Raw genomic sequence first — 72,089 nt, forward strand, 5'->3', positions numbered from 1 at the left:
CTCCTCCCCTCTCATTTTCTCAGTCTCTCTCCCCATCAACTACACACTCTCTCCCCATCTAGATCTGTCTTGCTTTCTCTCTGCACTCTTTGGCTCTATAACTTCCCCTCTCTGTCAAACTGTTTCTCTATTTTATATTCTGTATGTTCCCTTCTCACCATTTCTCTCTTTTGTCATGCTGTCATTACACCTGCCCCACCCCCCCTGCCCCACACACACACATACAAACTCTCTCTCTCTCTCACACACACACACACACATGCGCACACGCACACACACACACACACACACACACACACACACACACACACACGCACTCACACATGTACGCACAAACCTGCTTCAAGTGGAAAGAAGACCGTGGAAATTCAGCTTTCATCTTTATTCCTTTATATTCCATTCATCCCCCCCTTCTCTTTCTCCCTCTCTCCATCTCTTCTTGGCCCCACCCTCCCTCCTCCTTCCTTCCTTCCTTCCTTCCTTCCTTCCTTCCTTCTCGTTCCCCTCAGCCCCACCATCCATTTTAAATGAGTCCACACACACACACACACACACACACACACACACACACACACACACACATACATACCAATGAGAGCAAAAGTACCTAAACAACTCAACGCTTCGATGATGAATACATTATTAACATAGAAATGAATAAATAAAAGTCTATAAATCTATAATCATTCATCACTTGGAACAGGCAGATGGCAGCACCCTGTTCTGCTCCATGACAAACTGGCGTGCGTGCGTGCGTGTGTGCGTGCGTGCGTGCGTGCGTGCGTGCGTGCGTGCGTGCATGCGTAAAACAGTACTCATATAGATTTACAGCCCTCCGTCATTGTGTGTATGTATGTATGTATGACACTATACCGGTATTTCAAATCATGTCCATCTCGGTTTTGGGCACAAAGCTCTGACATTGTGTAGTATAATGGTTTAACTCCTTTTGAGCGGGAACCCCTTTTGGTGTTAGCATTATGTTGTGCTTTAGCTATTTTTGAAAATTCGAAGAACGACTGACATAGAAACATAGCTTTTTCAGAAAACTGTCAGGATGTAGAAGACATTTTTAGAATCTGATCTCAGGTCAAAATGGTTTAACATTTTCATTATTATTGAGAACCACATCAACAGTGTAAACCCAGAGGAGCTGCTGGCACTGCGGGCTGTATTTCTCACACAAGCTCAAGTTCAATCACGGGCTAGAGGCGACAATTTATTCATTCTCCGGATAAATAATTAATTTAGGTTGCGTGCAAATGAACAAGTATAAGACTCTTTCTCCCAGGACTTTTCTATCTTCAGCGCAAAAATATTTTATTCAGTAGTGGTGGCTGTCCATGCCAGTTTGTGCTATTGTGTAATTACACACACACACACACACACACACACACACACACACACACACACACACACACACACACACACACACACACACACACACACACACACACACACACACACACACACACACACACACACACACACACACACACACACAGTTGACTGTGTGTCAAAATCCACCGTGGTGCATCCTGCTCAGTGGCCTTGTGGTTAGAGTGTCCGCCCTGAAACTGGGAGGTCGGGGCTTCGATCCCCGGCCGGGTCATACCAAAGACTGTAAAAATGGGACCCAATGCCTCCCTGCTTGGCACTCAGCATTAAAGGGTTGGATTGGGGGGGTCAAATCAACTGATTCCCGAGCGCGGCACGGCTCACCGCTCCTTGGCTGTGGCTCACCGCTCCAAGAGATGGGTCAAATGCGGGGAACAAATTTCACTGCGGTAACGTGTGTGACAAATCGTACGACTTTGACTTTGACGTCTATGCGAACACAAATGGCCCGTGTGCGAGCAGGGAGGGTGTTATTTTTCACTGCATGTATTCATACGGGCTGGGACTCTACTACGTCCTCCCGGTGGGGGCTCCTCACTGGCAGGTGAGAGTCAGTAGGATATACAACACAGAAATATAATAACGACTAAATTGGGGAGAAAAGGGGGGTAAATTTTTTTATCTAATCTAAAAACAAAAGAAAAAAATAGTTCACGTTTGGGCTGGATGAAGAACGGCTGGGTAACTTCTCTGAGTTGTGACTGAGTAAGTAAATTGTAGCCTAATGCAACAAACCCTATTGTGCTAAATCACATAACTTATCACATAAAGACCAATACTCTTGATAATCTAATGAAACAGAGTCCAAAATGTATGTAGTTGATTTAGGCGACTATATTCAGGGCCAGTGCTTCCATACAGGCCCACCCAGGCAATATTGCCTATGGCGGCACCGACTATATTGACATACATGCATGCTGTGAGTGGGACACCTTTCTTCAAAGATTAAAAAGATAATACATTATATAAACAATGGTTTAAAGACCCCCAGGTTCTAGTAGATGCCCCTGCTTTTGAGGGGCCCGGTTCAGATGTGTAGGCTACGTGTAGACGTATTGTAACCGACTGACAACTCCCCAACACCCAAGTTCCAACCTAACCTATGCACCCACTAGGGCCCAGGGGTGGTAACAGGTACGGTCGCCCCTTTTCCATCTCGCCCCACTACTCTATCTCAGTGGCGTATCTACAATAAGGAGAGGACAGGCGTCCGCCTGGCCAAAATCCTTACACTGAGGACAAAAACAAGACCTGAGAACTATTAGTGGACAGCGGACTGGCCGTTGCGGTAGAGCGCGACCCTCAATCACCCATTCGAATGCAAATGCATGCCTTTCAGCCTTTGTATTCTACTGTCTGGCAGGTATATCTCTTTGAAAACCTTTAGTGCTACTGATTGTGCGCGGGGGGGCGACAATTAACACATCTTGCCTGCCCCAAAATGTAATTCTTGCCTGCCCAAAATCTAATTCCTGGAAACGCCACTGCTCTATCTAGCTGTAAATAACAAACATAAATTCATGTTGGTGATCATATAAAAAGGTATTATATTCATTTATAATTGTTAAGTTCAATCTGTATATCCATGGGCATAATAGCATCATGACGAAATTAACTGCTAGAAGGACCTAAATTAACTTAATTATAAGCACCTTAATTAAGTCACCGTCTCTGTCTCATGTTATTCTTCCTTGATTTTACAGAGTATAGAGATCGACTACTATACAATCAAATAAATCTGTATACAAGATAATTTTAGATTTCAGGGGAGGGAGGGAAATACTAAATTAACTGTTAACTACATTAACCCATTTTGGGGCGGGAACCCCTTTTGGTGTTTTAAGCATTATGTTATACTTTAGCTGTTGAAAAATAGCAGATCTACAAGCTCATAGCGCGGCACCGAGTGCCGCGCTATGAACTTGTAGGTCTGCTATTTTTGAAAAATCACCCCGCCCCCGCCAACACTTTTGGCGGGGGTGAGTTGGTAAAGGGGCGAGTCGTCTGGTATTCCAGGGGTATAGCCTACTGACCTCCTTGCATCAGATGATTTGAAGGACATCATGGCTCTAGCTCTCTTCTGCTGTCTTTTCTCCTTCTTTCGGTTTCTGTCAAATGAGGAAAAAAAAGGGGGGGGGGGGGGGGAAAGACGAGATTCCTTAAAACAGAAACCACCAGTGTTGTTTTCGTCGACAATTAGTATGACGAAAAATGTTCGTCGACTACCTTTTTTTCCACTGACAAAAACTAAATAAAAACTAAGCCATGATGACTAAAACTATGACTAAATATAGCCTACTGACAATTTCGTCAACAAATAAAAACTAGACTAAAATGTTAGGAAGGGACTAGTGGACAAGAGATCCAGTATAAGTCATTTTACAATTGGTTGCTTGCTGAAAATAGCCGATCTACAAGCTCACAACGTGTCGTGTTGTGAGCTTGTAGATCGGCTATTTTCAGCAAGTGTAAAAACAGTCATTACGACAGCACCAAGGCCCACCAAAATACATTTCAGTCGACTAAATCAACTGTAGATTTAGTCGACAAAGTAGGCTATCCGTAGCCGTCACCTCAGCTCTGACCGTGCTCTAATTAAGTGACACATTTCCTAAGACTGACCTCCACTCTAATAAGATAGATAGGCTGGCTTGGATAGATTATTATGCACAAAGCACAATATTAGTCATCTTCCCATTATCTGGATCCATTGAAAAGTTAGACTATGCTGCCATCTCGTGGCAGGTTATTTGAATACCGGTATGTTCATTTAGTTGTGTGCAGAAGGGAGAAGGCTCTGTGGTTGAGTCGATTTTACCATCAGACCAAAATGAACAAAGAACACATATGTCACTCAAATACAGATGTATTTCTTTGTCTACTCACGACTCGAATTCTTATACAAATGTTTACCACTACTAGGAGTAGGAAATTGCCATTCAAGAGTGTTTTGTGTTCATAAACAACAATATAAATGTGAGTTGCAAAGACGTATGCATTGTGCAATGAGTAGACATTGCCGCTAGAAGTCAGTATAATATTGACTAAAATACTCACAGGAAAGCTAAGGTGCGGGTCGGGAACGCGCTCAACAGGAGTACTCCAGGACCTGGCTAAGATATACTGCACTTCATTTAGCGGAGAATATCTCAACTGTTGGCTAATATGACCGCTGAGAACAACTTCTTTATCCGGGGCGAAATACCCGGAAATGACCACACCAGACAGCTACTTCAAACATGGTTCTATCTTCTAAACTGTTTGTGTGACCGATTTCCTGAGATGCTCAAAATGTTCAGAATACTCGTGTTTGAATACTCAATAGAGCATATGCACACGGCGGTCATCTTTCCACAAGTTAATGGGAGGGTGGAAACTAGCCGCAATTTGCAATTGACCGCCCATACATCTAACAGACAAAGTCCTATCTAATTGTATTCAATTATGTCAAACTCACCAACATTGCAGCTGTAGGCTACGAAAAGCTTGAATGATGCTCTTTCTATCTGCAAAGTGTTTGTTTCATAAAAATCACACCCGTGTGAACTGAGTGGTGTAAGGTTGATTCAGCTGGAGTTTTTGTCCGATGTGAGGTATTATATAAGGTAAGGTATTATATAGCCTGATCAGCTGTGATCTGACGTAATGAAATCACACCCGGATGTGATTTCACAACTGGCTTTTTTTGTGCAGAAAAAATGACCACGGTTGCTACGGTCATCCAGTTCACCCGGGTGTGATTTAATTACGTCAGAAATTATTTTGAACATAGCAACCATGCTCATTTTTTTATGCACACAAAAGCCAGTTGTAGGAGTGGTTTACACCACTCAAAAAATCCACCAGACATGTTATGAGCTACTTTATGTCAAGAAATTCCTTGCAGGTGATTTTTGAGTGGTGCAACCACTCCAAGGAACAGCAATGTCCGTCCTAACCTATGTGACTATGTTGAGAGTAGCAGTAGGGGCAAAAGTGGCACTGTTGTGCCAGAAACAAAGAGAGAGAGTGAGAGAGAGATAGTGTTGCACTGTTGCCTGCTAATTACAGAGAGAGAGAGAGAGAGAGAGAGAGAGAGAGAGAGAGAGAGAGAGAGAGAGAGAGAGAGAGAGAGAGGCAGGGGGAGAGGGGAGTTGCACCACTCAGTTCACACGGGTGTGATTTTTTTGGAGTTTGGAAGCACTCCCTTTCAGTAACACAACTTCCTGCTGCCTCCTGCATTATGTGCAAATTCAAAACAGGGCCGTTGAGTGATTATTCAATGAGCGCTTCCAAACTCCAATAATTGGTGCTAACAAACGTCCTCATGCTGCTTAACGACTAGCCTGCTACAAATACTGTCTGTGAGCATCTTTATCTTTTGCATCTGCCCGTGTGTGTGGGAAGCATAACATTGTGGAAGAGTAGAAACGTCCATATGCCCCCGCCCCCCGCCGAGGTTCGGAGGTTATTTTTAAATTTAATTAGAAACAAATGGTTCGGATGTTCGCTCAAAAATTCCTGACGAAGTTCGAGTCCTAAAAACAGCTAGGGCTATAGACCAATTATTTGTTTACAAACATTGGGACTGGGCGCACGGGTGACTGTTTCATGTAATCAATTCCCAACAGATCTCCAAACCTTTTGTTTGGGGAGCGCTGGTTTCAGTCCATTCAACCTCCTCTTGTGAGTTGGCTAGTGAGGTGCACCCTAGGAGACATTTATACTTCAAAGCCTGTATTGCGCACAGAGAACAGCTGATATACAAGCTCACATCGCATTACAGATGCGACTGTTGTGAGCGTAGGTCTGCGTGCGCGACACCATCGCGGGACGAAGCATAAATTATACTTGATGGACTGCAGGTGCGCGTGCAGCCGTGCACAAATAGGCTCTGCTGCCGTGTTCATGAGCGCACCTCCCGTTCTTATGACAGCGACTGGAGGTGTGGTTTTGAGGACAACATTGCTATTATTGTTCAAACACAACAGAAACCAAGGATTATATATATTTCAAGGGCGAGAGATCACAATCAAAATCCTAATCATTCTTCCTCCACACTGGGAGAAAAACAGCATCTGAAAGTTTGATGGGGCATTTTTTACACGTGAGTGCAGTTAGAACTTTTCCATTGCATCTTATGAGTTGTTCTTCTGCTGCCTTTATGCGCATGCTGTTTCTTATCAGTGTGACGTCGTCTGATAAGGTGTCTATAGGGTACAGCCTTAATGGGCTGTCATTGGCAAATTGTGGCTAGTTTCCACCCTGCCATTAACTTATGGAAAGATGACCGCCGTGTGCATTGCGTTGTCACGCCTCGCTACTTTGCCTTTGAATTTGAGCAGTGTCCTTAGGTCTAAACCACTGGACTAATATTTGGCTTGACCTTAACGGTAACTGGTTATGTGGTTGATTTATGTTCTGTATTTGCTTAAGTCAAGAAAGGAAGTTGTTGTTACTATTCTTGCCTTTGTACTTGTTTACTATTACTGCAGTCCTTCGGACTTATTCTGTTATTTTCTGTATGTTCAGTATTTTGCCTTGTCTTCCTGTTCGGTTTGGTTTTCTGTTACTCTGTTGGTTTTGTGTATCTTATTTTGTAGTATGGTCCCCAGTCAGGGCCTGAGCAATTTTTTTTTTGGCGCCCCCCTTCCCCATGGCGCTCGAAGCGGCCCGCTTCGTCGGCCTGTAGGAAGAACCGGGCCTGTCCCCAGTGTTTCCTGTCTGCCTAGTTACTGTTCCCTACCTTGTCTCACTAGTTAGTCTTTGTCTTTAATACCCCAGTTTGTTCAGTTCCTTGTCAGATCGTCATTTCATGTCAGCGTGTATACTGTGTCCTTATTTTGCCTGCCCCATTTTGTGGAAAGTTTAAGTTAGTTTAATAAACATCCTGAACTGTGAATCCTGCCTTTTGGTCGTACTGCTTTTGGGTCCTCTGAGCGCACCCTGACACATTATGGTCTATTAAGTATTCAAACATGAGTATTCTGAACATTTTGAGCATCTCAGAACATCTGTAGCTCCAAAGTTTTAGAAAATAGAGGCATGTAAAAAGGGCGTGGTCATGTTTGGGTATTTTGCCCCGGATAGAGAATTTTTCACAGTTCCTAAGTTGTTCGCAGCGGTCATATTAGCCAAGAACAGTTGAGATATTCTCTGCTAAATGAAGTGCATACATATCTTAGCCAAGTCCTGGAGTAGAGGGGCTTGACGTGAAAGTCCGCCTGCAATTCACAGTTGAGTTGACCAAACAAGACTATATATAAATTAAAATATGATTTTAAAAAAATGCACAAGGGGCTTGACAATAGTAAATAGTTCTAAAATAATTCACAGTTGAGTTGGCCAAGCCCAAGTTTCAAACAAGACTATATATAAATTAAAATATGATTTAAAAAAAATGCACAAGGGGCTTGAAAATAGTAAATAGTTCTAAAACAATTCTACAGTTGAGTTGGTGATAGCTCCAATCGGAACCTCTCCCTCCGCTCCTGCGTTGAGTCACTCGGGTGTGTGTAGAGTGCACTGCACACCGGCGAAAATTGGCCAATATTGGCCATATTCAAACCGCAGCCATCTTGCCAGCAAGGTGATACCTAGAATGTCTGTGATCATTCATATACTTCGTAAATTCTGTATCACAGGCATATCCTGGTTGAAATGAAATATGCGCGGCCTAAATGTGATAAATGCTTGTTTGTACTCACCCATTAAATAATTCCAAAGACGTGGAGTGAAATATGGTCCTAAAGTTCTGGCACAAAACGTGTATTTAGTCAATTATCTCCACTTTTTCACGAGATGCACACGGACGCCTCTTTCCGGGCGAGAGGCCCAGAATGATCCATGGACTGATTTTACCAATACTTCCTGTTGTTTACTGCAGACGTCATCACCAATTGACCAGGGAAACACAAAAGTTTGGGTCACACAATTGGCAGGTGGTGTGATTAATTACCCAGCACCTATCGCAAGGCACCTGCCACTTGTGTGTCCCAAACATTTGTGCTTCCCTGGTCAATTGGTTGAGGAAGTTTTGATAAATTAAGTCCAGCTGTCATTCCGGGCCCCTTTGCCCGGAGAGAAAGACGTCCGTGTGCATCTCGTGAAAAAGTGGAGATAATTGACTAAATACACGTTTTGTGCCAGAACTTTCACATGGATATGAAACTAGAGGACACATTTTCACTCCACGTCTTTGGAATTATGTAATGGGTGAGTACAAACGGAGCATTTATCACATTTAATGCCGCGCATGTTGCGCCCAACCAGAAATGAACCAGGGTGTTCTATGGCTCCTGTATGTGGAATACTGTGCTAACTGTAACACCAGGAGACATTCTAGGGCTAGATGATACCTAGGTGCTACTTCCCAAAGACAGCCCATTCATCCAAACAGAAAAGTAATCTCTAATTATATTAAACAACGTCAAAATCACCAACATTGCAGCTGTAGGGAAAGCTTGAATTATCCTCTTTCAATCTGTAAGGTTGAAAGAGGTTGTTAAATAAAAATCCACCGTAGACATTTTATGAGCTAAATTCCTTGCAGATGATTATTTTCAGAGTATCAGAGTATGGAACCTCCTGCTGCCTGCTGCACTATTTGCACATTCAAAACAGGTGGTACGCATGGGCCATTGAGTGATATTCAACGAGCGATTCCAAACTCCAACACTTAGAAAATCACACCCGCGTGAACTGAGTGGTGCAACTCCCCTCTCCCCCTGCCTCTCTCTCTCTGTCTCTCTGTAATTAGCAGGCAACAGTGCAACACTATCTCTCTCTCTGTTTCTGGCACAACAGCGCCACTTTTGACCCTACTGCCGGTACTCTAAACATAGTCACATAGGTTAGGACATAGTCACATTAGCCTGGTTAATAAACCAGACCGAATCAGCCGTTGGCAAAAGAAAAATTGCCTACCGCGACAGTGTTGTGTGATATTAGTCTGGCTTATTAGCCAGGCTATAGTCACATAGGTTAGGACATTGCTGTTCCTTAGAGTGGTTGCACCACTCAAAAAATCACATGCAAGGAATTTCTTGACAGGAAGTAGCTCATAACATGTCTACGGTGTATTTTTATGAAACAAACACTTTACAAGGGAAAAGCCTGAAGTCGCCCCCGGGCTCTCAGATGTTTTAAAATTTACCTAGGAGCTTAAACAAGTGTTTAAATCGCTTAATATTTAGTCAGCCTGTCCTGTGGCTATGCAGTCAACCAACCCCCGTTCACATGTGCTGCACTGCCGTAGCCTATGCTATGCACAGCCTGGGTGTGGGTCGGAGCAGTGTTTGTGTTTGTAGGCAGCCTACTGTCTCCTGCTGTTGTCACTGCTGTGTATGACTATGATGAGAGCTAGAACTTGTTTTGGGAAAGCAACACTGTGTATGTACTGGGCGTCTGGGAGGAGTGGGATGACTCACGGTCAATTTGGAGCAATCCCTGTCTGTCATCAGCAGCATTCAGTAGCACCAGCACGTTTGGGGGAAAACTTAAAAGGCATGACCGAAAATACCCCTCAGACAGGGGGAGGTAGGTAGATGGATAGGCTACTATAGAGGCACGAGGAGGGAGATGGTGGGGTGGGGGACGTGGGAGAGGAAGGGGGGGTGAGAGAGAAAGAGATGAGAGAAGAGAAGGAAAAATACTTCAGTTCTTACAAAGTCACTTACTCAGTGTGTTTTACTTTTACTGCAGATCATAGGTTATTGTGTGTAACCCGCCCACTCCCTCATTCTCCTTGGATAAGCCCAGTTCCCATCCCGACCTCCCATTGGATGGCTCCAACAGGGCGATGAGCTCATATTATTGGTTAAAAATAGTCGGGCTCGCGAGAGGCTAAAAATAGACCGGTATATAAAGCCGGCGCTTCGCTCCACTCCACTCCCTCTCCACCGGAGTAGTCCGCCGTCCTGCTCTCCTCCGGCGGCGCACGGTACGCGAATATATATCACAGACTCAGAGGATTGGGTAGCGTAGCGAGGCTGCGAGAGAGGCGCATATTGGAAAGGACTACCTGGGAAATAAAAACGTGTGTGTGTGTGTGTGTGTGTGTGTGTGTGTGTGTGTGTGTGTGTGTGTGTGTGTGTGTGTGTGTGTGTGTGTGTGTGTGTGTGTGTGTGTGTGTGTGTGTGTGTGTGTGTGTGTGTGTGTGTGTGTGTGTGTGTGTGTGTGTGTGTGTGTCAGTGTGTGCGCGCGCGCGATGCACATATCATGCATCCATGTCATTCTCTCTCTGCACCAGCCTGTATGGAGGGCTGCAGCAGAAATTAAAAGAGTGGCACAACTTGTCTCTGGTTGGCCTGGGTGGAGGAGGCACTGACAGGCTTCCAGTTCCTTCCTTCCTTTTCCGTTCACTTTCTCCGTTTGTTTCACATGATGGTCCTAGACAGGGCAAACCCGGTCTATTAAACTATTCGATAAAAGGGTCATGTGCCAAACTTTTCTCAGTTGATCCTTATGTATCCCCCCCCCTGTAGAATCCATTTCTGCTGATGTAGGCCTACATTTTTGTATTGTGCATAATTCATGAGATAATTGGCATATTTGACACATGGGTGGAAATAAACAGGAAAACCCTATAACCATTTGATTGGAGGCCGCTCAAACTTTTCTCAGTTGATCCTTTCTCTTGTGATGTCATGCCGTACTTCATATTTGTGTTTTTTTCTATTCATTTGGTCATTAAGGTCCACAGAATAAGAGGCCAGCTGCTCTGCCGGAAACATAACCAGACGGTTATGTGCAGTATGGGTGCATATACATAGACATTCATCATGTCCTTGGCCTTAAATGCCCTGCTGAATTACAGAGACAAAGGCTAAGTCTCACACACACACACACACACACACACACACACACACACACACACACACACACACACACACACACACACACACACACAGGTCTTTCTTACTTTCCCTCATAGTTCTCAACACTGAGAGGCAAATAAAGTGTTCTACCATAGTGATGATGTCATAGGTCATACTCCTGCCAGGCCCCTTCTCTTCTCTGATGTAATGAGGCAAAGGACAGACTACGGGTATCTGGACATGTGACTGAAGGCCCTTATTTTTGAGGGGCCAAATGTGTGTGTAAACACAGACATTGGCGTAACGCAAACATTGAAGACCACGGTGAGGACGCAAATTCTGATTGGCCCGGAATGAGATGATATATGATGATGTACGATGATCACGATCACACAGGTTTAACTGTACAAAGTATCTTCTAAGAACAAAAATGTACAACTTTGCTGGTTGATCATCAGCCACAGCAAAACCCAAACACACTATGTCATGTTTCAGACAACAATGTGAACTGCCTATGTTTCCATAACTCTGATGACTCATGCCTTTATGGATGAGCAGTGTGTCCCCTAGTAGTGACAGGCCTACAGTCTCACCCTGACATGGCCCAGACAGACATCCGCTTCTTCCTTTCCTTCCAGTTGTTCCCTTCAGGGGTCGTCACAGCGAGTCACCTGCCTCCATCTCACCCTGTCCTCTGCCTCCTCCTCCTCCTCTTCTCTCACACCAACTAACTTCATGTCCTCTTTCACTACATCCATGATAAATCTCTTTGGTCTTCCTCTACTATATACGCCTCCTGCCTGGCAGTTCCAACTTCAGCATCCTTCTACCGATATACTCGCTATCCGTACCTCCGTGCATACAGAGAACTAAAACAGCGACGCTTCACCACCAGTTCACTCTCTATTATGACACAGACAGGGTTGTTGTCAGACTCATGAAATAGATCAAGTTGTCACTTTCAATATACGGTGTACAAAACACATGCAAGTCAAGACAGTGTAATGTTTAGCTGAGTGGACTCAGCTAAACAACACACATTATCCTTGTTTGGTGACATTGTGACAAGATAGCTATACAACCCCTTTTGGTGTTCTACTTTAGCTATTGAAAAATAGCAGATCTACAAGCTCATAGCGCGGCACTCGGTGCCGCGCTACGCGCTTGTAGATTTGCTATTTTTGAAAAATCGTGAACATGTGTTGCAAATCTTTGAATATATATTCTTTCAGAGCTAACGTTTTCACCTCAAATCTTTTCTTCTGGGGGGTCCCTGGAACAACATATTTTCAGATGGGGGTCGGCGGCGAATTACATATATTTTTGGGGGGTCCTTGACATGAAAATGTTTGAGAACGACTGACATAGAAACATGGGTTTTTCAGAAAACTGTCGGGATTTAGAAGAATCTTTTCTTAAGAGAACAGAAGCAGGACATTTGGTTAGTTGGAACACCTTGCCTCAGTGGAAGTGCATGTTCAAAGTGCCAGTGAAGGCCACCTTCGGATTCGTTTCTGCTCCGCCCTGATCGTGCCTGCAGTACAGTGACCTCTTCCCTCGATGGCATTCAGATCGGGTCGAAGGAGGACAGCCTGGTGAGTTTCTTGCTCTTCAGTTTTCCCAGCTTCCTCTGAGTTACCATCAGCCCCACTCAGACTTCTGACTCACCCTATAGCCTCTTTTAATTCTGGGCGGGAACCCCTGTTGGTGTTTTAAGCATTATGTTATACTTTAGCTATTGAAAAATAGCAGATCTACAAGCTCATAGCTTGTAGATCTGCTTGTAGACCCTGGAGCGACATATATATTTAGGGGGTCCTTGAAAAAAAAGAAAAAAGGTTGAGGTTTTTTTTCTTTTTAGAAAACTGTCAGGATTTAGAAGACATTTCTAGAATCATCCTCAGGTCTAAATGGGTTAAGTGCATAACCCAGTCTTTCAGCCTGCGCCTCTATTGGTCAGATCCACCATCTGCTGTGCCACGATCACGGCCGTCAATGTCTGGATTTGATCTAAAACACCTCAACACCTCAAGAGCAGCCTGCCTGCGGACCTGGATCCACTACAGTTCGCATACAGAGCCAACCGCTCCACAGATGACGCCGTCTCAACTGCACTCCACCTCACCTTGTCCCATCTAGAGAAAGAGAACACCTACGCCAGGCTCCTGTTCATTGATTTTAGCTCAGCATTTAATACCATCATTCCACAACAGTTGGTGGAAAAGCTGCGGCTGCTGAATGTGGACCATGGCACCTGCACCTGGATCCTCAACTTCCTGTCTCAGAGGCAACAGAGAGTGAAAGTCGACGGCCAAACATCTGGGACCATCACAGTGAGCACAGGATCGCCTCAGGGCTGTGTCCTGAGCCCCCTGCTGTTCAGCCTGCTGACCCACGACTGCACTGCCAAATTTGGCAGTAATCATATTCTCAAATTTGCAGATGACACTACTGTGGTGGGGCTCATTAGTAAAAATGATGAGTCTGACTATAGGAAGGAGGTGGATCTACTCACAGCATGGTGCAGTTCACATAACCTCTTTCTGAATGTGGACAAAACAAAGGAGATGGTGGTTGATTTTAGGAGGAGAGCCAGCGGCTGCCATCATACACCACTGACCATCGGTGGTGCCCCTGTGGATAGGGTCAATAGCATCAAGTTCCTAGGGGTGCATCTGGCAGATGATCTGACCTCCACGATCAACACCACGGCCATCATCAAGAAGGCTCAGCAGAGACTTTACCCCCTCCGGAGGCTAAAGAAGGCGGGCCTTCCTACTCCCCTCCTCACCACCTTCTACAGGGGCACCATTGAGTCAATCCTGACCTACAGCTTCACATCTTGGTTCGGCAGCCTCAAGGCACAGGAACAATACCAGCTGAATCGGGTGGTGAAGACAGCTGGGAGGATCATTGGTGCCTCTGTTCCCCCCTTGTTGGTGCTCTATAAAGAGCGCTGTGCCAGAAGAGCCACCAGCATCATTGGGGACCCCCATCATCCCTCCCACGGCCTGTTTATGCTCCTACCCTCAGGGAAAAGGTACAGGAGTATTAGGGCAAGGACAACTAGGATGAAAAACAGTTTTTTCCCAAGTGCAGTGAGGCTCATAAACGAACTGCGCCCCCTCCCCCCCCTCCCCCGGCAAAACTGAATGAAGCGTTGGACTGAACTGGACAAAAAATGCACTTTTGATGCACAACAGCACTTTAAAAAACGGTGCTGGGAACGTTTTGTTTTTAAGGATAGCACCATGCCACTTTATTTATTTATAGGTTGTGCGTGGTGTTGGTAATTCTTAACTTTTCCATATGAATTGCATGTCATCATACATACTGGGGCTCTTTTTAAATGTTTTAGTTTTTAGCTTGTGTTTTTTAAATAGGCTCTATGTTTTATGTTGCACTGCCAATAACTGAGGGGAAACGGTATTTCATGTTCTTTTGTATGCAAGTACATAAGAAAATGACAAATAAAGTGATTCTGATTCTGAATGGTCTGCATTTCTATGGTGGTTTAAAGCACTTTAAAATGTGCATTGTATTCACCCATTCACACACATTCAGTACACACTGAAAAGGACACTCAAAGACAGTTCCAGGAGGAGCTGGTTTCAACCCAGGAACCTTCCAGTTCACACTAGCATCTCTCTGCTTTGCTTCTCATGCCGTGCTGGCTGCCAGCACTGCATGTACAGTAGCCTACGGTATGCAGCTCCTGTTCCTTCCCACCCACGGTATCTGCCAGCATTATACACTGTGTCTCACAGCACCTTCTGTCCATCAATGATATATTTCAGGAGCATTGAAGGGCAATTAATGACACTGCTATTTTGTTGGCTTATGACGGTGAAGGCTTTCTGAAACTCGGACCCTCCAATTATGTTATAGGGATAATTACAGCAAAGATACACTAGGACTAATGTCTCAGTCAACAGGATTTGGACAAATGTGACGATGCATTCATCTCTATACCAGGCCCCCTTCTCTTCTCTGATGTAATGAGGCAAAGGAGGTCTCTATAAAATCTGTCGACAAATCAATTCCAAAGTAGCTGTGTTGGTTTATGATTAATTGGTTTAGAACTTTAGCTCCTAAATGCATTTCTGATCTCGTGCTACATCCTGAACCATCCAGACATATCATGTCGTATGGGACAGGTCTGATTTAGCTAAGCTTTCTGTTTTTTATGCAGCAAAAACAAACTGCCAGAACACTGTTTGGTCTGCTACAACTGTTCTTTTAAATCAAAGCCAAAGAGCTTTCCGTTTGCCTCTGCCTTTAATGAGTTTAAAAATAATTGAATTTGTTTTCTTTCATTTGTTTTATTCTCGTGTGCATAGAACTCCTCACTTTACTAACTGTCCTCTTTCATAATAGGTATTTATTACCATTGTTTAAAATGTTACACAACCAGTTTAATATTGTTTTTTTTTTAAAAACTCCCTCATGTAGCAGTAGCTCAGAAAACAAAATGAACATGGAACCCAAGTATTATATATATAAAGTAATTTTATTACACAAACCAAAGCTAGTTTACAAATACAGTTTCCAGTCCTGCGTTTGTGGTGTGTGCGTCTATTATAAACAAACCCACTTCTCATATTTACAGACTTTGCATACAGCTTAGTTTCTGTTCTTTTACAAACAAATGTTTCATATGAAAAAAGAATTAAAAGAAAAGGAAAAAAAAACAAGGAAATCAGTTCCTCCATACATTTTGGCCCATTTATGTTAAAAAAATAAAACGGTAAAATACCAGCCATCTAATTTGGGTAATGGAGGGGAGATCGAAAAGAGAGGGGTGGGTCCTTGCAGAGTTCTAGACAGGCAGCCGAGAGGCCAGCCTTTCTCCTGACTGCCCAATAACAGCATTTGGCATGGATGATTGACAGGTAGCAACAACCAAATGTAAATCACCGTAATAATTCAGGTAAAGCATTAAAAAAACAAATTCAAGACACATAAGCAATCCCGAGTCTCCTACCTCTCATTTTAAATACTGATAAGACAACATATACATTACAGTTTTTAGAGAGCGGATGGAAATACATACAAACTTTAGTCTCTGGTTCCGAGTCGGTCTCCTCACTGAGAACGAGGAGGAAGATGACGAGAGTACAACAATGGTCACAAGGAGCCAGCATTTGGGACATTCAATGTAATCTCAGATTTCTTGAATAAGGTTATATAAACCTTTCAGCCAGTGGTGAATTCTCTCCATGGTTAGTATTTTTTTTTTTAAAGAAAAAAAAAAAAGCATTACAATATATTCCCCAAATATGACTGCCCCCTGTTCTGACAACTATAGGACACTGGCATGCATCTCATATACAGGTTGAGATCTTTGTCCATTAGTTTCTTTACAAGGATGAGAAAGTACCAAAATAAAATGTCATGTACAGATCTCAGTATTCCAGAAAATATTGGAATACTCCAGGGTCAAGCGATTGTATGAATTTCAACTCAACTCAAAAGCCAATTCTGTTTCATCGTGAATCGAGATGCCACCTTTAGGCATTCCATCTCACAGCTGGAATACCAACTCATCAGTGTGCATAATTATTATATAATCCTTACTGTCTTCTTGTTGTTCCGATCTGCAATTTTTGAAAAATCGAGAATGTGGCACAAATCTTTGAATATATATTCTTTCAGAGCGAATGTTTTAAACTCAAATCTTTGTTTCTGGAGGGTCCCTGGAACCATATTTTTAGATGGGGGTCTGCGCCCAATAACAGACAATTCTAGGGGGCATGAAAAAGGTTGAGCACCACTGACATAGAAACATAAGTTCTTCTGAAAACATTTGATTTAGATTGGATGAGTTTGACCAGGTTGTCTGAGCACAATAGGAAGAAGAAAACCACTTTTCCTTTTCATTACCAGCCAGTAGCCACAGTGGCTGATTCCAATATTCACTCAGCTGTATTATTTCACTGACTGTCAGTCATCTGTTCCAATCGTTTGTCGAGGGCGAGTTTAAGAGGACGGATGAAGAGGAGCTCAGCTCACCTTGTTATAAATGTTTCTTCCCTCTATTGTTTTTGACTGTACCGTCTGTACAGAACTTTTGATCCAACTCTATCCTTTAGTCATTTTCAATCATATATATATATATATATATATATATATATATATATACCCTGACACATCTTTACAGTATCATGTCCTTAGAAACCACAAAAGGTAAACTGAAACAGCTGTTCGATTGGTTATTGAAGTGACAGCGGGAGTCTGTCTGAACAGACTGGATGAGAGCTTCAGTAGTAGATCGTGTCGTTTCTCTTCCGTTGAGGCCGTTCCAACACAATTTGTTGGCAAGAAAAAACAACCACACAACACAGCAAACTGTGTGAAATGTCCAAATCAGTCCTTTTTTTTTTTTTTTGCCCTGGTCTGGAACGTATACAGTCATGGCCATTGATAGCAGCAAACAATTACTATAATCCTATCCCTCTTCATCCATCCGCCCACCCACCCCACCATATAGTGCCAGCCAGGTATGCTAACTCAAGAGTGAGGAGAACATTTGTGGTTATTAGGAGCGGTACATGTTTGTGCTAATTTCCCATCCCCAAACATTCACCCCACCCCTTCAAGGCAAGAAATCTCAACATCCAGCCACGGTGGCCAGTTACACCTTAAACATCACCGTGGCTGGTGAAGTGGCCAGTACATCCCAAACTGCACCAGCCACTTTCACTTTCACAACTATAGTTTTAGAACAATTATACAGGATTGTTAAATACTGGCTGACTACGTGCCACAATGGCCAGTAGAGCAGTCAAACGTCCCAGACACACAGCCAGAATTCACCAGATGGTAGCTTAGGGGCTTATCTCCAACCCCACTCCTCCATCCCAATATCCTTAGCTTCCCTCCCCAGCCCCATAGTCCGACCTGGACCAACTTAGGTTCAATTGAGTCCAATGAATGGCCATCTTACAACGGTAGTCATTTACTGCACTCTTTGCTAACCCTCCCTCCCCAGCATCCCTTCCCCTAGCCCCAGGCAGTAAGTAACGAGGGGTAACAGTCCAAATATATAGCGGCCATTTTACAGCAGTAGACATTTACTGCTCTTCTTGCCGCGGCGGGCCTGCAGCGCCGCCCTAGTGGCCATCTCAAACACCTCCCGCACGCCATCCTTGGTCTTGGCCGAGCACTCCATGTAGCCAAAAGCCTGAATCCGATTGGCCATGTCCCGGCCCTCTTCTGGCTTCACAGGCTCCTATTGGATGAAAAGAAGAAGTTAGGGTTGTAGGTTCTATTAGATGTTTAGCGTGTCATTAAACATTCACCGCCACCAGGGGGCGCCAAAAGTCCCAGACCGCCACCATATATATATTTTTTTTATTTTATATTTTATATTTCTTTATTTTTTTCAAAAATAAATCTAATAAAAATATATATTTTTCTCTTTTCTTTTCTTTTTACCATGTTAAAAAACACACAAAAAAAAGCATGCCACCGAGTGGCACGCTACGAGCTTGTAGGTCTGCTATTTTTGAAAAATCAAAGAACGACTGACATAGAAACAGCTTTTTCAGAAAACGGTCAGGATGTAGAAGACATTTTTAGAATCTGATCTCAGGTCAAAATGGGTTACCTGCTTCATCTTGGCCAGCTCTCGGCGCGTGTGGTCATCGTTACGCAGGTCCTTCTTGTTCCCCACCAGGATGATGGGGACGTTGGGACAGAAGTGTTTGACCTCGGGGGTCCACTTCTCAGGAATGTTTTCTGTGGGACAGACACAGCAGGGACACAGGATTAAAGATAGTACATATGGACGCACGGAAGCTCAGAATGATGGCTGATACTAGGGCTGAGCGAATAACCAAAACTATATCGAAACAAGACATTTAGAACAACCAAATTAATCTTGCTCATGTAGGTTAATGGAATAATCGTGATTCGTGAAGCACGTTTTTCCCAGCGTGTATATCAACGATTCAAGACAAAGAAATTGTAACATTTTTACTCGACTAAATCAATTACGCCGATTAACCGATTGAGTCCTGTTTTATACTTTGCTGTACAATGTTGACATGTGACAATAGCCGATCTAGAAGCTCAAAACGCGTTGCATGGTCATGCGTTTTGGTCCGTTTAAAAAAATCGTTTTTAGCTTGTAAAAATAATTTCTGGCGATTTTTTTTATCCTTCTGCCACTGTGGCTGAGAAACATTAACCCATTTTGGGCAGGAACCCCTTTTGGTGTTTTAAACATGTTATAATTTAGCTATTGAAAAATAGCAGATCTACAAGCTCATAGCGCGCCACCGAGTGGCGCCCCCTCACGTATTAGGACAATGTCAGTCAAAAGAAAAAAGGAATGGTGTTTGATGAATCTATCATGGTTTGTATAGCAAGGGGGCGGGGCAGCTAAAATGAATATCATATATCAAAATATTGAATCAAGCACCTTATAAACTGTCTGGGGTTGGGGTGTTCACATAAGCCTGAGTAGATTGTTTTTTTTTGCGGCTTTCGCCTTTATTTTATATTTTTATAGAGGGGACAGACAGTAGGCCGACAGGAAATGGGAGAGAGAGATGGGGGAGTGACATGCAGTAAAGGCCGTCGGGATCGGGAGTTGAACCCGTGGCTCGGACTACCGGCCAAGGTGCCTGGACCACTGAGTTTTTTTTAACGTGAAATATCTCTTTAAGAAAAACTTAAATTACGCATGTGAAATATGTATGATGAATAGTGTATGCACAATGCACATGCGTCCATGTGATTCATTTAGTATTTCCTCTTACCCAGGCTGTCAGGGCTGTCTATGGAGAAACACATGAGGATGACATCAGTGTCTGGATAAGACAGAGGTCTCAGCCTGTCATAGTCCTCCTGACCTGCTGTATCCCACAGAGCCAACTCCACCTACAACACAGAAAGAGGGCGTGAGAAGACGGGATGAATGAGTGGCGATATGGGCTTCACAGAGGCACGGGCGTGGAAAGACGGGGAAGAGGTTGAAACTTAGGGAGCAAGAAAGACGATGAGAGAGAGAGAGAGAGAGAGTACAAAGAGGGCTGAATCGATACTCTGATCTCAAACTCACAGGTATTATAGACATTTTTAACAATGAATCAGTCCTCTGCCTTAGCAGACTTAGCTGGACAGCCATCAAAATGGCTGGTAGCTCAGACAATTTACAGCAGATCTGTGCCAGTATTTAGCTTGTGCTCGGGTGTTCATAGTTCATCGTTGTCGGTAATTACAAAAACTAGTAAAATCTGCACACTGGTAATGCTGGAAAAAAGCTCTGCTATACTATATTTGTATTACAGTCAACGTTTCGATCAATCAATCAGATCTTCATCAGGACATACAGTTGTATTATACAGAAATTACAGTAGTTGTATTACGTCATGATAAAGATTGGGGGACAGCAATTATACTACCAACTAAAGAAGGATATTACTTATTTTTAAAAATGGATTCAGGACATCTGAATAATGGCAAGGTATCTACAAGGTGTGGCAGCGGCACACTCCGGAGTGTGTGGAGCAGCCTTGTCTGGTTTCCTCCTATATCATAATTATATGTCTGTTTAACAAACAAAACCGCTGGACCATTGGTTGAGAATTCAGTAACGGTTTGAATCAATCCAATGAACAGCAGTGGCCGATGCAGTGTCTAAGTTGATCTCTGACAACACACTTCACTATGTGAGGGGGCCGTGTTTTTTTCTTTTTCAATTATTTTTGAGCAGTGCCTTCGCTCCATTACGGAGCTGTGTGTGTCCCTACTTTATGTATGTGTGTGTGTCTCTGTCCGAGCACGGAAAGCGGAAACATGGTAACTCATTTCTCCCCCACACATAATATCAGTCACCAGAACCAAGAACCAATGAATCTAACAGAGTTTGAAGATACAATGGGTTTGTAAAGGAAGGGGGCATGTTTGAACTTGTCTGGGGTGCTCACAAATGCCCAAGTAGCTGTTAAATGACCCCAAACATGTTTGAAAGTGAAAGATCCCTTTAAGCTGCACATGCTTTCAAATTCTGTTTTAACATGTATAAATGTTTTTTTTTAAAGACAGGCTAAATAAATTATGAGAACTTACATTGCTTTGTTAACCCATTCTGGGCGGGAACCCCTTTTGGTGTTTTAACTAAGCATTATGTTATACTTTAGCTATTGAAAAATAGCAGATCTACAAGCTCATAGCGCGCCACCGAGTGGCGCGCTACGAGCTTGTAGGTCTGCTATTTTTGAAAAATCGTGAAAATGAGGCACAAATCTTTGAATATATATTCTTTCAGAAGACTCTTTTTATTTCGACGTCAGGCCTAAATGGGTTAATTACTCAATAGCTTAATAATCCTTAGTGGCAGCCTCTACCATGGTCACTGTACCTGTTTGCCATCCACCTCGATGTCGGCCACATAGTTCTCGAACACCGTGGGCACGTAGACCTCAGGGAACTGGTCTTTACTGAAGACTATCAGCAGACAGGTCTTTCCACAAGCTCCATCCCCCACGATCACCAGCTTCTTACGGATGGCTGCCATAATACCTGGGGAGGGACAAAGAGGGAAGACTGTGAACCTCGAGAGGTATTCAAAAAGAAACACACGTGTGAAGTGAGTGGTGCAACTCTGTGTGGGGGTCCCCGGAAGTTCAAGACCCACAGGATCACGGCCAGGGTGCCGGCCCGGTTCCGGCGAGCCACCCCACGTCCGAAACTGTTGAGAAATGACAGTTACCATGTGGGGGGGGTCCCTCTACTGTACTGTCACTGTACTGTACTGGCACACCCGAAATCACCATATATACAGTTAATGTGCGTGTGTGTTTGTGTGTGTGTTAGGTTGCGCACAGGTGATGAAAAACAACCATGCTGTTTTCGTGCTCAGACGCACCCAGCCAGCCAGCCAGCCACCCACACACACTTAAGGAAGTGGTTGCACCACTTAAAAAATGTGGTACTGCACCGCAGTCTAGGCTGCGTGGGACTGGGTTAGGACTTAGGAAAACACTTCCCAGAGGGTTTAACCCTAATGAAATTGTGTCCGCTTGTATAGATTGGATTTGGATAGTTATAAATATCAGCGGTTCACTTTGGTTATGGGTTCAATTCCACGTGTAGCGCAAGAATGCCTAATTTAATGGCTTGATTAATAGTACCAGCATAATAAATAAACATTCATTGATGCATGATGGTACTGTAAGATGTCCTGGATGAAAGGCCAAGCATGATCCACCCAGAATGTTGTTACATTAACCTCAAGGAAGCACAAGAATTTAAGAAAGCAAGAGATCTTTAACAGACAGTGGGCAGTGAGTGACTGGCCTTGATACTGCACTGAAGGGCTTGGCAATGGCAGTATGACAATATTCAAATCTCATTAGTGATTAAATATATATTAAATATATATAGTGACAATACCAGATCTAAAAGCTCACAACATATCGGGATGCGACGTGTTGTGAGGTATTAATAACATCGACATGCATCTTTCTTACGAAGGTTGTTGGCAACAGGAACGCAAACAAAAACAACACAACACACCCATGTTCATATGTGACACGCTCACCCCTGATCCATCCATCTAATCTTAGATATTAAAAGGCGTGGACTATCTGCACAAATCCCCACCTGAACAATTATGTCCACCAACATTAAGGGACAAAATTCAAAAGGGAAAGAGACTATAGGACCCATCTCGCGCCACCCTTATCCCGAAACTAATTTGCCCAAAACATTTTAAAATAGTTCAACTAGCCGATCTACATGTAACATCGAGACATTGTGAGCTTGTAGACCGTCTATTTGAACTATTTCAAATGGGTTTTTTTAAATAGTAAAAATGGCAAATTAGTTTAGAATTAAGGGTTAAGGGGTGGCACAAGATATAGCCCCGTGTGATTTGGGATGTTGGTGGGGGATGGAAGAGAAATAATGCAGAGGGAAAATAGGGGAAGAGACAGATTAAGTGGTGAAGAGAGACACGGGAGGGGAGGGAACAAAAAGGAGATAATAATTATTGATGGGGTGGTGGAGGAAAGGTGAAATAGTGGGGGACAGAAATTAATTTGGGGGACGGAGACAGATAGGGAGGAAAAGAGTAAAAGATGGATAGGGAGAGAGAGAGAGAGAAAAGGATGAGGGAGCAACTTTAGGCAAACAGCACAGGATGGAAATGATAGATAAGATAAACATGGGTGGGAGAGTTATTAAATGGAAGAAATGCCAGAGTGAGATGGAATGAATAGAGAACGAGATGGATAGATATGGGAATGGGAACAACTTGAACAGATATTAAACTAAACAGATAGAAATTAGAGAGAGGTGGTGCATAGTGAGGTGGGTGGCTGCAGCCTTTCCATCAATTTAGTGATTGGATCTCCACCCCTCCCAGCTGAGTCTAATTATCCACTGTCATTATAATGACAAAGTATAATTATATCACGATGGCTCCTTCAATCTCTCCTGTCACAAATTGCTTTCCCCAGTAGGGTACATGTAATTGGAGCAGTGTGTGCCGATTCACGCTCCAGAGATGCTTAAATTAAAAGATGTGCTTTTGATGGATCATATCGGTATGTTCTCTTCCAAACCTCCTCCAGCAGGATATTGTGATAATTAAAAACTATATCATTGTGATTCAATGTGCAGACTGGCAAGTATAGGCTACATCCATATGTGACCCAAAACGCCTGTTCCTGGCGGTGTTGTGCCATTAGCCATTACCAGTATGCTCCATTGCAAGTTGACATTTTGTTCCTGAAAAAAATATCTTACACCTTAACACAAAAGGTCCAGTTTTGTCATTTTTCATCTTGGCACTCATCATTTTCCATTATAGTCTACCAAAAAAAAACATTCATTCACATGACAGGCAGCTATTCACCATCCATTTGTGGTGCAACCACTCCTATAGACAGCTATGTGTGTGGCTGTGTCCCTGTGTCCGTCCCTGTGTCAGCGTTATAGCGTTTGTTCACCACCAAGTGTCACTGTTGCACAGCCTAAGGCGCGATTCATACTCCTATTTTAGAGCCGAATAAAAGTCGGTTCGGCTCTCTAGAGCCTACAATGTGACGTCATTTAAGGTTTGGGGGGGCGGGTACCGTCCTAAAGTCGGCTCTTCGATGCTACTGAAAATTTCTGACGAACAGAAATCATTTCGGCACTACAGCGGTAAAATAGGAGTATGAATCGGCCCTAACACACAGACACACACAGGCCAGGGAGGAGGGCTTGTACAGTACAGCACCACTCACTGTGATTTTTTCTGTCTGGGGTGGGTGTTTGGTTTAGTATGCCTCTTACATTCTTTTCAGCTGACCATTTATATATTGGTGATGATGGAAGAAGCTTATGCAACTGTTGCAGTCATATGCCATTCTGAATAAGAGCATAATAAGCTGCATGCCAGTTGCCTACTATGAAACAAACAAAAAATGTGTCTAGCCTGTCTAGGTTATGACACATAGGCTACACACATATGACCCATAGGGTCATAAGTTCATAACCGTGCCATACTAGGCTACAATTTAGCCTACCAATACATGAGTCACTCAGTGTTAATCACTACTTTGATACAGGTCCTCCTAGATGCAAGAATACTAAATGTTTTATTTATTAGAGAATGGTGTCTTGACTAATTTTACATTTAATTATCCTAGACCTAGTACCTTACTGAGCTCACAGTAAAGCTGACCAATAAGCATAGAAAGCCGGTCTCCTCCTTCCTTATAGCCCTTTGTGTTAAGGACCTTAAGACCATTGACCATTTATAGCAGTGAATTTGGCTAATTTAGAACAATCTAGCACAAAATATAATTTAATGAAATATGTTTCACGTTAAATACAGTACATGTATTATAATCTATCAAAGAACAAGCCCCCAATAAAACGAAGGGCTTCAGTCACAGGAGCTACTTGTTTTCCATGAGAACAGTGGTTTGAAAAGCACCTAGGCATTGGGTGGGTCACCACCACAAACATGGCGTCATCACACAGGCAACAGATGGCTAGTGTGTCCGCAGTGCAAGAATGGGGTGGGTGGCCCCCGTTCCCAAGGCAAGCAAACAGCGTATTTAATGTACACATAATACACTTATTCCTGGCATATATAGACCATAGAACGAGAGGGGGTAGGCATAAACTTATATTTTTACACCACCGGAGAAAGGGAGAAAAGGAAGAGCCAGGTTTTCTCCATTTACTTTACAAACATAACAAATAATGAGCTTTAAAATAGCACTTTTCCTGTTACAAAGAAGTCATAGACTGTAATTAAGTTATAACACAGGGCCTACAGTCAAATCCTGTGTTGGTCTACTAGCCCTCTGTGTGTTCAAATGTAACTAAACAGACGTTACATTTATAAGCGTTGTTAAAAAGATCCTTGTTTGACCGAAGCCTCGGATCGCAAAATCTAATCTTTGCGGTACAAGTTTATGAACATTGACTCAACTTTTCATAGTGCCTTCACGGTCCCTAACAGACTTTCGAGAACGTTTTCATCCATACCAACGTTACCCCGTTCAAAGAGAGAAGAACCCTAAATGTAACGAAGACAGACACGTATAGAATGCTAATGAAGTGCGGAAGAAAAGGAAGCGGCGTTGAAATGTGAGGTCGGTCGGTCGGTTGGGGGAAAATAAGCTAACTCAGTTAGCCTTTTTAGCCGCGGGTCCGCCTGGACCGACCCGCCAAGTGGCTCGTGGACAATTTAGGGCCGTTCATAATTAAAAGTACATCTGCGGATCACCAATACAACGTGTTCATAACATAATTAAATTATTAAGTGAAGTAGTTTACCTGCAGTTTATGTGTGTAGTGGTGTAGCAGCAGTTGGTGTCGTCACGTCGCGCTCCCTGTGCTCTGTGTGGCTTCCAATCCGATACAATGAATTAGTTTGACGAGAGCGCGCGGCCGGGGATTGTAGCTGGGGGGAGGGGTGGCGGGGACGAGCATGAGCCACACCTGCGCGGGCACGTCATATTGGTTGGTGCCATGGTGGTGGTGCTCACTGCTCCTCCTCTGGGTTGTCTTTCTTTCTACTGGGCTTGCCTTGCTTGCTGCCTGTTAACACTTTGGGGAAAATGTGTGTGTTGCTGTTCCCTTGTTGAATGAGTCATAAACAAACACGGTCCTATTTTTAGAAGTCGACACACGACCGCAATAAGGCGTTGTCAGACGTCAGAGCTATATCATTCTTCTTATCTTATTGTCACACACTGAGAGGAAGTAAGCCGGTAAACCCAGTTGGCAACTTCTAAAAGTTATAGTTATAAAAAAAATACTGATATAAGTCAAGACGAGTTATTAACTCGTCTTATGTCAGTATTTTGTTTTAATGTTATTGAATACGGTAGGTCACTGCATGTGTAGGCCTACGACAGAAAGGTTCCTGATAGTTCCGACCCCTTATACCGTTTGTTTAAAAACCTTTCCCCCTAATGAAGATATATCTTTCATGATGAATCATAATATAAGTTAACCCACCCTTTGTTCATGCACAGGGTAGGCCAGGGAGTTAGTCGATCTCCCTGTGACAATCATCTCTGAGTTCCTTGGCTTTCTTCCAACTTGCTAAATAATGAAGAGGACGTAGGCCTACTTGCCGCTTCACCTGGGGGTGAATTTAGGCAGTGCACCAATAATAATATATGCTAGCAGTGGGTCATCGATTTGTCCATAGTGGACAAATGTGTACGTGGCAAGACTCCATGTCTGTGGCAAATTGTTGCTATAAATATATACTTTACTCCATACCACTACATTATCATTGGTGGACACCTTGTTACTTCCCCCCCCTTTTCCCCTCACTGTACATGTTTATTTTCCCTTTTTACCTCCTTTATGATGAATTCATGATCTGTTCTGTTCTTTGACTATAGAAGTGTCTATTTGTACGTCTCTAAATGTTTTGATGAATTGAACATGGTGGACCCTCTTGTAAACAAGTGTAATGCTTAATTGGGTCGTCCACTCACAGTTAACAGTCTTTGTATTGAGTTTGTGCTCGAAATATACTGTAATTCTGCAAACTGTTAATAAATATTTCAATCAATCAATCAAAAACTCATATCCTGCTTTAATTTCCAGACATACATATAGGGCTATAGCCTGCATGGCTAGCCTATAAAACTAAATGAGTTTCCAGCAGCAGGGACTGTGGACTGGAAAAGGTTGAGGAAATGCTGAACAAAGAAAAGTAGCCTACAGAAATATCCAGTATCAATACTACAAGTAAAAGTCTAGAAGTACAAAAGTATTCACTTGAAAATAAAAAGTAAAAGTAAAAGTACTAATTTATAGTGATGCACCGAATATTCGTCCGCAGACAATATTCAGCAGAAAATGGCTAAAAATGCATTTTCGGCCTGTTCGGTTTCAGCCCAAATAGAGGGTATGCGCATCCTTAAAGTGAATGGCACATCGAGTGGCAAATCGAGTGGCAAAGCAACAGGCAAAGTGAGTTTAACATAGTTTAATGTTGTTTAATGCAATCAGATAGGACTTTTCTGTTTGGATGCATGGGTTGTCAAGGCCAGAAAGTAGTTTTTTGCCACTCAGTAGGTGTTCCTGCATAACCTCTGGGTTTGATGATGATGTCACGCGCATACCCTCTATAGGCAGAAAATATATCACCGAATAGTGTATGCAATTAATGCATTCAAAAGAGCTGAATAAATGTTTTATGGACCCATAATAGTGATAATTATTAAAAAATTTAGTTTTGCCATAACCATTTATTTTGCCATAAATCAGGTAGCTTTAAAGTACGGCCATGACAGCAATGGTAGGAAAAAATATATATAATATTAATCATATTCGGATATTCGGTTTTCGGCCAACTGTTTCCTATATTCGGTATTCGGTTTCGGCCTAGAATTTCCCTTTCGGTGCATCCCTACTTAGCAGAATGTCCCGTTTCAAGTTATCAAATGTGTGAAAATCTTTTGAAAATAGCAGATCTACAAGCTCACAATGCGTCGCACCGCTGGAAATATCCTTGATGAAGACCTGAATGGGCTGATGGCTCACCTTCAAACAGTACAATGAAATGACCATGGCATACGTATGTCCTTGAGTGGCCCAGCCACAGCCCTGACTTGAACCCAATCAAACATCTCTGGAGAGTCCTCCTGAAAATGGATGTCCAGTGTCCACAGATGTCAGAAAACAAATCCAGCTGTGCAAAGCTTGTCATGCAATAGGCCTACCCAAGAAACCCTAACTAAAGTCTGTTATCAATCACTGCCAAATGAGCTTCAAATGAACTCATTTGAAGCACATTTGGCAGTGATAACAGACTAACCAAAGCAGTGGTTTTCACATCCGTATTGTGGTTCTTGTTTTCCTATGTTATGTTGAAAAAAGAAAAATGTGTGGTTCTATATACATTGAATTGTGATTGAACAGTTGTGAAATCTCAGAGCCTCAATAAAAATACATTGAAAAAATAAATAAAAACATATTTCACATCAAGGCCCATTATTTATTCAGCATTTGAGCCACGGACCACCATTAGCCTCGGCTCTCAGACCCAAAACTAAAGAATATCTTGTTGTCGTTGGATAAGATTTTGTCCACAATTCCATGCTTTTGGCAAACGTTGACCAAAATAACAATTCTTCTACATTCTCTAATTGTGTAGACTTGTTTAACAATAATGTAACTCTTGAGAGCTTAAAATGAAACCAAATGGACCCGTTAGGCTCCATTTGAGTCCTCTCTTTGCCAACATTCAGAGAAAAATGGAGCAGTGAAAAGAATCAAGGAGAGATCAAAGATGAGAGCAGATATTTTGGAGGACCTGTGTGTGTGTGTGTGTGTGTGTGTGTGTTTTATCCTGCTATTAGGTTCAGTGTCCTGTTGTGAACTTGTGTGACATGGCATATGTTGACACGATACATGGTTGACAGTTGGTTATTCTAGACATTTTACCATAAATTATTCTACCCTGTCAATGTATTATTTTCCATAGATGTGACATCACTGGCATGTATATCTTATTAAATTTTTTTCATTTCAGATATTCATCCGTTATATGTTTCTCCAAACGGACATTCGGTGAGTGAACAGGGAGGTGTCTTGTAAGGTGCAGGAATCAAACCTGAGACCTTCCCATTAGAGGATGGTCATTCTAATCACTTGGTCTCTGACCCTGTACCTCAGTCTGTCCCTTCTAGCTGTCACCCTGACAACAGAAGAAATGTGAATGTTTTAACCAAGTCCAGAAACTAGTTCCTATTAAACTGTGGGGTTGTCTGTCTCCACAAAGCTTCTGAAAGACATGGCCACCAGTATCAGAGATTTATCCATCAGTCAAGCCAAGGATCTATTCAAATTTACAACTGGCTTCCATTTAAATGTAGTCTATGAGTGACATCTTGTGGTCAAAGCAAGAGCTGCTGCCCTACAGATAATGATTATTCTTTACATTTTAGTGCGTTTTCACTAGGTAGTTCCAAACAACAGTGGGCGTTTCAAATTATTTATCATAGGTGCATACTTCCAAACTGTGTGGTTAATTTTGGAACAATTACAACATACTGATCCTAGTTCATTAGTTTCAGTCATTGAGATGCTTTGTTAACACAAGATAGTGTGTAGCTCACTGGCTGCCACTAAAACACAGAGTCTGGGCACATTACAGCAACAAACCAGATATACGTGATAACTGTATTTTACAAGTGTTATTTATTGGATTTGATCAGCTTTTATTGTGAAATGACCAGCACAAAGTATGTATTCATAGCCTGTCTAACTTTCTCCATGTAATGCACACTTGTTCACTTCCAGAGTTGGGACCAGACTAATATTTGGAACCAGAGAAAGAACATAGTTGTGTTTACTTTCCAGACCGTCTAATTAATAAATAAATAAAAAGAACAGCTGCTTAAAATATGAGATATCATATATTTATTCTTATTTCTTTTTTAAACCATCTTTCTCAATGAAAATATATGGGCATGGGGCACATTATAACACGCTAGTCAGTCAACCGGTATTGTGGAAAGTGAACAAGTCTGCACTTCAGGGAGAAGGGCACAAGATATAGCTGCAACAGAACTGGAATCAATCCTCAAAAATATCCTTGAAAACCCCCTTAATAAAAGCTGAGCACTCATAAAATAAGAACAGGGAAACAAATCATCCACAGATCTGTCAGTGTAACAACAAAAAAAAACATTTCCCCATGGGAACATTGGCACACTAAACATCAATTCCAACTACCAGAAGGAAGAACCAACTTTTTATTTCCGTTTAGTGGTGGTCAGAGATGAAGATAATACAAAGTAGAAACATCTTATTTCCAACTGCATTCTTCATGAAAGATTAGACTAGGAAAAAAGGAAAAACCACTGGGTGACCCTTTTTCTGACTGTTCAAAGATTGATCCAGAACTAGACCATTAAACAGGTGGAGTCAGTCCAGTTCAGTCTGGTTCAAACTGGCCCACACCCTGATTTTCACCTGGCTGGCACAATCTTCAGATCTCGAAATGACATATCTCACACACCCAGTCCGTTATCTTAGGCTAGGTCCATTAGCACTAGATTCAGTTATTTAGCTCGACAGTTCGTTCACACTCGGATCAGTTCCACATCGGGGTTTCTTATTTGGAAAACGCTATAATGAAAACATATCTGACTTTGTGGGCCTTCTCTCAGTGCTTTGTTTTGCTTCCGATTTCAAGGCAGAGCCGAGGTTAGCCTTCCCAATGCGTTCCTTCATTTCATGAGTCAAAGAGCGCTATGAACATACTGAGAGTCTCAACAACTGGTGTTTCTTCTCTGTAGCAGACAATCATAATAATTAGAAGTCTATGGCCGGCCAAAAAAGGATTTACAAAAAATGAAAATTGTACACCCATTATATTCTTTATTCAGACATGAAGCGAAAGACAGAGCTCTGCGTGATGGTACATTGCTGTGAAGTCCAATCCATGGGGATTTTTTATGCGAGAATGGCGGCCACTGACAAGTGAGAAGAACAGGAGATGGTTGATGCTGTCCATGACATTCATATGCACCGAGCTTCAGAACTTGATACGTTTTAACTACAGCGTTTCAACAAAAGCTTGAATCACCACCGAAGACAATTACAGTTTCTATCCCTCTGGGCTTGTTGACTTGTATAACGGCAAAGGAGATTGTTGGTGTATGCGTGTGTTTGTGAGAGTACAGTCATGTGTGTGTACCGTATATGGACGCACACATGTATGAACGCGAACTGTCTGCGAACTGGACAAAGATGGTCGGACTGTGTTTCTGTGCGACTATGTGTCCTGAAAGGTCAAAATGAAGAAGTGCGTATTCCTGGTCATAGGCGTTTAACACATCCGTTAACTAGCCAACAACATGTGTTAGCATGTGTGTCTGTATATATAACCGTTCATTACGACCTAGACGAAGCGTCTTCGAAAGTGATGATGCTGGACTCCGACTGCTGTCCTCCGGCGCTCAGCGACGCCGCGGAGGAGGAGAGGGAAGGGGAGGGGGTGGGAGAGGAGCCCACCGAGGCCCCTAATCCCGCCGGCTTTGGCTTGAGGGAGGAGGTGGCGAGGAGAGGCTGGGTGTCGGTCCGGACTTCGTCGTCCTCGTCGTCTTCCTCGTCGTCCATGCTGGGCCAAGCGGTCTGGTCCTCCACGCGCTTCAGGCGCTCATTCAGCGCCTTGAGGGCCAGTTGTCTACAGGAGGAGAGGGGGAAAGATAATATGAGAGAGAGAGAGACAAATTACTGACTGAGTACTCCAGCATTTAGGTTTACCTAAGATGATTATCCCATTTTGGGCGGGAAGTGGGAACCCCTTTTGGTGTTAGCATTATGTTATGCTTTAGCTATTGAAAAATAGCAGATCTACAAGCTCGTAGCGCGCCACCGAGTGGCGCGCTACGAGCTTGTAGGTCTGCTATTTTGTTTAAATCGAAGAACGACTGACATAGAAACATAGCTTTTTCAGAAAACTGTCAGGATGTAGAAGACATTTTTAGAATCTGATCTCAGGTCAAAATGGGTTATTATATATTTTTTTCTATTTCAGGGTAACCAATTATGTGTACCCCGTTTATGCCAATTAATCCTTCCCAGACATTTCTGTGTTTTGGCTCACATGCCAGTGAGGAGCCGCCATCAGAGGACACATTAATTTGCTTAGCAGGTTGCAAATCTGGCCTAGAGCGCACCGTTGGTGTGCAATGTGCGCGCGCGTGCGAGCGCAAATGACTGGATACAGTACCGGGGACAGGCTCTAGACCGGATCTGAGCAGTGAACGGTACAGGCTTTCCACAGGTATTGCGGAAAGCATGGTGATGCAATGTTAATGCCGCCTTAAGCGTTTGATTTGTTGTTCATATAAGACACATAAGACACTCCTATTATAGAGCCTGAAAAGCCTGACTTTTTTTTGGGTCTCCTTTTAAAATCAGTCCATTGATGTGTCCATTAAAAGTGTGACACATCCTCCTATCCGGTTACAAGGGGAGAGGTGTGTTGTTTGTGCATGTGGTTGTCAGGAGGATGTCGGTACGAGTCGGTTTAAAATTGAACCTGTCTGACAGCTTTGAGATGTGGAGGGGTGTACTGTAACACACACACACACACACACACACACACACACACACACACACTAATGTTGACACCATGTTTCCACATGAAAGGGATGAAGGCCAATGACAACATTTGATCGTGTCTCCATATCGTGATCTACCTACCAACCTACCTAACCAACCCATTTCCATTACATACACTACTACATATTTGACTGAGGGACTGCCATTGGATTGTTTTGAATTTTCGTTTTTCTTCCATGTCATATGAAAGCAGGGAATCATAGCTTCATATTGACATGTTGGTTGTTCAGTTTGACCCACCAGTTTTGGAGATATGGCTTATAGAGTAATGTCTTGCAGAAAACAGCGAGTTGAGAAAAAAGGCTTGAAAAGGTTCACTTCTGTGGTCTCTAACATTACACCTGACATGTTTAAGCATTTTATTTCATATTTACATGTCGATTTCAGCTCTGACACTTATTTCAGACATGCTCTAGTATGTGAAGAGTCTGCCTGTGCCATTAACTCATTTTGGGGAAGAAAAAAAAAGTTTTTCACCTCTGGTGAAAAGCTGGAATTTAGCGCAATGGCAGGCTCTCAGTCAAATGTTATATTCCATAATATTTCCATATTATTTGCCCACTCCTTTTACCTCCTCCTCTCAGCGTCCTGGGGGTCCGTGCCAGGCAGACTGATGGTGATAGACGAGGGCGCGCCCACGTCATACCGCTTCACCATCTTCCTGCACACCTTCATCTTCACCAGTGCGGCGTGCACCAGGCCGGCTAGCAGGCCAATGGCCGGCTGCAGCAACTCCGGGAAGAACGAGGCGAAGGCAAAGTGGTCGGACATGTCCCCGCGGCCCCTGCTGTGTCGCTGATAGAAGCGCAGGTAGACCCAGCCAGACAGGGCTCCGTAGCCGTAGGAAGCCAGCGGGGCGCTGCTGTCGAGCACCAGGCCAGAGAGACGCAGCAGGGCCAGCAGGAAGAGAACCAGGGCTGGGGCCGCTTTGAGTCTCACCTGGGGAGGTGGGAGGAATGGAGAGAGACATCTTGAGTGGTCTGTACCTTTTAAAAGGTTCACGGAAAGGCCCTTCAGGGAGTCGAAAGGCAGGCACATGAAGTGGGAGCAGACATAGAAACATAGCTTTTTTTTTTCCCTGACAGAAAACTGTCAAGATGTAGAAGACATTTGTAGAATCTGATCTCAGGTCAAAATGGGCTAAATGAAGTGCATAGATATCTTAGCCAGGTCCTAAACTACTGAGAGAGGGGAGGGGACTGATAGCAGGCAGGAAAGGGGAGAGAAGGCATCATAAATAACAGGTCAGCTGAGCCGACTGGAGCCGTCATGAGAAATATGAGGGGTGGATACAGGATAAGGACGTGTGTGCAAATACAGTAGGTGAACGCACACATGATTTATATGTGCTTGCATAATATATAAGATTATTATTTTTATTGCCCTCTAGTTTTACAAATATTAGCCATTTTGCAGTTAATTTCGCTTTGATCAAAACCCTCTTTATAAATGCAGGCCTTGCTGAAAAACAGATTCTTCTCAAAATGTAAATTTACTAGTTCCTCTGCATTCCTGAAATGCTGACTATGGGGCTTCTTTAGTTACGTTGACGAAATGTGGCTAATGGATAAATCTATTCTATAGAACATTTTACACAGCATAAAACAGCAATACTGCTTAGTATGCTATGCACTGCTCACCTGAGCCTGCTTGCAAAATGCAATTGCAAGCCAATTAAATCTCAATTCAAATTCAAAAGGATTCTGTTTAACTAAAATTGTTGTACATGTACACTATGGCACTTTTTTTTTTGAGCCTGGGAAATTATGTCTCAGATTCAGATTTCAGAATCATTGATTCAACTGATCTAAAGCAATTGAAAACAAAAGATCATATCACAACAATCATGAAGGATGTATTATGAATGATAGCTTAAAAATGTGAGGGGCGCTAATATATTACAGTCTAACTCATGTTGATTAGGTGAATAGGTGATGTAAAACAAACGGGGACAAAACAAACATTATATTCCCTTTGTTAATGGCATTTAATGTTTGTGTTGGGGACAAGATGACGTAAATGTTCCCTTCATTGTCAATGGTGTTTTTAAAACAAACATTGAACTAAAGACAAACATTAAACCTCCTTCATTGTCAATGGCGTTTTAAAAACAAACATTGAACTAAAGACAAACATTAAACCTGTATATAGGAGGGGCTAGCGCCCCTCAAAAATCACTTGTGTGAAGTGAGGGGCGCTCTTATCATCACACGTCATCATACATCATCTCATTCTGGCCAATCATTATGTCTTTTAATGTTTGTGTTTACACAAACACTCAAAACTGGCCATTCAGTATCAATGGCATTTAATGTTGTTTGTGTTGAGACATAGGAGTTAGTAGTTACGCCACTCAAACTTAAAGAGAAAAATCACACCCGTGTGAACTGAGTGGTGTAAGGTCTTATATAGCCTGATCAGCTGTGGTCTGACGTAATGTCTGACGTAATGAAATCACACCTGGGTGAACTGGGTGACCGTAGCAACCATGCTCATTTTTTTAGCACAGACAGACAGACTAACAAAGCCAGTTGTAGGAGTGGTTTACACCACTCAAAAAAAAAGTGTGAGAATTTGCGTCTTCGTTTACATAAACTCTCAAAATTGTCCATTCATTGTCAATGGCATTTAATGTTTGTGTGGACAAAGTTTGTGTTTACACACACACAAAGCTGGACATAGGAAGGACTATCGCCCCTCAAAAATGATATATATATATATATTTTTTTTTTTAACATAAAAGCTGTGAAGCCACAATGAGTTGTAAAACATGTTCTCAGGTTGTCATGTGTGTGCTGCGATCTTGCGGTACTACAGTTTTATTCCCAATGATATGAAAGGAATTATTTAAAGACAATAAGAAAGACACCAGACAACAGCTTATAAAATAAATGAATTCCAATATATCCAACTTCATTTCTTGATGATCCACATATTGATACAGTGACGCCTGCCCATATGTGGTTTGTCAAAAATGAATTCAGATCTCTGTTATGAATAATTTGAGCACAGCCCTATTGTTGATGTCTCTGTGCCACTGCTTAAAAAGATGTATTTCGGGATGCACCGAAAGGGAAATTCTTGTTGGCCGAAACCGAATACCGAATATAGGAAACAGTTGGCCGAAAACCGAATATGTTTTCCTACCATTGCTGTCATGGCCGTACCTTAAAGCTACCCGATTTATGGCAAAATAAATGGTTATGGCAAAACTTAACTTGAATAATAATCACCATTATGGGTCCATAAAACATTTATTCAGCTCTTTTGAATGCATTAATTGCATACACTATTCTGTGATATATTTTCAGCCTTTTCGGGCCGAAACCGAAAAATTTTAGCCATTTTTTGCCGAATATCTTCTGCGGCCGAATATTCGGTGCATCACTAGATGTATTCCTATGCTACTGTAACCGGACATATTCCTGATTAGTACATTCAGTTTTCTTTTGTCATAATCTGTGACATCCTGCAGAGTGTGCAGGTCGGGCTGGATGAGACTTGTTCATCAACTCTCGGCTGAGTTCTATAAGGCCATAGGAGGAATCACATATTTACATTCAGGGCGGGGGAATTAACAAGCCATCTCACTCAGTTATAGCTCTATTGGCACAGATTCTAGGAAACGTATTGCATTCATATCTGGCAATCTTGTCATTCCAGCTATCTAGAGAAAACCTTGACCTGCATGCCAACGGAATGCAAAGGTTTCTACTTTCTGCAGTACTTGCAGCCCTCAAGGACTGGAGTCGCTCAACCCTGTATGGAATGTATGAGCGGTTGCTCCTGCTCCTACTTTGCATTGTAAACCAATGCTTTGCTTAAAAAGGCCTTGTGTGAAACGTCCGAGAAACAGATAACATGCACAACACAAAGCCAATTACAGGTTTCAAAATTACTGCCACTAGTGAGTTTGACTCTACTTCCAACTGGAATATGTGTCGTTTGTTGCATTAAATATACTGACAGACACCTTCCCTCTGCGTTTAATAACACACTGTACCAGTACCTCATCTCAACTTGCCCAAGATCACCCATGGCAACCTGAGCACTGGGACATACGTCTGCTACTGCAAAAGGGTTTACGTCAAGTCAGTCATATCTAAAACATTCATACTTTAGCACAGGTGGCGACGGTCCGTGGACCACTGCTGGTACGTGAAGGTATAGAGCAGGGGTGCCCACGCTTTTTTGACTTGAGAGCTACTTTAAAAATCAGCAGCTCAACAAGATCTACCCACCGAATACCATTGCTGAAAATAGTCATGGAATAGGTAGCGTTTTTTGTATTTAATTTGTAATCATACCGACGTTTGTGCACAGCAACACTCTTGAAACTATAAGATTGTGTATTGTGGGTTTGGGGGTGCATACTTAGTTTAGACTAGTCATTGGTTAGACATGGGTTAAAAATAATTTTAATTCAAGTGGCAGATGCAATATTTTAAAATATTCTTTAGGTGCATGTCATGCGATCTACCTGCACAGCCTTTGTGATCTACTGGTAGATCGCGATCTACCTTTTGGGCACCCCTGGTATAGAGCGTCGCAGTCCCGCCCCCTACCAGGGCCCAGGAAATGATTCCCCGTTCATTTTCCTCAGACATTTCAAAAAGTATTTATTTAAAGACCTTTTAAGCCTCGTACAAAGCCAACTCGAGTTGTGAGAAATCATGACAACAAACAGAATTTTTCACACTGCGTGTGGTCCCTGACCATGCATTTAGTAATGTAGGATTTGTTGGGTTTATTTATTTTCTTTCCACTAGTTGAGAAACCGTGAAGTGAACGACCTGGTGACCTACATACACTACAGTATGATGACCGACAGTATGATGACAAGTTGGAGGTCAAATTCAACAGAAAAAGGGAGTTTAATAGAATCTCAAGAAGGGGGAAGTGCAGCGGATTGTCTGGTTGAGTCATTATTATTAGGAAATGATTAGTAGTTAATAAAAATAGACCATTGGTTGAGAAACAGTGGGATGTATACACATGGGATGCATGTGTACAAAAGCACTAATCTTAGCCCATATCCCCACCCAACACAACAGTGGTCCCCAGGTTGATTCTAAGTCAGGGTGGTGGTCCCCAGGTTGATTCTAAGTCAGGGTGGTGGTCCCCAGGTTGATTCTAAGTCAGGGTGGTGGTCCCCAGGTTGATTATAAGTCAGGGTGGTGGTCCCCAGGTTGATTCTAAGTCAGGGTGGTGGTCCCCAGGTTGATTCTAAGTCAGGGTGGTGGTCCCCAGGTTGATTCTAAGTCAGGGTGGTGGTCCCCAGGTTGATTATAAGTCAGGGTGGTGGTCCCCAGGTTGATTCTAAGTCAGTGTGGTGGTCCCCAGGTTGATTCTAAGTCAGGGTGGTGGTCCCCAGGTTGATTCTAAGTCAGGGTGGTGGTCCCCAGGTTGATTCTAAGTCAGGGTGGTGGTCCCCAGTGTTGCAAAAGCACTAATCTTAGCCCATATCCCCACCCAACACAACAGCGGTCCCCACTGGTTGATTCTAAGTCAGGGTCCCTCGTTCACAATCAATTGAAACCCCCTGCTTTAGCACGATACATTTTATATTTAGGCTTGACACTAGCTGCAACATCCCGCTGCCTCCTGCATTATGTGCAATTTCAAAACAGGTGGCTGGCAGGACCGTTGAGCGCTTCCAAACTCCAACGCTTGTAGAAATCACAGCATTTCTTGACAGAAAGAAGCTCATAACATGTCCACGACTCCACGTGGATTTTTATGAAAACAAACACATTGTAGATAGAAAGAGGATAATTCAAGCTTTACGTACAGCTGCAATGTTGGTGAGTTTAACGTTGTTTAATACAAATCAGACTGGAGTTTTCTGTTTGGATGTATGGGCTGTCAATGGTTGGTGTTGCAACTCTAGTTTCAACATTTTCAAAATAAAATCTAGAGTTGCTTGTGGAGTAGCTTCTTGACGCCTGTGTGGCCCCTGTATGTCACGTGTGTTTTGTTTTGTACATCAAAGTAACTCACATTACCATGGCCATTGGCCGCTGTACATATGGCCCTCTGAAATGTTTTAGATCGCTTTCTCAGATTCAGCTGTAGTAGTTTGATCAATCAGTCATGATTGATTCAATTCAAGTTTGATTCAATCAGTCTTATACTGTTTATACCATTTACAATTTACATAAAACATTCCAGGCTACACTTGACTTGGGTGTATGTAAAAGAATGGCTCTTGACTATTTGGAAGACTCAACAGGCTCTTTTCCCTCACCTTGTGGTATTCAAAAGTGCTGTCAGATTAGCCATGGTCTTTGTTGACAGACCTGATCATGTGGAAAAAGTCTAGACTAGATTTAGCCCCTTTCGGCACCCTCGGTTACCTTTTCAGAATTTTGGACGGCGGTACCCTAGGGTCCCTCGTAGGTTTTTCCACCCTCCATAGGATGCAGCTTTACATACCGTCTGTTCACGGAGACCTGCTCGGTCGCTAATCGGAGTTGCCGTTAAGTATTTTTAATATTTTTTTGAAGTTTTGGCTTTTCTGAAATTCTCTCTTCCTAACTTCCCATGTCACGCCTCCCACGACACAACAGCATTATAAACATCCTGCATGTACGCGGTCGGCCAATCAGAGGCAGTAACTAGGACGTGCAGCGAGCCAGTCTCGGTGCGGGAGGCGGTACAATGGGAAGTCAACAAGGAAGTCAAGGAAGAGAGAGAAGTTCAGCGAAGCAAAATCTAAAAAATACTTAACGGCAAGTCCGATTAGCGCCTTTTCGCACACGTTTTCAATTTGGGGTTCAGTGTCTTGCCCAAGGACACTTCGACATGTAGACAGGAGGAGCCGGGATTCGAACCGCCGACCCATGGATCATTGGACGACCTGCTCTACCTCCTGAGCCACAGTCGCCACAATCTGCGTCCTATGGAGGGTGGAAAAACCTACAAGGGACCCTAGGGTACCGCCGTCCAAAATTCTGAAAAGGTTACCGAGGGTCCCGAAAGGGGGCTAGACTAGATTATGAGCAAGGTTTATTTATACTCTGTTGGATGCGTGACACTCCCCAGACCTGCATCTTCATAGTCGCAATACCACCCATCAATATACTGTATATATGCATCTTACAATGCGTCAACGTCTCTTTTCTTTGCGGACTCACCTGTGGTACTCTGAGCACCGTGGTATCCCCCATGGTCTGTTTCAGTGCCACGAGGACCCCTCCGAGGAACCCCACCACTCCGTGGACGCGCACGGCGAACAGGAAGTCCAGGTCGAAGGTCGCCACGTAGGTGAGGAGGTAGGAGAGCCCAGCCAGGACGCCGGCCGAGACGTTGACCACTGTGAAGAAGATGAGGAGTTCCAGAGCGCCCCAGAGGGGCTCTAGCAGGCGCCCGCAGGCGACCACGGTGGCCACATTGGCCGCTACGCCCCAGACGCGCTCCTCCACCACTCCATGTGTCAATAGTGTCCACACCCAGAAGTTAGGGGGGAAAAGGTACCCAGGTGTCACCCCCAGGGCGTATGGGGTGTCAACCGCCCAGGAGAGCAAGTAGAGAAGAATCACCACAGCACTTATTGATTTGACTACCACGCTGGTGCTGCCCAGGGCACCCAGGAAGTGCTGTCGTGCCACGGGAAGGTAACGATTCATGGTGAGGGCTGAGGGGGGATGTTGTTTTTAAATCAGTTCTCGTTTGTAAGTAGGAACCGTTGATACGGCCGAACTGAGCCGAATAGAGCAGCGCTTTGACTCCCAACAGCATCTACGTCCACGGTCTTCTGTGGGATTTCGTACGGAACTTCATCTATCTGTAGAAGTGGTGATATATGGTGTAGCTTTGCTATGATCAGCTGACTCGGCGATCGACAGTAGACAGTCTGTTCAAGTCAGTTGCTCAACATAAAAACACAAAGGGCGAAAAGATTTCACAACTTTCCAAAGACGCTATACCGTCTTGTCATAACAGAGAACGGAATGAATAGTTGTTATTTCTTTAGATTCGACCTAACAAGGTGACAAACGGGACAGCAGTCGATACGCTTGAGGTGATAACCTTTTTTTAACGCCAGGGGGGGATTTTCATCTACCCGACTATTTTTTTTGACGACCTTCAGTAGACAGACCTAACCGAAGCAATAATAAGCTTAACTTAATACGTAAAGAGATAACTCAGTCAAATACGAGCCCCCCCAGAACCCGAACCGACAAATCAAAACACAAGCCCAACTTCTTCCCAACAACAACAACTGACATTAGCTGGGTTAGCATGTAAACACGCAGCTAGCTAACGGCTAGCTTGTTGTCAGGGCTGACAGTTCCGCTGGCTTACGTCCGCCATGAAAGAACACACTGGGGCTGCTACGTCTTCGTTTGGGAAAACAACGGGACGAGAGCTCATCGCTAAAACGCTCCGTTGTCGATCAGCACCAGGTCTGGAGCAGTCTGTCTGTCGACCTGAAGTCCACCTCCTCAGCTATAGTAGCTCCCCCCGAGGATCTCCCAGGAGATGGCAACAGGCCTGCCTTCAAAACAATGTGGCCGATCGGTGTCTGGGATTCCCAGTCTCCTCTTCTTCTCTTCTCCGTGCGGCGTGGTCTGTACGCCTTGCGTCTGTGTAATATTCGGACTTTTGATAATTATTCACTAGAGAGAAATCTTGTTATCTTTTCGGGGGCGCTCCTCCTCCTCCTCCTGAACAGTGAACACAGACAGCCCCATTCAGCAGCAGCAACTCTCCTTACTGACTGTGCGCTGTCCTGTGCCAACGTCATCTGCACGGGGTATGTCTATGCTCTAAAAACGTCAAGTCACGCAATGTTATCGCAGTACAGCATCATGGGAAACGGAGTTTCCAGAGAAGGCAATGGATCCCGTGATCAATAATCAGAGAGATCAAACTCAAACATAGCATACATAGGCACGTTTGGCACACATTATAGGATTAGCGATTAGAATATGTCAAAATGTATTATCAGATGTCAAATGTGTGAGAGACGGGCATGAAAGAGTGGATCTTATATTCTTATCATCTTGGGAAAGGGGCTTAAAGAAACGTACTTTTTAGCAAGAAATAACAGATTCACTTTTCACTCTGATTGACCAAAAGGGGGCGTCACAGTGGTTGCCATGTAATGTTTTCTGTGTTTTAAACTAAACTAAACATTGAGCAATGCTGTTGTGCAGACTTTTATTATTTCTTTATTTGTATTGTATCCAGAACCAGCAGCAACAAACGGAATGTGCACATCCCACTGTTTTGAACAGTTGTCTCTCTGTCAGTTTCCCATCAAATTAACACAAGTTGCATACATAAACTTCAAAAATATCAAAACATTCAGGGCACTAGGGAAAACTGGGCACCTTATGGAAGAGTGGGCGCTAGGGGAAATCCATGGCACCAAAACAGAAATATTTCTGGCATGAGTATTATATTATTATACTATAGTAATATTACTGGAACGCACATAAGCCTACTTGATTATTTGTTTTTTTCCCCCCATCCAAACCATTAGACACATTTTATATTAGTTTGAAGGTTTGGCATACTTCTTTGAGCCAGTTAAGATTAGGTTTAGGCATAGTTTTTATTTATAATTTTAATTATAATTTTAAATTTAATTTTAATAATAATTATTATTATTATAATTAATATTATTATTATTATTATTATTATTATTATTATAGAATTTTCTGGAACAATGCAAGTTGGGAATGCATGCCCCACCCGGTTATGCAATAACAGTTCACTTGTAGAACCCGTTGTCAGGGTACCCGTAACTGTTCTACGCATCTGTTCAGGACACTTAAGGCTCATACATAGTCTGGATTTTCGGTGGTTAGGTGACCACCGAACTACAACATGACGTCACGAGCTGCGGTGAAGAGCAAACCACCGCTCCAGCCCTTCTCTCTGTTTTTACCACCGCTCAACGTTATTTCAGCTCCGGTGGTCAGCTCACCACCGGAGCGGTGGTCACCTCACCACCGAAAATCCAGACTATGAATAGGCCTTTAGCGGCCCCACACTTACGTTGCACCACCAATCCAACCGATATGCCCATATATGGAGATCTCAGTCAGTCAGTCATTGTCCCATGCCCATATATGGGCATGCCCCTTTTTGTGCCCATTTATGGAGCTGACTGATTTGTTCATGCCTGATGCCATGATGATGACACATTGAGCTTAGACAACGCACTCCATATTTGGGTGTAGCTGCATTGAGAACTCCTTATAATATGGTTATGGCTGAGTCATAGTGACACACAGGATCATGACGATGTGGTTCCGTCAAGGCTCATTCATAGTCTGGATTTTCGGTGGTGAGCTGACCACCGGAGCTGAAATAACGTTGAGCGGTGGTGAGTAAAAACAGAGAGGGCTGGGGCGGTGGCGGTGGTTTGCTCTTCACCGCGGCTCGTGACGTCATGTAGTTCGGTACCAGCGAAAATCCAGACTATGAATGAGCCTTCAGGAATGCCAGCACAAATCGAGGCAGTCAAACACGGTTTGTGTTGCCTGTGACATCAGACAGATGTCACACATGATGACATCAGATGTTCAGTCTATATAAGGTATTGTAAAGATAAGAGATCTTTGAAAGGAGATTGAAAGGAACATCCAATTAAAGATCCAGAGACTGGGAACCAGAGAGAGATTGAGATGAGGAGCTCAGTGAGAGATCGAGATAGATTGGGGGACCAAGAGAGAGCGAGATATAGAGAGAAGAGAGTCGGAGAGAGATCGGTAGGCGACAGAGAAATATCGAGATATAGGGAGAAGAGAGCAAGATCTAGAGACCGAGAGAGATCGAAAGATAGATCAAGAGACCAAGACCAAGAGAGATCGAGACATAGAGAGAAAGAGAGTCTGGGAAATAGAGAGAGAACTACAGATATATCAAGAGACCAAGAGAAACCGAGAGTTGGGTCCAGAGACAGAAAGAAATCGAGAGATGGAGAAACTGTGACTGTGAGAAATATATTGAAAGAGATGGAACCACAGAGAGAAGAGATGTTGCGTTGGACAGTGACCAAAGTGAAAGGGGGACCAGAGAGTGTCAGCCATGCTGCTGTGGCAGCGAGGGACAGGTTGTACTCATTTGGAAGTGTCAGCCTGTACAAGATGGATCAGATTGACGTGCATGTCCTCAACACAGGGTCTCTTGACTGGAAGAAGCTTCCTCCAGTGACAACTGGTAAAGGAGAGCGACCCCTCGAGGACGTTCCCCCCATACGCTACGGGCAAACAGCTGTATTGATCAAAGATATCATCTACATCTGGGGAGGGGTTACTTACTCAGTTGAGTACGCCGACGTTCTTTATGCATTTGATATCAACACCTACAGATGGTTCAAGCCCAAAGTTTCCGGGACTATTCCAACAGCGAGGCGCGGTCACTCGGCCTGTGTCTTGGGGAAGGTCATGTATGTCTTTGGAGGATACAACAAGCTGGCTAGATGCACTAATGACATCCACAAGTTGGATACCGCCACAATGACCTGGTCGTTAATTAACACCAGACGCACTCCAGCAACTGCTCCAGAATGTCATTCTGCCTCTGCCACCATAATCGGGAAAAAGATGTTTGTTTTTGGGGGCCTAGGGGAGGACGATGACCACTGCAACAACATCAGTGTGTTTGACACGGAGACAAACCGTTGGCTGAACACGTGTCATTCTGCACAGCTTCTTCCAGAAGGACGAAGGGGTCATTCGGCATTTGCCCACAATGGAGAGCTATACATATTTGGTGGCAACAACTTTGAACAGGTCTTCAATGATCTGTGGAAATTCAATCCAGAGACCTCCTCCTGGAAGAAAGTCGAGCCCAAGGGGAAAGGCTCGCGTTGGATGATTAGTACGTCTTGCTGCATGGTGGGAGGTCGTATCATACTCTTCGGAGGATACACACCCGATGACCTGTACATTTTAGACTTGAGTCCTAGTATGCAAGGCAAGACAGAGTTGCTCAGGAGGTAGAGTGCCCCTCTGGGAACCAGAAGGACCCTGTTCGAGTCCAGGTTTAGTGTCTAGTGTGAAGCCTTGAGAAAGATACTGCTAACTAATTGTTCCAATGCTCCTCAGGTTAACTTCCACCTATGCTCAAATGCATTTGACAAATACCCTAACAACAACTAAAGGGACATATTTACTACTATTTACAGCTCAAAGGCAAGGGGTGGTTTCTGTCTGGCGGCTAATTTTAATATAAGATTCAGAACAGACACACAAATTGATATAGAAAAGTCGCAAAATACAACATAAATGCAGAAATGTTACATTTTATTCAGAACGTATGCTATATATAACATTTTGCAATCACGCTCAATTCACATTTAAATGTAGAAAAAGACAAACCACGTACGAATCTTTTAACAATGAAACACCAAACAACGAACAATGCATAAAAGAGGTCGGTCATTTCAAAGAGCTGAAACATGTCTGGCTACTGACAGAAACGCAGTTCATATTCTATTTGTTGTGCTACATGGTGTACATGTACATCCTGTCGTGTCATTGTCCAATATGGAGACACCAGAAAGCCACACCGTCGTATTATGGAGTATACCTGTACATTAGGCATTAGCTTACACACAAACACACACTGGCTGTTGCAGGGATCAAACCAGAAACGTCTTTTTTATTAGACACAGTTGCTCAGTGGTTTGCAGATGTGATCAACTGCAGTGCTATGTTTCTATCCTACAAGCAACTCATCTTATGGTATCTCAGGTATCCACCATTAGACAGCTGGACCAAGTGAATACTATACAAAATTCCTGGTTGGATCCAATTCCTGGTTGGATTCCTTGCATCTCAGCACAGATCAGAATGTGAAGCATTTCATGCAGAAGAACAAATGTTATTTCAGGTTTTACCAGGTCCCCTAGTGGTTTTTCATAGTTGAGCAGTCATAAGCTGAGCTTTGTTTTGTTTCTCTAAAGTCTCTCACTCACACTGAATAAGGACACGAATTGATTGTAGAGAGAGTCGTGATACATGTTGAGGAAGGGGATTCAACATTGTAGTGTGTGGATTTCCGCTCCCGAGACCTTTCAGGCAATTTATCCAATTAAGTGCCACACTACTACAGTATTGCCTGAGACATACCCCGGTCAACTGTTTCTAGCGTTTATATAGTATTAACACTGTACATGGATAACAGACTGGTACAAATGAAGCCCAGATGTCTTATCAGACATTCCATCGTTTAGAGCAGGGGTGGGCAACTTTGACGATGCAGAGGGCCACTATATTTCCACACTCACTCCCTAAGGCCATATATTACTGTCGTAGCAAAAATAGCCGATCTACAAGCTCAAAACGCGTCGCAGCGCGACGCGTTTTGAGCTTGTAGATCGGCTATTTTTGCTATTATTCGAATTGATATCTTGAATTATTTGTTGCTATTTTTGAATTGGAATCCTGTTAATTAACATTTTTATGTCATTTCAAATGCCTTTAATTATACTTGTGTTGAGCAATGAGCTAAGTAATTACAGTGGGTCGTGTTTGCATGTGTTGTGGAATTGTAAACAGCTGAAACCAACACTATATCAGTATTCTGACATTAACCTGAGGGCCACATTAAGTGAAGGTGGGGGCCGCATGTGGCCCGCGGGCCGCCAGTTGCCCACCCCTGGTTTAGAGCACAGAAGCACAGAGTATGTAAAAGGGGGTCATGGAGGGAAATGTTCTTCTTGGACATTAGGCTGAAGCTGGCTTTTGTGCCAAAAATCTGTGTTAGATAGATAGGTGGAAATAACCATACTAGCAGTCTACTTAGACCAATGCTATGCCATATACTATGAGATTCCGGTGCTAGAGTGAGAGAGAGCAAGATAGCACACAAAGGTTCAAACCCATGGGGCAGTATTATGCGTGTCTTAAGTACCAGGTCTTATGACTTAACTTAAGACCTGGAGGCGTGGTCAATGCTGTTTGGCAACTCAGAATAGCCAAATGGCATTGATCACGCCTCCAGGTCTTAAGTTAAGTAATAAGACCTGGTACTTAAGACATGCATAATACTGCCCCATGTCATGAGTGTATGACTTGTGTCCTCTGATTTTAAGAGGACGCATGCCCCTATTATGCAGAACTTTGAGTGTAGCTTCTTGAGTGACTCCACAACAGAAATATAGGTATACCAGCATTAACAGTAACAACTTTAACATGATTCACAACACACAACATAGATTCAACAGTTTTTATACAAAGTTTGTGCTCGATTCAACTAGCATGCCGTTCTTACTTTGAATGCAAACAAATATTTGGTGAGTTACCGTAAATCAAGCACAGAATAGTCTCAGCCCTCCACTACTTTCTCTACTATACCACCATCTATACTATTCACCATGCCAGCAAAGCTTTGTTGAATTAGCATCACACAATCTAATTCATTTAGATCTGCTAAATATGTGTGCGCCTTTCTACCAAATAGTTCTCTTTAAACAAATTAAGTAGCATAGCAACAGAAATCATTAGCAGAGGAATTAAAAGCACTTATTTCCAAATACAACTGCACTAAATCGGCTTGCATAGCTGGATTGTTTAATCTCGATAAAGGCTTCCTATCTATCTATCTATCTATCTATCTATCTATCTATCTATCTATCTATCTATCTATCTATCTATCCATCTATCAAAGCTTTATAAGGTATTAGCTTGGATGGCAGACACATCATTCAATTTATGCTAACTGACAGACATGCAGTACAAAAACACCTATTTCTTGGTTTCAGTAAGGTATTGTGATTGTTTGGGGAACGATTATAGTGAGTTGACGTTGATGACACATGATTGTGAAATAAAAAATCACACCTGTGTGAACTGAGTGGTGCAGTGACGTCACATACTAACCATAGCAACCATGCTCGTTTTTTTGGTTGCTAACCATAGCGACCATGCTCGTTTTTTTGGTACGAACAAACACGGGTACACGGGTACAAAGCCAGTTGTTGGAGTGGTTTGCACCACTCAAAAAAGGTGCTTGGTTCAGTTGGTTCCATGCAAACTATATGAAAAGTGTAATCGTTCTCCATCACTGAACTGATACTGATACTGATTGCATAATTGGTATTCCAGTAGCCAACTGGTTAGTCCATCAACAGATTAACGTCCCCAGTTCAATATGGCACCAGTGTTGTGTGTCTGGATTCACTTTTACTGTCTATTTATACACTGTGTCATGTCACAGTAATACACAAATGGATAAGTTTGAGATTGATTGATTGGGGTAGTGTGTGTGTGTGTGTGTGTGTGTGTGTGTGTGTGTGTGTGTGTGTGTGTGTGTGTGTGTGTGTGTGTGTGTGTGTGTGTGTGTGTGTGTAAAGTCTAAAGACATACATTTGGACAGAAATTGAGGAGAGAATGAGAGAAATATAAAGATATGAATATGAACACAAAGAAAGAGAGCATGAGTAATATATGATGCGTGAGAATGTGTGGAGGAGTAACAAAACAAAAGGAAATGGGAAAAAACTGAATTCAAAATATTCTTTTTTATTAACAAAATTCCCCCAAAAAAGGATCTAAAAGTCATCCATAAGTCATTACATATGAATATTGATCGATAAACTATAAACAAGGCCTTTCACTAGAGCCAAACCTCTAAGCACAGTAGCTTACATTTTACTTATAGCTAAGTAAAATGTATGCACTATCATATATTTGGGGGCAGCGGTGGCCCCTAAGGGTTAGAGGAGCGCCCTTGTTGCTGAAAGGTTGCCGGTTCGATTACCCGGACGGGCAGGAAAAATCTGGGTGGGGAAGTGATTGTCATCACTCACCAAACACCGCTGAAGTGCCCTTGAGCAAGGCACTGAACCCCCAACTGCTCCCCCTGGAGCTGCTTAGTGGCCAACAGTATAAGACTGTGGTTGTACTGGTCAGCTCCCAGGTTTTAATGTGTGTGTGTGTGTGTGTCTGTCTGTGTGTTTCTATGTTTGGGCGTTGCTGAAAATGAGCACCTGTGCTCAGCTACTTCCCTGGGTAAATAAAGAATTAAAAAAAAAAAATTGAATTGAATTTTAAGACAGCCGGTCTGGGTCTGTCTAATTCAAATCCATCGACCAATCATTCATATAAATAAATATGCTAATTCAAGTAGACAACTGTGAAAGAGAGAGCAGTTGTACAGAAACCACCCAGGTGACTAAACGAACGGAAATCAGTTAATTGACACGGGCCGACCAACGACACCATTATTTGACGTTTGGCTTACTAGTGTTGTCAATGATGGATGCACGGTATATTTTGGTTGATATACAATTTAGGCATTTAGCGGACGCTCTTAATCCAGAGCGAACACCAAATGCATACAAACAGTCACCAAGAATCATCCGTAAGCTAAGAAGAGAACCTAACAGTGGAATATCTATATAATGGATCTATGCGTATACAGTATACACTATAGAGTGCTATGTCTACATAAAACGCTATCTAAATTACATAAGTTGAGCCTAATTTGCATACGCCTGCAAGGTCCTCGAGGCTAGGGCAAGTGCTATGGCAAGTGCTACTATACGGGCGAAGATGGAGTCTGAAGAGATGAGTTTTCAGACTACGGCGGATATGGAAATTAAGGAGAAAAAAAAACACCCTAAAAGATTACATTGTTTCTTTTCTGCTGATAAGTGTGTTAACTTGGCCTCGGCTGACCCTGAAAAAGATTTGCCACTATAATTTGCCATCGCAGAATATTCTGAAGATCTTGTAAACTGATGATGACTATAAGCAAATAGCAAACCGGATGAACTGACAAGTGACTACACAGTATTTTACTCAAGTTCCTCTTAAACAGAATAAACGTATCTTTGCTAAATATTATATCGCATAAATGGGATATAATATTCACCTTCTCAAGAAATGAACAAAAAAGAATGTGTGATGAAATGTATTTGGATCTTGATGTACATGAAAGCATTCTTCCTTTTGCATGACATGACAAAAGCAGAGTCCAATTTGTAATAAACAACGACAATATGAACCATTAAAAAAAAATCCTAACAAAAAAGAAAATCACGAAAAATAAAAAGGAAACAAAAAAATATTGTACAAAAATAAAGGAATAAATATGCAACATCATAAATAAATAAATTTGGTAAATTCGAACATAGTAAAAAAAAAAAGAAAGAAGAAAAAACAAAACTAGAAACACAGGGTAACTAGTAATTTTAAGTAGGACAGTGTGAATGAACAAATGAATGGAAGATAAGAATAGCAGGAAATGCTTGAACTGCGCTGGTCTCCACCAAGGCAGTTCAGGTTGTGGCACTATAGTAGGCCAATGTGAAAAAGGAGCCATTTGTTCTTATGCCTTGGATGGCAATTGGATGATTTGAGGCATTTTGTTTCCAAAAATGTGTTTTGCAAAAATCCACCTGTTGGTGGCGCTATGACAGGCCAATGTGAAAAGGGAGGGATATATTCCTCAGCCTAGTAGGAAAGTGCGTGAAAGATTTCACGTAAATTTGCATGCTCCTCCGTTCATGATTTGAGGCTGTCCACAATGTTTCAAATGTGCGTCATTGTAAATATGTTGTCTTTTACAGTGACTACTACGAGGATGGCCAGTACAGTGTAGTCTAATGGGAGATCAAAAGAAAAAAATATATATAGCAAGTGTGGCTTTTGTAATAATAGTGCAGTTGTAAAAGAGCTTTTTAGTTGTGCTGCAAAATGATTGTAATGAGGTTTGTGTGCTTGCTGTGTTTGTATAGTGTGTGTGCGTGTGTGCGTGCGTGCGTGCACACGCGCATGCCACTCTGTATGCAATGAATACATTGCATCATCGTTAAATCACAACACAATGTCATGAAACATTATCAATATCTCAATATCTGAACATTATGGCAAATCGGTGGTCACGGTCAAAGAGGTAAATTATTGATTTACACATTGTCATGCACAGCTTCTAATCTAATCATTGCAGAACCATGAGACTGATGAGATAACAGACTTCGGTGATATCGCTATAAGTTTACCATTTCGCGTTGCACAAGTTAGCTTTAGGTTTTATTGGGCGGGAACCCCTTTTGGTGTTAGCATTATGTTATGCTTTAGCTATTGAAAAATAGCAGATCTACAAGCTCATAGCGTGCCACCGAGTGGCGCGCTACGAGCTTGTAGGTCTGCTATTTTTGAAAAATCGAAGAACGACTGACATAGAAACATAGCTTTTTCAGAAAACTGTCAGGATGTAGAAGACATTTTTAGAATCTGATCTCAGGTCAAAATGGGTTAAGCCGTGCATGAACAATGTTATTTGGTCTCTCTGAAGGAGTTTTCAGACGTTCGTTCGGGCACATGTGTTTGGCACAGCTCCAACTTATAAGTGTGAAGTGGTTTGGTTTAACAACGGACCTCTTTTCACCAAAGTTTAAAGGACAATCAAACGGTGGCACAGGAACCAACAGGACATGCTGCCTGTGCGTGCGTGCGTGTGTGTGTGTGTGCGTGTGTGTGTGCGTGCGTGCGTGCGTGTTTTGCAAGGCTGTTGCTATAAGCTACAGTAAGACTGCGGGTATGATTTTGAGGGGCTCTTGTCTAACCTCGCCCTCTCTCACAGTTAACATTCAGAAAGTTGGAGGTAAAAACGGCATTTTCTGTTGCTTATGTTTCTCGGCTACAAGGAGGGAGGAAGCCAACAGTGTTTCCCCTCAATGTCACCTGGCTGTTCTTTTTTTTTATTATAGGCAATGTTTTTTCTTTACTTTGAATCTTTTCTTTTTTTTTGGAAAAACAAAATGCAAAAGAGATACATAAATAGAAAATATAATATGCAAAATAAAAAACCAACAAATCAGATCTCCGCAAGGTTGATGCCTAAAGCTTTCTTTCGAAAAGGTCTGGCTTTAAAAGGCGATTTAAAGAAGTTTACAATCTTTCTGTTGTTGTTTTCTTTTAAGGTTTCAGGATGCCCTTCTTCAATCTCATCCACAAACCTCACCCATTTACTCTAACATTAAAAGTCTTGAGTTTCTCTCTCAAAATGATCCCACATTTCAGGCAAACAACACACAGTACTCCTGTACCGGCAGTGAATTGGTAAATGCATGCTTTTCTATTTTCTAGAATTGTCTTTCTACCATTACATAAATATTCAGTAGCATTGACTGACAATCGACAAACACCACCATGAAAGTTACCAATATTTCCCCACGTATCAGATGCTACGTAACCCGACTCTGCCAGATTGCGGCAGTATTGAGTTCACCAGTTCCCTCCTCCTGCCTGCATCTGGGCTCTCTCAAGCAGAAACGATGAACCCGGAAGCAGCGGGACAAACAAATCTGATATCTCCATAATAATTTCGAGTTGTAGTCTTGTTAGGTTGAGTTTACATTTGCGCTGTGGCACAGCTTCAATATGGCATAAGTCTCGCGTTGATCCCGCCTCTAGCGGCCTCATACAGCCGCATAACGCTCCGGCCAGAATTGGTCCGGAGTACATTGTCTCTGCCCGAGAGACACCAGACTCACCCTTCTGGCAGAATGCAAATGTTGTCCAGCAGGGGGAGTGGTTCCACCAGGCTAGATGCTACGTCCAGCTGACATCTCTCTCTCCTTTTTTTTTCTTTTCTTTAGATCAACGCTAGTCTAGCTATGCGTTTTTTTTCCTTCTATTTCTTGTAGCTAGCTAGAGAAAAGCACACTAAAAGTTTCTAGCAAAGCTGCAGAACTACAATCTTCTAAACTAGTTAAAAGCACAACTAGTGGCCGATCATGGTCACGGCAGGTCCACACTCAGCAGTAAATCAGTCCAGTGATTTGTAATCAAAATGACAGTCTAGGAAGCCCAAAAGTCCTTTTCATCACTATTCCTCTTCTCTCCGATGCATTGTATTCATTCATTTGAAATAAGATAATCAGCATAAAGATTTATTTTTAATTGTGCCCAGTCTGTGTTCATTATTCCAACAAAGACTTTGTTTTAGTTCTCCAAAAGGCAGGTGTGGTAAAAGACAGGACACACTTGAAGAATAATATCCAGCTCAGTTGCCTCGACGGTAACGTGGTTTCTCGTCTACCTTGTCTTTTGCTCCATCTTTTTTTTAACCCTTTGATTTCTCTCCATCCCTGGCCTTTCATTAGAACCTGCAATGCCTCAAAAGGAACCAAACGTCTTCCTTAATCGCCCATCACGTCAATGACATCATCATCATCATCATCCTCCTCCTCCACGCTACGCGTGCCGCCGCTGACGTTCCGTCCGTTCACGACCAGCACCGAGCCGCGGTGGGCGTCTGATCGGGCCGAGGAGGGGGAGGGAGGGGAGGATGTGGGAGGAGGAGGAGGAGGAGGGTGGTACTGGGAGAGGAAGCTTGCTCCCGCCGGGCCAGGGGTAGCGGCCGGACCCGGTAAGCCGCCGGGGAGCATTGATCCCGGGAACAGGCCTGCCAGACTCTGCTTGTAGGACAGAGGGAAGCCCGGGTTCAGCATGAACGGAGGCAGGGCGGTGGAAACGGAACTGGCAGCCGATGATGACGACGATGATGAAGTGGAGATGGCAGCATCGGTGGTGTTGGCTCTCGCAAAGCCAAAGTGATCGGGGAACATCAAGCGTGGATGGACCATTTGGCTGTGGCCAGACTGGTAGTAAGGACTCGGAGACCCTGCCCCCATGAAGAGGGGCTGCCCCAGTGACGCTCCCAGAGACCCCAACATGGCGGGGCCGAGCCCCAGGGGAGGCAGCCCGTAGCCCCCCGTGAAGGGGAAGCCTTGTTGTTGTTGTGAGAGCAGCGGTACCGAGGTGTGCTTTCCGGGAGCCGGATGCTTGCCGCTGCGCTCGTCCATCGAGGCGGGGCTGCGTGCGGGTGCCTTGCGCTTAGCGGCCATTCTCAGATCTTGGGCTGCGTTGTCGACGTCCATGTTGGGCTGGGCGTCGGCGGTCAAAGCAGCGTCCGGGTGGTTAGAGAGGTTGAGAGCTTTGTTGTTGTTGTTGTTGTTGTTGGCTCTGTTAGTGGCGCTCTCCTCCGCCCTCTCCCGGTGTCCACTAGGGACAGCGGTTTGGGATTCCGTGCTAACCGCGTAGCGCTGCAGCTCACTGACGATGTCGGGGCCGTCGGGTGAAAGCGGGCGGGTCACACCCTTGGAGGGTACCAGCTGCTTCCTGTCGGGTGACATGCAGCGGGTCACACCCTTGGAGGGTACCAGCTGCTTCCTGTCGGGTGACATGCAGCGGGTCACACCCTTGGAGGGTACCAGCTGCTTCCTGTCGGGTGACATGCAGCGGGTCACACCCTTGGAGGGTACCTGCTGCTTCCTGTCGGGTGACATGCAGCGGGTCACACCCTTGGAGGGTACCAGCTGCTTCCTGTCGGGTGACACGCAGCGGGTCACACCCTTGGAGGGTACCAGCTGCTTCCTGTCGGGTGACATGCAGCGGGTCACACCCTTTGAGGGTACCAGCTGCTTCCTGTCGGGTGACATGCAGCGGGTCACACCCTTTGAGGGTACCAGCTGCTTCCTGTCGGGTGACATGCAGCGGGTCACACCCTTGGAGGGTACCAGCTGCTTCCTGTCGGGTGACATGCAGCGGGTCACACCCTTGGAGGGTACCAGCTGCTTCCTGTCGGGTGACATGCAGCGGGTCACACCCTTGGAGGGTACCTGCTGCTTCCTGTCGGGTGACATGCAGCGGGTCACACCCTTGGAGGGTACCTGCTGCTTCCTGTCAGGTGACATGCAGCGGGTCACACCCTTGGAGGGTACCTGCTGCTTCCTGTCGGGTGACATGCAGCGGGTCACACCCTTGGAGGGTACCAGCTGCTTCCTGTCAGGTGACATGCAGCTGTTGCCGCCATTGGTTGAAGCCTCCTCTGGTTGGTCCTTGGAGTCTGATGAAAGTAGAAGAGACTGTGTTTAGTTATGGCAAGCTACTGTATACTGTCATACGAAGACAAAGATAATGTCAAAGGTTCTAAAACAGCACAGTGAGCTCAAAGTCTGAATTAGAAACGGCCTCAGTCTGAAATGGAACCACAAACGCAATCTGCTCCTTTACTTAACCCATTTTGGGCGGGAACCCCTTTTGGTGTTAGCATTATGTTATGCTTTAGCTATTGAAAAATAGCAGATCTACAAGCTCATAGCGCGCCACCGAGTGGCGCGCTACGAGCTTGTAGGTCTGCTATTTTTGAAAAATCGAAGAACGACTGACATAGAAACATAGCTTTTTCAGAAATCTGTCAGGATGTAGAAGACATTTTTAGAATCTGATCTCAAAATGGGTTAATATATACATTTATTTTCTTTCTTTCTTTTAACAAACGTTGTCATGTAAGCCTTATTGTAAGGGATGCTAGTTTGTGGTAGTTATACTACAGTAGCCTACCTTTGGGTGCTGCTGTAGAGATGTCCTCTGCTGACTTGGCCTTGTTAGCAGCTCTGATGGCGAAAATACGGCCGTCACTCGACCTGATGTAGGTCCCTGAGAAAGAAGGCACAAAGTCACGTTTTGACCAATTATATTTACTTTAAGTACAGCGAGCCTGTACTTCTGTCCACTAGAGGGTGCAAACGGAAAATAACTCTCATTAAAATGGGCTGGCCAATCAAGAAATGTTTTCACACCTTTAATCTGTTATTACAATTAAAGGCAGGGTAAATTATATTGAGTGGTATTCTGACCTGAAAATGCGAGACTGGGAGACTCTGCTTACCGAACAAACACTCTAGCAATGAGTATTATCAGAATAGAGCGCCAAAGTCTGACGTCACTTGCAGTAGAGGGCGCCTATACACAGGTTCATGTATTTTTTTATTTGCAGTGAAATCTCCATAGGGCGATTTTAGGTCGCTTCATATAAGAACTGTGTTTGAAAAATAAACCGACCACCCCGGCCTTTCTGTCAGGGGAGTGGCTGTGCGTCGTTAATGATGTCCATTCATATTTGATACAGCCAGTTTCTGGAGAAAATGGAATTAATGTGGCCAAAAAAAGGCTTGAAACTACATATGAAGGCAATGTCGCTGCTAATATAAGTCATTCCTCGTTACGTTACATTCCTCGTTGACGTAAGCTCAACTGGTGGTGACTCGACTCGTACTAACCACGAAACATTAAATATCAATAAAATAAAAATAAACGTAATTAACATTCGGTTTCTGTTGTGCGACGGGCAGATGCAGCCACCCTGCCTACCCGGAAATGTAGTCTCTGGGTTGTTTGAATCGTTTCTAACGCTTATTTTGTTACTCTTTGGGTATATTTGTACAGTTCCACCTTCAGTCGATGCTTCATATCCATATGAGTGAAAAGGCCGGGGTGATGATCGGTTTATTTTTCAAACACAGTTCTTATATGAGGCGATCTAAAATCCCCCTATGGAGATTACAATGCAAATAAAAAGTACACAAACCTGGGGACTGACGCCCTCTACTGACAGTGACGTCAGGACTTCGGTGCTCTGTATAGAGCTATTTAACACTTGTTTTACCAATCACTTTAATACCCTACCTTTATTTTCTTTAAACATTTTCAGTGTTATATAATACATGTTTTATAATCCTGTGCAGTGAATGTTTACCTTTGGTCCCTCTAATGACATGGATGCTCTCTCCAGCGCTGATCCGGGCCTGAACGTCTATGGAGCTGTTGGTGCCAGGGATCACAATGTCTGAAACACACACACATGAAATTTACATTGACATTGATCATTTAGCTGATGCTTTTATGCAGCGTGACAATAAATGCAGCTAAAATAAGAGTTCCAAAGTCACATTGGAGGGATAGCATCATAGTATTCGTAATTCTAGAAAAGGTTGAAGGGAATAACACCATGATTTTTAACCTTTACCCTGCTTGACACTCAGCATCAAGGGTTGGATTGGGGGTAAGTACCTGCGACATACTGGCGTCATGTCCAGGGGGTGTACTTGTACATCAAGCTGCCTCACGCTACAGAAACAGGAGATAGGCTCCTGCCCCTATGGGCCCCATGGCTCGGCAAGGCTACTTACTTATTTACTTAAAGCAAATCTAATCTTTACAGGGTAAATGTCTATTCTTTCCTATATGCAACACCTGCAAAATAACATGGATGTGCATGTGGATCTATACGACCTTTAAAAGAATGTTAAAGACGTGAGAAAAATGGGGTACTAGAGAACAAGACAAGACAATGTACAGCTACAGTCAACCTTTCGATAGATTAAACAAGTGAGTCTTTTTTTTCAAAAAGAAACCGGGACAGAAAATAAATGACAATCAACCCTGGACCTACCGGTTGTGGTGACAATCTTCTGTACAAATACACCAGCCTTCTGCAGGTAGTTGACAGGGAAGCTGCCCAGGTTGGAGCCAGACGAGGTGTTGCTTGGCGTGGACACAGCCGACGCTTGGCGCGGCATCATGGGAATTGGAGTCGACTGGACTGGCCGCACGCTGGCCAGCGGCTTCTCCTCTGAGCGAGGTGGTGGGCGCCTATAAGGAAGTATGGGTGCAACCATTAAGGCCTGTTCATAGTCCAGTTTTCGGTGAAGGTGACAACCGACCACCGGTGGTTAGTAAAAACAGAGAGATGTGTTGTGTGAGCAGTGACCACTGCGGCGTGACGTCATGTTTTTTTTTTGGTTTTTTTGGTGGTCACCGAAAACTGGCCTATGAATAGGCCTTTAAGCAAACTAATCAGTTTAATCAATTATTTTTAAAAAAGTATTAATTAAAATAAAATAATCATCGAAAAATTACCTGATCAATCAGATTAATCTACATTATATGGCCGATTATAACAATTCATTCAAATTGTTTCACGTTGATTCATTGAGATATAAACAAATAATAATAATAAACACAGCTCAAATATTCAATGAATTGAAAAAGGAAAAAAGTAGATGCAACCCTACAAAGAAGGGGAATTACAGAAGAATAAGATCCTCAATAGTTTTTCTTTGTAATGAATTCAGATTTATTAGAGACAGAAAGTGTTCATTAATTTAGTTTAAACCAATTCTGGTCGGGAACCCTCATTATGTTATACTTTTTTATCCCACGGTTTTGTAACCCATTTTTCACCCCTGTGTCAATTATCTAATGTGATCCTGGGCTCTACACACCCTCCGCCAACCTAGTCCCCATATATGGGGGACATGGGGAGAGCAACGGACTTGAACTCATGCTTCCTTCATGCCTGAGTGTCCAAGTGGCTCCTTTTCACCTGACAGGGGGGAGTTTCCCTGGTTGGACGTAGCGCGTGGATGGAACACGTTATTCCAACCAGTTCCTTTCCCCTCCATCAGGCGCCCCGGCTGGCCAGGGGGAGGCAGTTTAGAGACCAGGATTACTGCATGTTTTTTGTGAGGGTACCTACCCTAGGGGACACGGAGAGAACATGCAAACTCCACACAGAAAGGCCCTTTCGCCAACCCCGCCTTCGGGTATGGGCACTGATGACGCGGAGGAGGAAACACGCCGCCAGCACCCACAGCGTCCCGAGCGGGAATCGAACCCAGGACCTTCTAGCTGTGAGGCGACAGCACTACCAACTGTGCCACCGTGCCCCCTTATGTTATACTTTAGCTATTGAAAAATAGCAAATCTACAAGCTCATACCGCAGCACCGAGTGCCGCGCTACGAGCTTGTATAGATGTGCTATTTTTGAAAAATCGTGAAAATGTGGCGCAAATCTTTCAATATAATATTCTTTCAGAGCGAACGTTTTAACTCAAATCTTTGTTTCTGGGGGGGTCCCTGGAACAACATATTTTCAGATGGGGGTCGGCGGCCAATTACATACAAGCTTTTGGGGGTCCTTGACATGAAAATGTTTGACACAGAAACAGAAAACTGTCGTGATTTCGAAGACATTTTGTAGAATCTGGTGTCAGTTCTAAATGGGTTAAAACGTGGAGCCACTCACCAGTTCCTCTGACTGAATGCGGGTATGTTGGTGAGGCTCTGGTCACTAGCGGGGTAGTAGTGGGCGTACGAGGGGCGGGTGTAGGGCACCGATGCCCTCTTCTCTTCCTCGTAGCCTTTCCTGGCGTCCTTCTTCTCAGCGACGCTCAGCTTCAGCTCTCTGCGGTCCATCAACAGGGACTCATGGGGGAACGGTTGCTGAGGCGACAAGGTGAAGTTTAGATACGTAAAGTTCAAGATGTCATTTTCTCTGTGTGTGTGCGTGCGTGTGCGTGTGCGTGCGCGTGCGTGTGTACATTTTATTTGTAATGCACATGGAGATGTCCCTACAATATAGTACAATGTTGCTTACAATTAGGAAAAGATTCAGGGTGGCGTTAGGATTAAACATTTAAGGTTATATAGGTTTAGGGGTTTAATAGGATTACAGTGACATCATCGAAAGGAAATCCATGCAGGCTTTCTAGTCTTGGAAAGCTGTAATGGAAGTTATTGTTCTCACGTTAATAAAAATCGAAATGAAAAAATGTGCCTAATGATGATGTCACACTGGTAGGCGGGTTTCTGAAGTGTCGTAGAACACAATGGTAGCATTTTATCATGAACATTAGTGAGGTCCAAGTAAATTAACATAGGTTGAAAAGGGGCGAGGTGGTCCTTTGAGCTCTACAGGCTCCATTTTCGTCACCGCTAAACCCCTTATCCCTAATTTGAAAAACATTTTTGAATAGTTCAACTAGCCAATCTACATTGACACTTTGTGAGCTTGTAGACCGACCATTTTAACTATTCAAAAATGTTTTGCAAAATAGTAAAAAAAAAAAAAAAAAAAGGCAAAGAAGTTTAGGGATAAGGGGTTTAGCGGTGACGAAAACGGAGCCCTACATCTCTACCTAGACTATTAGTGAGGACCAAGTGAATGAACATAGGTTGAAAAGGGGCGAGGTGGTCCTTTGAGCTCTACAACTTCTCTACCTAGGCTATATTAGTGAGGACCAGACAGGTTGAAAAGGGGCGAGGTGGTCCTTTGAGGTCTACTACATCTCTACCTAGGCTATTAGTGAGGAGTCGAGGACCACACAGGTTGAAAAGGGGCGAGGTGGTCCTTTGAGCTCTACAACATCTCTACCTAGGCTATATTAGTGAGGACCAAGTAAATGAACATAGGTTGAAAAGGGGCGAGGTGGTCCTTTGAGCTCTACTACATCTCTACCTAGGCTATTAGTGAGGACCAAACAGGTTGAAAAGGGGCGAGGTGGTCCTTTGAGCTCTACAACATCTCTACCTAGGCTATATTAGTGAGGACCAAACAGGTTGAAAAGGGGCGAGGTGGTCCTTTGAGCTCTACAACATCTCTACCTAGGCTATTAGTGAGGACCAAACAGGTTGAAAAGGGGCGAGGTGGTCCTTCGAGCTCTACAACATCTCTACCTAGGCTATATTAGTGAGGACCAAACAGGTTGAAAAGGGGCGAGGTGGTCCTTTGAGCTCTACTACATCTCTACCTTGGTGATGAGGTGAGGATACAGATGCAGGGCCTTCCTGAGGACCAGCTCCATGCCGTCTTGGGGCTGTAGTTTGACTCTGGAGGAAGGCGGCTCCTCCTCCTCCACAAAATGTAGTAGGGACTCCACCTCCCGGCGGGTGAAGTTCAGCACGGGGTTCAGGTCATCCACGACGCGGTCTGGGTGGAGGAGAAGGGACACGTGAACACACACACTCGTTGATAAGACGTTTCTCACTCTTACCAATAGAGCGTCGCAGTCCCACCCCCTTTCAGAACGAAGAGTGGCCCAGGAAATAATTCTCCATTCATTTTCATTTTCATAAAGTATTTATTTAACCCATTTTGATCATCAGATTCTAAAAATGTCTTCTACATCCTGACAGTTTTCTGAAAAAGCTATGTTTCTATGTCAGTCGTTCTTCGATTTTTCAAAAATAGCAGACCTACAAGCTCGTAGCGCGCCACTCGGTGGCGCGCTATGAGCTTGTAGATCTGCTATTTTTCAATAGCTAAAGCATAACATAATGCTAACACCAAAAGGGGTTCCCGCCCAAAATGGGTTAAATGCGTTTACGTCGCAGACAACGCCAACTCCTATCGTGACGAATCATGACAACAAACACAATGTTTTGGGCCGATCAAATAATTTATAAGAAGAAAAACAAAACAAATAAGTGTTGTTTCCTGCCTTTATTTTCTTCTTTCTAATTATTTGATCGGCCCAAAATATTGTGTTTGTTGCCATAATCTGGGAATACATTTCTTACCAAGAAGTTTCTTCACCTAATGTGTTTGTAAAGGTGTCTACTAACATATCCCACATTGGTTTCTATTCAACCACCCTAGGGGTAATGTTGACAGCTGCTGAAAGTTGGGGTACCATCCAACACAACACACAGCATGTTCTAAATTTAAGTTTACTAGTCGACTAGTCAACTAGGCAACTAGTAAAAATCACTAGAAGTGAAAGCCCTAGGTCCCAGGGATATAAATGCCATTATATGGGGGATTGTAGCCTAATGCATGTCAAACTGGAGGTCCGTGAAATTAAACGGGTTGAGAAACACTGTTAACACTGCTACAGCCGTAAAAATATCCTCTCCAGGGGGTCCCTGGCATATCATATATGGGGGTTCGCGAGCTAATTAGTGTCAACTTGGGGGTCCTTGACATGAAAAAGTGTGGGAACCACTGGCCTAAATAATTGTGAGTACTTGTTCCAGCACCGCCTACTACTACTACTGCTCACTAGTGTTGTTTTCGTCGACTAAAACCAAGACGAAAAATGTTCGTCGACTACCTTTTTTCACTGACGGAAACTAAATGGAAACTAAATGAAAACTAAGCTATGATGACTAAAACTAAGACTAAATATACTGACAATTTCGTCAACAAATAACAACTAGACTAAAATGTTAGGAAGGGACTAGTGGACAAGAGATCCAGTATAAGTCATTTTACAATTAGTTGCATGCTGAAAATAGACGATCTACAAGCCCACAACGCGTCGCGCTGCGACGCGTTGTGGGCTTGTACATCGGCTATTTTCAGCAAGTGAAAAGACGGCATCAAGGCCCACCAAAATACACTTTGTTCGACTAAATCAACTGTAGATTTAGTCTACTGAAATCGACCAAAACTAGAGTAACACCAAAAACATTCCAGGTGACTAAAATGTGACTAAAAAAAACGAAACAAAAACTATTCAAGAAGACTATGACTAAAAACTAAAAAAAAAAATCTAAATTTGCTGCCCAAAAAACAACACCGGCTGACTCACCGGACATGCTCTGCTTGGAGACCTGCCGGTCGTAGATCTTCCTCTCCAGGGTGAAGTCACAGACCAGGCGGTAGATGTGGCAGGCCTTCCTCTGCCCGTAGCGGTACACGCGGCACACGGCCTGGGCGTCGTGGCACGGGTTCCACGAGGCGTCCAGCACCACCACGCGGTTGGCCCCGATCAGGTTCACGCCGAGACAGCCGGCCCTGAGAGACACGGAGAAAAACAGAGGGACGTTTTGGTTTTAAAGGCGACTGTGGCTCAGGAGGTCTAGACCATGATCCGTGGGTCGGAGGTTCGAATCCCGCCTCCTGTCCACATGTCGAAGTGTCCCTGGGCAAGACACCGAACCCTTACATCGCCTCCGATGAGTCGGTCGGTGTGAGCTCGCCACCACCGTTGGTGTGTGAATGTGGGAAGTGAGGACGCTGGAGTCGACTGTTCGCCGGCTTCACCTCCCAATGTATGAATGAATGAACCATTCTAAAGCGCTTTGAGCACTTGGAAAAGCGCTATAAATTTTTAATTCATTATTCATTATTATCATACTATAATTCTGACAATGTCTGTCTGAATGTCTGTCTGTGTGTCACTGTGACTGCCGTAGCTCCTCACTGCCTGCACTTTTCACACAGGCATTGACCATAATAATATGGAGGTCTTAACGAAGCCCTTTTTCCAATTTAACAAATTATAAATTAATAATTAATTTATTAGTGAATTAAAAATGCGAAAACGCACCCAGGGCGCAGTACCCCCCCACGACCACAAGGCGGCAAGTATTTCACAACGGGTAAGGGCTAGTTATTATTATTATTATGTAAAAGAGCAGTTTTAAAGATGCCATTGCATCTTATTGTAATTTATCGTGTGCGTTACCTAGTAGACAGCAGGAACACCCATGCTGAGGTGTTGTTAGGATCATTAAACTGGTTGATCAGTCTCTCTCTTTCGGAGGCAGCGGTGCTTCCATCTAGTCCTGAAACACAGAACAACAACAACAACAGTTAGAGTGGTTACAGTACACTTCCTAGCTCATTCATCTGTGTATATAGTTCTTTACTTCCATCTTTAAAACCCATTTTGGGCGGGAACCCCTTTTGGTGTTTCAAGCATCATGTTATACTTTAGCTATTGAAAAATAGCAGATCTACAAGCTCATAGCGCGGCACCGAGTGCCGCACTACGAGCTTGTAGGTCTGCTATTTTTTGAAAAATCGTGAAAATGTGGCGCAAATCTTTGAATATAATATATTCTTTCAGAACCAACGTTTTTAACTCAAATCCTTGCTTCTGCAGGGGGAGTCCCTGGAACAACGTATTTTCAGATGGGGGTCGGCGGCCAAATACATATATTTTTAGGGGTCTTTGACATGAAAATGTTTGAGAACGATATAGAAACATAGGGTTTTTCGAAAAACTGTCAGGATTTAGAAGGAATTTGTAGAATCGTCCTCAGTGGGTTAACCCATTTAGGCCTGACGTAAAAAAATTAAAAATGTCTTCTAAATTCTGAACAGTTTTCTGAAATACCTGTTTCTGTATCAGTGGTGCTCCATATTTCATGTCAAGGACCCCAAAAGGACCCCCATCTGAAAATAATGTTCCAGGAACCCCTCAGAAGCAAAGATTTGAGTTAAAAACGCTCGATCTGAAAGAATATATATTCAAAGCTTTGCCCCACATTTTCAAGATTCTTCAAAAATAGCAGACCTACAAGCTCGTAGGCTGTAGATCTGCTATTTTTCCAATAGCTAAAGTATAAATAATGCTTATACACCGAAATGGGGTACAGAATGGGCTAATTGGTCCCAAACGTGCTTGCTTGCTGTCTGAACAACTGTCTTTTTTTAAACACCTGTCCAGTTCCACACTCGACCTGCATCAACTCGCTTGTGTCCTTAAATTAATGTGCATAACATTTAAGAGACACTGAAATCCATCCTCCCATACGCTTCATATACCGTTAAGGTACAGCTAATTGTTAACAGTGAAATATCAATAATCATTTTTACTGTGCATGAAACTACTTTGCGGTTCTTGAAAAGCAGAATTAAGTTTCACAACAACAAGGCTGATATTGAGAAGAATCACCAGCAGGTGGCAGCAATCAATAAGTCAATGGGAGAGAGTAGCAGAACCACAGCACAGGCCTCTCTACTTACTGTAGTAGTTGGTGTTGCGGACCCAGTTCTGGCCGTGTTTGTCTCGGCTGGAGATATTGGGCGAAGGAGGGACCGTTTTTTTAGCCATGAACTCCTCGATGATTGACAGTGTCGACAAACTTTGACTACAGGGAGAAAATGAAGGACATTTTATTTTCTCCAATGTAAGCAGATAGGTCAACATAGAAGTTGCAAAGAAACTGTATAACAATGTTTGTTAAAAGTGGAAAAAGTTAAAAAATAAAATATCCAGTGCTGAAAGAAAAATGCAGAGGCTGACTGCAGAAGGCCATTTGAAACGAGAGCTTTGAATAGCCCTGCATGTACTTCATGCTATTATGTGGATGTAGAGAGAGGGAATACATGTTAAATTAAGGTTTCTCATTATTAAAACCCATTTTGGGCGGGAACCCCTTTTGGGGTTTCAAGCATTCTGTTATACTTTAGCTATTGAAAAATAGCAGATCTACAAGCTCATGAACTTGTAGGTCTGCTATTTTAAAAAATCGTAAAAATGCGGCACACATCTTTGAATAGGTATATATTCTTTCAGAGCGAACGTTTTTTTTTATTTCGACGTCAGGCCTAAATGGGTTAACAGAAGCCTTTACCTGAACACAAGGATCTTGTCTCCCTTCCTGACGCTCTCTTCGATCAGGTGGAACAGTATGACCATCTTGGCAGAGTTCTCCAGGACGCCCGTCTTGTAGTCGTACATGATGTCTTTCGCCTGGCCGAATGAAGTCAAGTGAGACGTTACAAACCTCCATACATTCACAGGGTCAAAGGCCTTGCTTTCATCCTGTTCTGTGAAGGCCTTGTTGTCATCCTGTTCAATGAATGAATTAACCGGTAGAGCAGTGGTTCCCTATACGTTTCAGGTCCAGACCCAAAAGAGAGATTTAGACGTTTGCCCCAAACGAGTGCCCCGCATTGCGAGCTTGCACATTGTCTATTTTCACCACTTCTCAAACATTTGTTTCCTAATTTTATTTATATCATATATTATTATTAATGATTATTTTTATTTTTTTTATTTTTTGGGATGTTTTAATTATTTTTTGTATATAATGTATTTAGATTTTTAATATCGGGAGAACGATGGCTTCCATTATCACATTGCAACTTTTCAGGAATAGAAAGGCTGCAGTTTCTATTAGCTTGGATTCCCCATCGATGATGTCACTGGTGGAGAGATTTCTGAACTGCCCACAGCCCTCCTAGACTAGACACAGACCGAGTAGAAATGATATGAAGATAGGTTGAAAAGTGGATAATTATTTTAGCTTTTATTATTAGTAGAAGTTGCCAACTGCTGTCACCACACAACGTTCAATCTTGGTCTTCAACATTAAGCCTCTCTTGTTTTGGTTTACTGCCTTCAGTATATTAAGTGAGCTGTCCACTCTGCCTCTTAATTAGGACTAATGCAGAACACCTGGTTTGAGGTTTGAACATACCCATTCGTAGGTGAGGACCTGGTTGGCTTTCTCCTGCATCTGGTTGAGACTCAGTCCACCAATAGGGCTGGGGTTCTCCAGGGGCTTGGCCTTCTGATTGGGCGTGGCCTGGCAGCGGGCGGGGCCTGCGGTGGTGATTTCATCGAGGTCTAGGTCCTGGTCATTGGCCATGTTCTCTTTCTGCAAGGTCTCGTAGAGCACGTCTGGATGGTTCCAGATCTAACAGGATAGAACCAATGAGAATAGAATACACTTTCGTTACGTTAACACAAGAAGTCACTCAAGTCATTATATATATAATGTGCAGTACTTAGTCCGACAAACGACAGCCTACCTCTCAAACCCTAACCATAACCGCAAGCACGGGAGCAGCGCATGTTCGAGTGGTTCCCGCATGTCGGACTAATGCTCCGTCGGAATTACGCGCGGATCCCGATAAAAAGTTGTGATTCATTCAAGTTTTATTTATTCTCGAAATTACACTCATTAATTATCATTATCATCATCATTATCATTATTATTGAGTAATTAAACTCATTTTCAGTGTCGTCGAATAATACAATATCATATATATATACCGGTATATTAAAAAAAAGATGATCTCTTCTTTTACGCACACACACACACACACGCACACACACACACACACACGCACACGCACACACACGCGCACGCGCCTCACCTTACAGCAGACGCAGAAGGCTTTGAGTGGATTGAGGCTGAGCCAGCCGGTGTTCCCTGCCTCTCGGAAGCGGTCCATGAACTGCGTGTAGAGCGCCCTCTGCAGGGGAGACAGACGCACCAGGATCACGTGCTCCTCTTTGGACGGCAGCTGGTCCTTCAGCACGTCATGGCCTCGCCTGGGAGCAGAAACACACGGAACACACTGAAGGTTTAAGGCTTCACGCACACGGTCACAACAGATTGTTGTATAGCTGATGCATGAGACTTGTTTACTGATGCAAGCTCGCAATTCATTTCCAATGGGAGTCACATGGTTTGACAAAACATTTGTGTTGTATGAGGGGGAGGGGGGCAGTCGAAACACAGCCGAAAGCCGTACAACAAAAAATTTGTGTCAAACCAAGTGACTTCCATTGGAAATGCCACTTGGCCATGACACTTACCCTTTGTTTACATCTAGCATCCAACAATGTTGTATGCTAGATGCGAAGGTGTGAGTGAGGCCTTAGGCTTCACAAACTGATGTTTCTACATCCTCTAGTACAGGAGGTGGGCAACTTTGACGATGGAGAGAGCCACTATATTTCCACACTCACTCCAGAGGGCCACTATATTTCCACACTCACTCCAGAGGGCCACTATAGTTCCACACTCACTCCAGAGGGCCACTATATTTCCACACTCACTCCAGAGGGCCACTATATTTCCACACTCACTCCAGAGGGCCACTATAGTTACACACTCACTCCAGAGGGCCACTATATTTCCACACTCACTCCAGAGGGCCACTATATTCCCACACTCACTCCAGAGGGCCACTATATTTCCACACTCACTCCAGAGGGCCACTATATTTCCACACTCACTCCAGAGGGCCACTATATTTCCACACTCACTCCAGAGGGCCACTAGATTTCCACACTCACTCCAGAGGGCCACTAGATTTCCACACTCACTCCAGAGGGCCACTATATTTCCACACTCACTCCAGAGGGCCACTATAGTTCCACACTCACTCCAGAGGGCCACTATGTTCCACACTCACTCTAGAGGGCCACTATATTTCCACACTCACTCCAGAGGGGCCACAGTGCATATTACTGTCGTAGCAAAAAATAGCCGATCTACAAGCTCAAAACGCGCTATATTTGAATTGAAACCCTGATTTCTTTTTTGCTATTTTTGAATTGGAATCCTGAAAAGTAACCTTTTTTTATTGAATTTCAAATGCATTTAGTTGTAGTCATGTTAACTTTATGAACTGTTAACATAACTACGTTGGACACAAGAAGACAATAGCATTTTACTAGTCATTAAGTACTAGTAATTTAATACTAGTCATGAAGTAATTAAAGCGGGTTTGGAATTGTAACAGCTGAAATCAATACTATATCAGTATTCTGATATTAACATGCGGTGAAATGACTTATACTGGATATGTTGTCCACTATAGTCCCTTCCTAACATTTTAGTCTAGTTTTTATTTGTTGACGAAATTGTCAGTATATATTGAGTCTTAGTTTTAGTCATCATAGCTTAGTTTTCATTTAGTTTCCGACGAACATTTTTTTCGTCTCAGTTTTAGTCGACGAAAACAGCGCTAGTTTTAGTCGACGAAAACAACACTAGTTTTAGTCGAGGAAAACGACACTGGGGACTCTCTCTCACCTCTGTACGAAGCCCTCCAGCAGGCTGTGCAGCACGTGGCTCCTGTACCTCATCAGCGTGACGTCCTGCGACGTGCTGTCCACGCACTGCCCGTTCAGAATGGGACGCTCAAACATGTTGCTGAACTCCTGCCGCGTACCTGGCAACCAGGGAGACGTGCAGAGAGCGTTAGAGAGAGGCAGGGGCTGAGATCCACGTTAAGAGGAGCGCTTTTGGACCAAAATAGCGAAAATAGCAGATCTACAAGCTCACAACGCGTCGCGCTGCGACGCGTTGAGAGCTTGTAGATCTGCTGTTTTCGGTGGCGCAAACCCTGCACTCTTTATCTACTGGAGATGCGGCGTATAACGACGTGGATTTCGAAACAAATGTATTCAACGCAAAGTGCTGCGTTCCAAGTTCAGGATGACTTCGGGAAAAAAGCAATTCTCCTGAATGCTGCCCTCTGGTATGGCACGGAAAGGAAAGGAGTGGCGTTTTGCATTTCTTTCACCATGTAGTAAATGCTGCGTTCATGGTCTGGAGAGGGCAGTCTCTCAGTTGTTTTACAGAAGGGTAAAAGGGCAGGGGCTGAAGCCCCCTTTGATGTCTATGTGTGCACGTCCCTGCCTGGCAATTATGCAACATTCAATAAATACTCACGCTTGAATACATGAAGAGAGAGTAATAAAAAGCTCAATTACTATTAAATGAAAAAGAAAAATGAAAAGAAAAGAGGGTTTTCAGCATGCAGGAAAGGTGTAGGAAGCCTTTTTATCCCTACTTTTATCTCTACTAGCATTCAATAAACACTACCGTTCACTGCAATTAGTCTACAGTGAACCAGTATGTGTGAGCCAGTAAGCGCCTGATGGAGGGGAAAGGAACTGGTCGGAATGACGTGTTCCTTCCACGCGCTATACAGGTACGTCCGGCCGTGGGGTGAAAAGAAGCAGCTTGGACTCCTCATGCATAGAAGGAAGCATGCAGGTCAGTCCGCTGCTCTCCCCAGGTTGGCAGAGTGTGTATAGCGCCCAGGATTACATTAGATAATTGACAGAGGGGTGAAAACATGGGATGCAAAATCGCGGGATAAAAATAAAAGAAGCAGTACGGAGACAGTTAGGAATCACCGTATATTCTCTATACATAAAAACCACAATCGACTATTATGCACCGTTACTTATTATAGAGGGTATGCGCGTGACATCATCATCAAACCTGGAAGTTATATAGGAACGTCTACGGAGTGGAAAAAAACTTTCTGGCCTTGACAACCCATACATCCACACAGAAAACTTGAATTTGATTGCATTAAACGACGATAAACGACTTTAACCCATTTCGGGGCGGGAACCCCTTTGGTTTTAGCATTATGTTATGCTTTAGCTATTGAAAAATAGCAGATCTACAAGCTCATAGCGCGCCACTCGAGCTTGTAGGTCTGCTATTTTTGAAAAATCGAAGAACCACTGACATAGAAATTTTTTTTCCAGAAAACTGTCAGGATGTAGAAGACATTTTTAGAATCTGATCTCAGGTCAAAATGAATTAAACGACGATAAACGACTTTAAACTCACTTTGTCACTCATTTTGCCATTCACTTCATGCATGTGCATACCCAACTATTACATGACACGTCAACGTTGGTCTTTCGTCATGACATACCTAGGAAGTCGGGTCGGACAAAGTCCACCATGCACCAGTACTCCACCAGGTTGTTCTGCAGAGGGTAGCCGGTCAGCACCACGCGCCGCCGCGTGGAGATGTTCTTCAGGGCCTGGGAGGTGCTGGCGTGGCAGTTCTTGATGCGATGACCCTCGTCACAGATCACCACGTCTGGCCCAGGCTGGCCCAGGGCCCTCTCAATACCTGCAGGACAATGTTATGAGAAGTCACGTTACTGTCCAAATATATCTAATCTACACTATATAGGTCAGGGGTGGGCAACTCCAGAGGGCCACTATAGTTCCACACTCACTACCAGAGGGCCACTATAGTTCCACACTCACTCCAGAGGGCCACTACAGTTCTACACTCACTCCAGAGGGCCACTATAGTTCCATACTCACTCCAGAGGACCACTATAGTTCCATACTCACTGCAGAGGACCACTATAGTTCCACACTCACTCCAGAGGGCCACTATAGTTCCACACTCACTCCAGAGGGCCACTATAGTTCCATACTCACTCCAGAGGACCACTATAGTTCCATACTCACTCCATAGGGCCACTATAGTTCCACACTCACTACCAGAGGGCCACTATAGTTCCATACTCACTCCAGAGGGCCACTATAGTTCCATACTCACTGCAGAGGGCCACTATAGTTCCACACTCACTCCATAGGGCCACTATAGTTCCACACTCACTACCAGAGGGCCACTATAGTTCCACACTCACTCCAGAGGGCCACTATAGTTCCACACTCACTGCAGAGGGCCACTATAGTTCCATACTCACTCCAGAGGGCCACTATAGTTCCACACTCACTACCAGAGGGCCACTATAGTTCCACACTCACTACCAGAGGGCCACTATAGTACCACACTCACTCCAGAGGGTCACTATAGTTCCACACTCACTCCAGAGGGCCACTATAGTTCCACACTCACTCCAGAGGGCCACTATAGTTCCACACTCACTACCAGAGGGCCACTATAGTTCCACACTCACTCCAGAGGGCCACTATAGTTCCACACTCACTCCAGAGGGCCACTATAGTTCCACACTCACTACCAGAGGGCCACTATAGTTCCACACTCACTACCAGAGGGCCACTATAGTTCCACACTCACTCCAGAGGGCAACTATAGTTCCACACTCACTCCAGAGGGCCACTATATTTCCACACTCACTCCAGAGGGCAACTATAGTTCCACACTCACTCCAGAGGGCCACTATATTTCCACACTCACTCCAGAGGGCCACTATAGTTCCACACTCACTCCAGAGGGCCACTATAGTTCCACACTCACTCCAGAGGGCAACTATAGTTCCACACTCACTCCAGAGGGCCACTATAGTTCCACACTCACTCCAGAGGGCCACTATAGTTCCACACTCACTCCAGAGGGCCACAATAGTTCCACACTCACTCCAGAGGGCCTTTTTGGGGGCGGTTCTGGACAACCGTGGGTCCGACCGACTCGACACCGGGCACTGCACCTCCTGCGGGGGTGTGGAACGCGTGTGTCGAATTTGAAGTCGGCGGGGCGACCGGTTCTCGAGTTACGTGGATTACACACACACACACGCACGCACGCACGCACGCACGCACGCACGCACGCACGCACGCACGCACGCACGCACGCACGCACGCACGCACGCACGCACGCACGCACGCACGCACGCACGCACGCACGCACACACACACACACACACACACACACACACACACACACACACACACACACACACACACACACACACACACACACACACACACACACACACACACACACACACACACACACACACACACACACACACACCTTTGAGCAGCTCCTGCTGTCTGTCCTCCTCGTCCAGGTCGATGACGGCGGCGGCCATTCTGCTCTTCTTGCCCTTCCTCTTCCGCCCGGTGACGACGCTCTTCTTCAGGGACAGCAGGCGGTACATCTCGTAACCCATCAGCAGCACGCCTCCCGCCCGCGCCCAGTCCTCCACCACCCTGGCCCTGCTGGCTGTGGTCCTGGGAGGGAGAGGAGAGGAGAGGAGAGGAGAGGAGAGGAGAGGAGAGGAGAGGAGAGGAGAGGAGAGGAGAGGAGAGGAGAGGAGAGGAGAGGAGAGGAGAGGAGAGGAGAGGAGAGGAGAGGAGAGGAGAGGAGAGGAGAGGAGAGGAGAGGAGAGGAGAGGAGAGGAGAGTCATAATGTTTAGACCTGAGGTAAAAAAAAAAAAAAGAAAACTAATCATGACAGTTTTCTGGAAAAACCTTATTTTTCTATGTCAGCGGCGCTCAACCTTTTTCATGTCAAGGACCCCCAGAATGATCTAGTATTTTTGGCCGCGGACCCCCATCTGAAAATATGTTGTTCCAGGGACCCCCCCCAGCAAAGATTTGAGTTAAAAAACGTTCGCTCAATCTGAAACAATATATACATTCAAATATGTGCGCCACATTTTCACGATTGTTCAAAAATAGCAGATCCACAAGCTCGTAGCGCGGCACTCGGTGCCGCGCTATGA

The 72,089-nt window shown here is 43.8% G+C and overlaps 4 protein-coding genes across 4 annotated transcripts in view; 1 reads left to right on the forward strand and 3 right to left on the reverse strand.

Annotated features, from left to right (window-relative positions):
• Positions 1 to 15,686: 15,686 nt before the first annotated feature.
• On the reverse strand, positions 15,687 to 26,124 carry rhoab (ras homolog gene family, member Ab). The gene is made up of 5 exons (XM_079496042.1): positions 25,983 to 26,124; positions 21,565 to 21,725; positions 19,961 to 20,081; positions 18,805 to 18,935; positions 15,687 to 18,426 (listed from the first exon to the last, which is right to left on the reverse strand). The coding sequence occupies exons 2-5, from the start codon at positions 21,718 to 21,720 to the stop codon at positions 18,253 to 18,255; spliced, it is 582 nt and encodes a 193-aa protein (XP_079352168.1). The 5' UTR covers positions 21,721 to 21,725; positions 25,983 to 26,124; the 3' UTR covers positions 15,687 to 18,252.
• Positions 26,125 to 29,854: 3,730 nt separating this feature from the next.
• On the reverse strand, positions 29,855 to 41,572 carry tmem115 (transmembrane protein 115). The gene is made up of 3 exons (XM_079521598.1): positions 39,947 to 41,572; positions 33,382 to 33,749; positions 29,855 to 31,866 (listed from the first exon to the last, which is right to left on the reverse strand). The coding sequence occupies exons 1-3, from the start codon at positions 40,436 to 40,438 to the stop codon at positions 31,575 to 31,577; spliced, it is 1,152 nt and encodes a 383-aa protein (XP_079377724.1). The 5' UTR covers positions 40,439 to 41,572; the 3' UTR covers positions 29,855 to 31,574.
• Positions 41,573 to 43,780: 2,208 nt separating this feature from the next.
• LOC306933917 (kelch domain-containing protein 3-like) lies at positions 43,781 to 44,770 on the forward strand (the record flags this gene model as incomplete). Its single annotated transcript, XM_079516287.1, has 1 exon — positions 43,781 to 44,770. One exon carries the CDS (start codon positions 43,781 to 43,783, stop codon positions 44,768 to 44,770), a length of 990 nt encoding a protein of 329 aa, XP_079372413.1.
• An 8,153-nt stretch (positions 44,771 to 52,923) lies between these two features.
• LOC306933924 (helicase ARIP4-like) overlaps positions 52,924 to 72,089 on the reverse strand; it is a gene marked incomplete at both ends in the record, with an annotated part of 91,138 nt that continues 71,972 nt past the window's right edge. The window contains 15 exons of the mRNA XM_079516299.1: positions 52,924 to 54,632; positions 55,130 to 55,225; positions 56,325 to 56,414; positions 57,021 to 57,220; positions 58,657 to 58,853; positions 60,161 to 60,339; positions 61,943 to 62,148; positions 62,822 to 62,921; positions 64,108 to 64,232; positions 64,719 to 64,837; positions 65,568 to 65,786; positions 66,250 to 66,427; positions 67,920 to 68,058; positions 69,568 to 69,771; positions 71,395 to 71,594. Of these exons, the coding sequence (XP_079372425.1) occupies positions 52,924 to 54,632; positions 55,130 to 55,225; positions 56,325 to 56,414; positions 57,021 to 57,220; positions 58,657 to 58,853; positions 60,161 to 60,339; positions 61,943 to 62,148; positions 62,822 to 62,921; positions 64,108 to 64,232; positions 64,719 to 64,837; positions 65,568 to 65,786; positions 66,250 to 66,427; positions 67,920 to 68,058; positions 69,568 to 69,771; positions 71,395 to 71,594 (3,961 nt within the window). The remainder of the gene's footprint in view (positions 54,633 to 55,129; positions 55,226 to 56,324; positions 56,415 to 57,020; positions 57,221 to 58,656; positions 58,854 to 60,160; positions 60,340 to 61,942; positions 62,149 to 62,821; positions 62,922 to 64,107; positions 64,233 to 64,718; positions 64,838 to 65,567; positions 65,787 to 66,249; positions 66,428 to 67,919; positions 68,059 to 69,567; positions 69,772 to 71,394; positions 71,595 to 72,089) is intronic.

Source organism: Electrona antarctica (genome assembly GCF_951216825.1).
Source record: "Electrona antarctica genome assembly, chromosome: 2".
In the NCBI taxonomy this organism is placed as follows: Eukaryota; Metazoa; Chordata; class Actinopteri; order Myctophiformes; family Myctophidae; genus Electrona; species Electrona antarctica.

What these genes read in the sequence shown, in the direction of transcription:
- rhoab (XM_079496042.1), bottom strand. Translation starts at nt 21,720, where the DNA reads ATGGCAGCCATCCGTAAGAAGCTGGTGATCGTGGGGGATGGAGCTTGT. An exon ending in TCGAGGTGGATGGCAAACAG is followed by an intron (nt 20,082 to 21,564) that starts GTACAGTGACCA and finishes TCTGTGTTGTAG; the next exon opens with GTGGAGTTGGCTCTGTGGGA. An exon ending in AGCTGGCCAAGATGAAGCAG is followed by an intron (nt 18,427 to 18,804) that starts GTAACCCATTTT and finishes TTCATCCAATAG; the next exon opens with GAGCCTGTGAAGCCAGAAGA.
- tmem115 (XM_079521598.1), bottom strand. Translation starts at nt 40,438, where the DNA reads ATGAATCGTTACCTTCCCGTGGCACGACAGCACTTCCTGGGTGCCCTG. An exon ending in CGGTGCTCAGAGTACCACAG is followed by an intron (nt 33,750 to 39,946) that starts GTGAGTCCGCAA and finishes CCACCTCCCCAG; the next exon opens with GTGAGACTCAAAGCGGCCCC. An exon ending in CAGGACGCTGAGAGGAGGAG is followed by an intron (nt 31,867 to 33,381) that starts GTAAAAGGAGTG and finishes CTCCTCCTGTAG; the next exon opens with ACAACTGGCCCTCAAGGCGC.